This window comes from Lissotriton vulgaris, chromosome 1_2 (assembly GCF_964263255.1).
Source record: "Lissotriton vulgaris chromosome 1_2, aLisVul1.2, whole genome shotgun sequence".
NCBI lineage: Eukaryota > Metazoa > Chordata > Amphibia > Caudata > Salamandridae > Lissotriton > Lissotriton vulgaris.
This window is the reverse complement of record NC_141686.1, coordinates 33,627,637-33,699,725: the sequence shown is the minus strand read 5'-3', so window position 1 is coordinate 33,699,725 and position 72,089 is coordinate 33,627,637.

Here is a 72,089-nt window from a genome sequence, read left to right as displayed (position 1 = left end):
CCGGGCCGAAGACGGCTGTAATGCCAGAAACCGGTCCCCGGGAGCTTGTTTCCTTCCCAGTGTAAGAATTGGCTTTTGTAGTTTGGTTTGCCCTGTTCCCATCATGCACTGGGACAGGAACAGACTAATTTGCATACAGCCAGGTTCTGAAACTGGGATGGTGCAGTGAGCTAAAAAACGGTGTTGGATCTAGCCCTGATCTCTTGACTGGGTGAGAGCTTTCTGCTTAATTCAGAGACTCTGTCCCTCACCACCCCTTGTTGTAAATACAGATATAAGGGGGGCACATCATCATCAGCACACCACAACTACAAGGGGGTATGTGTACATTCCTAACTTGTGACTTTCATGATAGTGCCATAGCAAAACATCCCTCACAGCAGTGTCCGACTCCATGGAGGATGGATTTCTGTCACACGCTGCATGACACGCCACATGTGGGTGGGATGTGAAATTCCACATGCATACCCACCCATTGAGGTTGCTGGTGAAATACACACCCTACCATCATGACACAATAGTGTATAGTGATGTAACAGGCCACCAAACAAAGAGAGCGAAAGGGAACACACACTGTCACATACATCCCAGGGATGATATGTATGTCCAGGTGGTGGTCAGACCACCAAGATGTAGTCTCTCATGGAAGTAATGTATAGGCATTTATATAGCGCACTACTTACCCGTAGGGTCCCAAGGCGCTTCGACCGCTGCAAAACCCTTCCTGGCTTCCCTGAGAGATGGTCCCTTAATGGGTATCTCCAGGGTGAGACCAGGCATCCCCGGCGGTCTGGTGGGGCCGTTAGTGAAGATGAGGCAAGCTAATGCCCAGAGTTGCCGAGTGTGATCGCTGATCAGAGTGGGCACCGAGGCGAGAGAATTATCGAGTCCGCTGACCCTGGTCCAGAAACCTGCCGCGCCGGGAATCGAACCCTGGTCCCGGGCCGTCCTCTGCTCTCGGGTCTGCCGCCTCTAACCAGTGAGCCACACTACTTCATATGCAATATGTTTGAAAACCCTTAGGTACAATGCTCAAAATTGTGAGTCATGGGCCCAACTACCATGCAGAACAATTCCCAACAAAGGGGTAGGCTGTGATTACACACATGCATAGTGGCAAAAAGGGTGAATGTGTCCATAAAGGCATTTGTACATACTCAAAACACAAGTACAGTGAGTAGCATAGATGGCACAGACGAATGGGCTGTAGACATCTGTGAGCAGGCATGGCCATTGAAGGGAACCATCACCAAAAAATTAAATGTGCACACATGTCAGCACAACAATTGTGCAACTGTCTGCAGTGAAGATCTCAGGTGTCACAGAGGAAGGAACACTCCTTGGGACAATGTCTGTAGCCAAACTGAACACACACAACCAATGAATAATTGCAGAGACATTGTGATGGCACACAGATACCATGGTCCACCTCATGACCATCAACAAAAAACATCTTTCAGAACGCCAAAACATTACCATGACACCAATTTCAGGGCCCTCATCACCAACATCAAGTACCTGAAAAGCAATAGTGTAGAATGCAAAATAAAAGGCTTTATTCAGCTTTCAATGAAAACAAGTGCAAAAATGAGTCCCGGCTCAAATAAGTCCAATTGCCAGTCCACAACAATGACGTTAGGGAGGTCGTGTACCCCAAACTGGCCTGCACAGGAATGAACTAATGGTCTGTGTACCCTTGGGGGGCATCATCGGGGTCAGGACCAGGCACCGCAGGGACAGTAGTGGAAAGGGTAGGTGTGGTGGGTGCAGGGTGGGATGTGCAGCACCAAAGGTGGAAAGATACTCAGCGCTGCACACTGCTGCCAGTTCGCCCAGACCAACCCCTGCACCCGAGTACACTATGGGAGTGGAGGTAGAGGGCTGTGAGGTCTGCGGACTGTGACTTTGGCTGCGTGTCTGCGGTCTGACCCCAGGCCCTGTGGGTGTGCCTGCAGCCCTCTGAGTTTGCGTGCCAGGAGGTGTGCTCTTTGACTTTTGTGGGGGTGTGCTGCTTGTGTCCGGTGGTGTGCGTGATTGTGCTTTCCTGCGTGTGCTTTGGACAGGTATGGGAGAGGGGAGTGTGGATGGGTCCAAAGGAGGGGGGGGACGGACCGCTGCAAGAGGGAAACTGCTGCCATCAGTGAGGAGTCCATGGACGTGAGAATCTGATGTTGGTCAGACATTGTAGCTGACATGCCCTCCATGAACGACAACAACTGGGTCAGTATTTGAGTCTGGCCATGGAGGACATTCAGCATTGATGTCTGACCAACCTGAATCTGGCGGAGTAGGTCCACAGACTCCCCACTGAGGGCAGCAGGGGAGACAGGGGCAGGGGCTGGGGAGCCTGGGACGAAGGAGACATGGGGAGCTGCACGGACAGAAGGGACCGGAGCAACTGGGATGGTGGAGATGGTTCTGGAGGCGGTGGAGACAGACACAGTTGCAGCGTATTCCCCCACCTCATAGGAGTCAGAAGAGGACCCATCTGCGTGGTAGAAAGTGTCACCTTTCAAGAGGTCCGCAGGCTGACTCCCCTCACCCTCCGTGCCACTGGCTCCCTCCGGATCCTCAGCGATGGTGGCACTGTGGCTGGGTCCCTCCTCTTGGTCTGTGCAGCTGTCTCCTCCTGTCTCTGGTGATGATGCTGTGGGCAAGGAGAAGAAACAGAAATGCATCATTCACCTGTACACATTTGACACATGAGCACAAAAATCAGTAGGTCTCAATGCAAATCATGGCATGCATCATTGTTAACAGCCAGATAGCCCTGCACATATTTGAGACTTGTACTGCACAGTTAGTCTAGACACAATGCTACTTGGACACAAGGATCCAAAGAACACACCAGGCCACAACTTGAATAAGAATTACACAGAGAAGCTACTGTTTGTTTACAGGAGAGCAGATCAATACAATGAAGTGATGCCACCTCAAGTGCACACAAAAATAAACAGTAGTGGTGCCCCTCATGGAAAACTAACCCACCTCACTCCCCAACGTGATACCACACTCAGAGCCCTGTAAGTACATTGGTGAAAAAAATCAATGTAAATAAATGTTCGCATCTTGGGACTCAGCACACTTTACACAATCGACATGTATTAAATGTGGTAATTCGCCATCTTGTGAAGACAACACGTATGTGCCTGCATGACAGATGTATCAAAATGAAACGCACACAAAAAAGATTTACACATTCTTTGAAATAGCTGGCACCCTTTAAGATAAAACACTGTTAGAAACAAATGGCGTTACAGATTTGCCATACACATGGTCCAATGGAGGTCTTAATGGCTTGACACTCATTAGTTTTTACAATTGACAACAAGTAGTTTCAAGACCTCAAGACCACTGTGGGGACATGTATATGGAGATCTAGGCACACCATTCATCATTAATACTGACCTCTTTGAAAAGCTGCCTGCTTCTTTTAAAACATTGGAAATGTCGTTTTGTGTGCACTACCTTGTGAGACAACTATCATGCAGGCACATAAGTGTCCTTTACACAATTCATCATATTAACACATTCTAAACATGAACAACTTTTAACAAGTCTTGTGAGTGCCAAGGTATAATCATTTATGTGACACTACTTGAAACATGTCAGTCCTCACATGGGCATCCATTTCCTTATGACACAGTTGCTTGCACATAAGACCTACTGGCTGTCATGTGAAGTGGCACACATATCCCAACTCAGGACAATGCTTAAGCTAATGGGCCTGCAACTATGATGAACAAAATCAATGCTGCATTGTGGACACACTGTTATCCCCAGGCAAAATGTCAACACAGAAGTGTGTACACTAAGACAAAGCAGCGTTGCATCTGAACTACATACATGTGGCATAAATGTGTGAGACAGAATCATGTCTGGAACTAAATGACATCAGCTGCCAAGCCCCAAATGAAATCACTGGCCACCATCACAGGGGCAGTGCATGGTGAAACATTGATCAGCCAATTCTCACCCACAGGTCAGACCTGGCAAGGCTAAATCAGGCAGGCCCATGTAGACCTCTCCTGCACAAACAAAAAAGGAGGGAGAAGGAGGTTAAACCAGACCAGGTCGGCCTCCAGTCTGTGTATGAAATACAGGAACCCTATGTCAAGGGTCCAGAGACCTGGTAGGTGTTTGTATGGTCACTGCTTACTAAGTCAGTGTGTACCAAAAATATGTAAGAAAGAAAAATTTCTTTCTAGAGTCCCCTCACTCACCGGGGTTGCCCCACGGTGACATGCTTCATCATTGGGGCCATCCCAGTTCTCTACGAAAAGGGGCGTGCTGTGACAAGGCGACTACGCTGGAGCACTGGTTTTGTGAGATGACTATGTGTGGTGCAAGTGTGGTGATGGTGGAGTGGGTGTGGAATTAAAAATACCGTGCTAGTGGGCCTCAACAATTTATTTTGCTCCTAGTGTGGTATAAAAAATTAAAAAGGGGTAACACTGTATTCCAACTTTTACTGAGCTTTTACTGAGCTAGACCTCTCCTGCACAACACCCCCATACCTCAGTCAATGTGATTGATACAGCTCAAGAAGTAAGACCTCAGAATCAGGGTAAAAAAAACTGTGCAGCAACAATTCCAAAAGTAACCCAAGCTCACCTCGTGGGGCGGGGAATACATATAAGTCACAAACAACCAACAACAGATTGTTGTGAATAGGCACAAAGTCACTGCCCAGTGTGAGTATGCACAAGCCAAATCTTGAATCCATGTCCAGTGGACACATGTAGCACATACAGGAAAAATACAATCTATGCCAGGGACCAATACCACAGAGGCAGACCCATGCTGAACCCACATAGAATGGGCACAGTGTTGGATGACACACATGATTAGGAGGCCAGGGTGTCTCAGGGGACTGTAGTGGGCACACTGATCCGTGGGTCAGGAATGAGCTGATTGTACCATGAGTAACCGTCATGGCACTGTGCATATCTCACACTGATGTACATCATGTCTGAGAACACAACATGGGTCATGCATGCTGCAAGGGTGTGCAGTTGAAACCTCACACTTCTATGTTGAGACTCATCATCAGTGCAAACAGAAATGAAGCCCAAACACAGTGCACAGCTCATGGCACAGGCAAGGTCCCAACCCATGTCACAGATCACCCTCCCACATGATGCGGAAATCAATGTTCATTCTTATTTTCTTGCACACCTAATGAGCATGTGCCAATGTGATTACACACCGAGCAGGGGACACATGTTAAGGAGGGGAAGGGATTATAATGAGCACCAGGTGACTATGGGGAATCGAAAACACACTGCATATATAACCTGTCTGACCAGACACCCCAACTGTGGGAGTGTAGCCAGGCTTCAGAGCACTTCAAAAAGCAGGTGACCCACAACACAACAAACAGCCATGTACCTACCCCCTCCTTGCTGCTGTCTCTCCTGCAACTGCCTATTGGGTCTGGAAACACCACTGACAGGACCCGGAGCATGTGGGGGGTGAGGTGACTGCTTCCGCCATACCGACGTGGAGGCGCCATCTTTAGCTGGACCCGGGCGATACGCCGGGTCCAGCACCGGATGTCTTGCCACCTCTTCTGGACATTGCGCAGCTGCCGGCGATGGCCCCCGCAGACCTGACGGACCTGACAATGTCAATCCAGATTTCTCCCTTCTCGTAGGCAGTTACCCGTCAGGAAGACAAAGTGAAACAACATCACTACACCTGCTCCATGTCCCAGAGACACACATTAGCACACCATTGATAATGTGAACAGGGCATAGGATGGTGACAGGACTTGCATCAGTGTCCATGTGAATTAGGCCTGTGGGCAAGCCCCAATGCACTAGATGGCATTGAAAGGCAACTGATGGTGTAATGGGTGCAACCCACTCACTGATCATGGTACACACTGGGCAACAAATGTAACTGCAGGGTTTGGGAAAGCACATGCCAAGCAGGCACATATCCTACTCCACTTAAGAACCCTCAGCAGACCAGACAAATACACCCTGGCACAGATTACTCGCCTGTCACTGACAACAGCGGATACAACCCTCACTTTGCACATGTGCCACTTGACAATGGGGTGTCACAGGTGTTGTGCTAACTTTGCAAGTCAGGCACACAGCATTGCCTACTTGTCACATCAGATGGCTATAGCTGCTGCATACGCCATGCATCAGTGGTGCAACACATCACATACACACTCACCCAGATGACAAGGAACATTCACACACTTTAATGTCCATGAGGTTAGACACATCATTTGGACAATCTCACCACAGGTTCCCTCAAGTCATAAACATCTGTGAGTACAGTCACCTGTCACTCCTGGGGGAACACTGTTCCACCTCAGGACATTTGTGAATGAAGCCACCAAGGTCTAGCATGGCTGAATGTGTCATTCACTGTGCAGTGAATGTCACAGTAAGCACAATGCAAGTGAGGAGTGAACACACATTAACTACATCATGCTCTGCATGAGAGATACTACCATGTACACCCCCGGGACTCACTCACAGCCACATTGCATGTCTGTCCCACCAATACACAATGCCTGTTGTGACACTCACACAACAGGTGCAAAGTCAAAGGTAGTGCAGTCAGCACTCACCTGCTTCCCTGGTCTCCCATACAGCTTGCTGTACTGTGGTAGGAGGCTATCCAGCAGGGCCTGGTTTTCCTCCTCAGTGATAGCTGGGGCTCTCTCCATAGTACGAGCCATAAGATACCAGAGGATGCGGAGACATCAGCAGTGTGGTCCACTCCAATGTGGGGCAGGCAAGTGCCCTCTCAGGGGTTCTTCCTGCCTTAAATCAGTGCTAATGAGGGGCTTTCGGTTGGAGGAGTATAGAGTGATCGGTCAGATTTGTTTGCATCGTACATTTCCTCCAATCCCTTTAAACATACAGCCATGACACGCATTCCCATCGTTCAAAATATGAGCTTCAGCTCCACAATCATTTTGCAACATTGTATATTTTTGCCCAACTGACTTTTTGCAGGGCACCTGTAGCACACACTCAAATCTCAGTACCCATGACAACCAGGATGCATTCATGACCTAGTGCTCATCCCCTAGGTGTCCCCTAAGTTTTTTTGAGAGCCACACATGTGTACGGTGCGTTTCACACGCTCGCTTATGGCACGATTACAATAGTGAGGTGATGCGCAAACCGGAAAGTAGGGGTACGGTGTGCTCGCGTATGGCACCATTACAATACAATACAATACAATAGTGAGACGATGCCTTCCAGTAGCATGTGCACTCAACACACCTTTCATGCCGTTGCCTTGCCACAAGTCTGTCCCAAATGCCATCTACCCCTTAACAACAAACCAGACCCGGAACTCAAATTTGACTTCCGTATGTTCCTACTGAACTGTCGCTCCCTGTCCAAACACTGCGCCGAAATGGCACTGTTCATAGAGGAACATACTCCAGATATAATGTTTCTTACAGAGACATGGCTGACACCTGAGTCCGACCCTGCGGCTGTAGACGCTCTTCCGCCAGGCTTCCAAATCAGTCGGCTAGACCGACCCAAAGGGAGAGAAGGAGGTCTGGCAATTTTCTATAAAGAACAGTATCATTGTAGAGCTGTCCCTGAAACCATCCCGGACTGTGAGAGTCTTACCTTTAACATCGAACTCTCACCCAACAGCTGCTTCTCAGGCACTCTTGTCTACCGCCCCCCGGGCCCCCCGAAGCAGTTCCATGGAAACCTACCTTCAAGGGTGGCCGAACGAGTCAGTACCACAGCCAACTTTACCCTGCTGGGTGACCTCAACCTGCATTTTGACTCCTCACTAGACCACATAGCCGCCTCCCTAGCAGACGACATAGCTGCCTTCCAACTCACCCAACGTGTCACAACCTCTACCCACGTTAAGGGCCACCTACTGGACCCTGTCTTCAGCAACTGCCCCGATCTCCTAGTCGGTCCACCTATTCCCCTGCCGTGGACAGACCACTTCATGGTTCCCATTAACTGGACCTCGTTTAAACCCCCATCCACTGTACCCACTACCAAGCTCATGCGAGCCTGGTCCTGTCTCGCGGTGGATAATTGATCCACTAAACTTGCCAGCACTCAACCCCGTGTTCACGAGGACCCTGGCCTAGCCAACCAGGCCTACGTCAACTGGATCACACAAACTCTAGACACTACTCTCCCAACAAGTAAGACTACGCTGAAACGCCCCCACAAAACTGCCCCCTGGTACACGGACTCCCTCAGGGACAAGAAACGTCTATGCAGGAGGCTGGAAAGGCGCTGGCGCTCAGATTACTCGGCTGTCAATAAAACCCGCTACTGAGAATCTATCAGCGAATACAAAACCCAAGTTAAATCAGCTCAGGCCACATATTTCTCTGATAGAATAGTGATGGCCAAGTCCAAACCGAAGGAGATCTTTCACATAATGAAACAGCTAATGAGGCCTCCCCCCGCCTTGCAGGTCGAAAAAACCACCACCCATTGCAATAATGTTGCGGAATTCTTCTTCCAAAAAGTAAACACCATCTATTCAGCCTCCCCCCCCCCCTCGAAACATATCACCTCGTCTATCCAACCGAATAAATCCCCAGCATCATACCCCCTCCTACTACCCGAATCCACCTTGGCTCACTTTCCCCTATTGGACCTCACTACCCTTGAATCCTTAGCGAAGAGAGTCAAATCTGGATCCCCTGACGACCCCGCCCCCCAGACATAATAATGGCTGCCTCCCAGATCACCCTGCCTATAATTAAGGAGGTATTAAACACCTCAATCAACTCCGGTACCGTTCCGGTCGTCTGGAAGCAGGCCATGGTCAGAGCGCTCCTAAAAATGCCCAGTCTAGATCCAACTGACCTGGGCAATTATCGACCCATCTCTCTGCTCACCTGGGTGAGCAAGATCCTAGAAAGACATGTAAATCATCATCTAGTTAACTTTCTGGAAAGCTTCAACTTACTAGATCCCACGCAGACGGGTTTCAGACCGAAACACGGGACCGAGACCGCCTTCCTCATGGTCACAGAGGAAGCTAGGAAAATCCTGGATCAAGGAGGGTCAGTGGCAGTGATCCTCCTTGACCTAAGCGCAGCGTTCGATACGGTTAGCCACAACACCGTGCTACACCGTATGTCCTGTGCCGGGATCAAGGACAAAGCCTGGCTATGGTTCAAATCCTTTTTAGAAGACAGATCTTTCAGAGTCTTTGAAGGTGAGTCTGTCTCCTCCAGCAGACCCCTGAAGTGTGGAGTCCCCCAGGGCTCCTCCCTGAGCCCCGCACTCTTCAACCTGTACATGAGGCCACTGGCTGAAGTCGTCCCTCCTTTCGGGATTAAGATCATCTCGTATGCGGACGACACACAGCTGGTGGTCTCACTGACGCAGGAGGACAACCGACCTGTGTCAGGTGGGCTCAGAGAATGCCTAGAAGAGGTGAAGACCTGGATGTCCTCCTCATCCCTCAAGCTGAACGGGGACAAAACGGAGCTGATGCTCTAGGCCCCCCAGATCTTCGCCTCCCCGACGCCCTATGGCCCCCGTGTCTGGGCCCTCCACCAACTCCTAAAGATAATATCAAAAGCCTGGGAGTTTGGTTGGACAGCTCCCTTTCCTTTAACGTGCAGGCCACAAAACTGTCTGCCACCTGTTTTGGCATCATGAGGACGCTAAAGAAAATCTTCCCTCTCCTTCCCATGGAAGCCAAACAGGTGGCTATACAAGGGCTTATACAATCTCGCCTTGATTTTAATAATGTGCTCTATCTCGGCGCCCCAGAGTACACTCTACGCAGGCTGCAAACAGTGCAGAACTGCGCAGCCCGTCTACTGCTGGAGATCCCTCGCAGACAATCAGTGAGGGCCGGACTGGTTAGCCTTCATTGGCTACCGGTCCGCCAAAAAATTCTATTTAAGGCAATGTGTATTGCCCATCAAGCCTTCTGGGACACTGGTCCGAGTATTACTCGTGACCTAGTCACTCACTACATACCCAACAGAAGTCTTCGCTCTAGCCAGACCTTTTTAGCAGTGACTCCCAGAATAAAAAAATCCAGATCCGGCGGCAGGTCCTTTGCCCATAACGCCTCCAGAACTTGGAATACCCTTCCAATGCACCTCAGGGCCAATTCCAATCTCACTGCGTTTCGCAAACAGCTTAAAACCTTCCTTTTTAACTCACTGCTTAGACCCTTCCCCCTCCCCATCTGGCTCTCTGGTAGGTTTTGGTTATTGCTAGCGCTTGGACCCCTCAGGGCAGCAATTCGCGCTTTACAAATCCACATCAAATCAAATCAAATCAAATCTTGGACTACTCTGTTAGCACTAGAAACACAGGAAAGGAATAAACCTTTTCCTTCCAGTTAGCACATATACGAGTTATGTTATGTATATACCAAACACAAGAGGATATATAGATACATCATGCTAACATATATGTCCGATAATCCTCGTCTAGGGGAAATCTAATTTTTATCCCTCAGAACAGCCCTTTTAGAATGATGTAGATAACTAAGGCAGCTCAATCTTCAAATATTCCTTTATCAATCTGCATTAAATCCTTAACCTCCTGCCGTACTAACTGGGCCTTTACCGCTGCTGGGGAGGGACCAGTCACAGAGGAAGTAAGTTTAGTTGCACAATAAGAGCAACATGCAGGTCCACATTGTATGCAAAGGCAACAGGTGAATATGATACCGACTACTCCTGCCAGCACCATCAAAATTTTCCATCCCCAAGTAGATAACAGACCTCAGAACCAACCAGAGAGAGACCAGGTACCAGTCTCTGCATGTATTTCAGAAGCCAAACGATGTAACTTCTGAATGGCTAAATGAACTGAGGGGGGTGAGTCAGGGATATAAACACAACAGGAGCTGCCGATCACACGGCATGCTCCACCTCGATCTGCCAAGATAGCACCTAACACCATACAGTTTTGAAGTGAAACGAGTCTTGTCGCTTGTAGCTCTACAGTCAAAATAGTCAATATCCCTGCTGTGGTGTTAATGACCCTATCAACTACTCTGGACAAACGGCGTACTTCTTTGCTGGTGATTATGGGCCCCCAAATAGGAAATACTCCTTTTACAATGTCGATAAAATGCTGTTCGGGAGTATCTGTCTAATCTATGTCAGTGGTATCTATCTCTCTTCCATTTCATATAAATAGTAAGCTCTGTGTATCTAAATGGTGATCCTTGTGATAGTTAGGAGGGGCTATATAAACTAGGGGGGTACAGAAAAGACAGATAACACCGTCCAGCCCAACCTCGCGGAAGCCAAGTATAGGCATTTTCTCCACAGACAAAATATACATTAGGAGGAGTTAACAACGGAGGGCTGCTAAAGGTACGTAACCAATAGGTGTAATTACATCAACTTTCTCCTACCCATATGTATCCTGATTCTTGAACACAGAATGCAGAGGTGCTATTCAATATAGGTACTGGAATGGCCCTATCATCTGTAACATTTCATTCTTGAAACTGGCAGAAATATTGGGTGAAATTAAACTCAGCAAAATCCAAAATGTCATTCCTCAACCAACTGATGTTTTCATGTGTGGTGTACATATTCATACATGCATTCGGATCTAATGATCCCTCTACGTTATTTCCATCATGGTCAAATCCTTGGTGAACTTCAATATAGGCTAAAATAATTTCATAGTCTTTTTCTGAAAATCTTTGAGTGTCTACTGTATAATGCATATACATCAAAGAAAGTAATTTAAACCATGCTTCACAACTTCCTAAATAAGACAATGGTAAGGATATGAATAAATCATGCTTGTGCATAACAGAGGGCAGAAGGCCACAAACCCAACAGTTTGTAGCATTAGTAGCGCTATGTGTTTGATGAAGCATTTCAACAAATACATTTTTCGTATAAGTCTGACGGTGCCGTTCCTTATGTGGTGCCAAAGTGTAAAACACATGTTCTGGAGGTAGGTTAGTAGTTCCTAAAACAGTATGCATGGGATGGCAAAATTCTAGATATATGATTAGCAATGTCGCTATAACGACCACGAATGCAATGTTAACACGTTGAGTCCAACTAGAAAAGACAGGCATATTTACATGAAAATAACGTGGCGCAAAAGGGCGTTCCTCTTTGGGAACAAAACGAGCAAAGGGATACATGCTAGCTAAAAGTCCAAAAATAAACTAGGGCAATGCAGTCCAACCTGCCAGAGGTTGCTTCTTTCCTGGTTACCTTTTAGAGGCTCACAGGCAGGCTCTTATTGTTCATCACAAATAAAACCAAACAATCTTCTCACGTTGGAGTTATGTCCTCACACAAGTTTGAGTTTGAGTTTAAAAATATTTCTAGAGCCGAGTACACCGAGCGGTTTCATGGCGCTTTTGTAGTACTACAAACCCAAACGACGAAAAGTACTAGAAGCCTGGGACCGATTTAAGAGGGAAATGCTTGGGAAAAAAGAAGAGTTTTAAGAGCTTTGCGGAAAAGGGAGTACTGGGGGCAAGACCTCACACAACTCTTGAAGAAAGCACAACCTGGGCCTTTTGCACAAGAAATTCAGTCTTTCTTTCTGAACTGAGTATGGCCAGGTGCTTCCTGATCAGGGGAAAAAACAGTGGATGTTGAATCCGTTACAGCAGGGGTACTGCGAGCCTCTCTCTCAACTGTGGGGGCAACAGAATCCAGGGCAATCACTTGTACAGATGACAGAGCCCCTTCCGAGCCCGGTACCCCTTCTCCTTGCCCTTCTCCAATTTCCTGGACATCAGAAAAAGGGACAAAGCGAGGGGCACATTCACTTTCCTAGGTCAGAACTCCTTCCTGGATTCGCTGATAATAATGAAGCGGGAGGGGTATGTGCTTCACGAATCCAATGTCGCTTGCCGTTTTCAATTCACCACCGTCCGCGTGGCCAATTGGATCTGAAGTGACCCAGACCAAAGGGGATCCCGGCTGGATTTCCGCTGATAGTTACGGACCAGAACCCACTGTCCTGGCTCCAAGCGATGTCCGGGACCTTCCGGCAGGGGCTGCAAGACTGCTGAAACCTGTTGATGTATGGAACGAAGGTCTTTAGTCAAAGCATAAAGATAGTCTGTCAACATAGAATCCTCAATATCACGAAATGCTCTGGGTCTCGGGATGCGCCAAACATTGGCAGGGCGTTCAAAAATTACCTCATAAGGAGACAAGCTGGAACGAGAATGTGGGGTAACCCGGGAACAGCGTTTACAACGCAACTTTTACCACGCACTACCTTTACCACGCAACTTTTACAACGCCAGTCGTTACAACGACTTGCTCTGGGGGGGCGCTGTAGGATAGGGAATGGTTTCATTTACTATCCAAAACCTTCCCTACTATCCACGTGGACTGGAGTTGGAATAGTAAATTAAGCTATCCAGTATCCAGTGCCCCCCAACGCAAGTCGTTGTAACGACTTGCGTTGTAAAAGTTGGGTGGTAAAGGCATGCGTTGTAAAAGCATGCGTAGTAACGACATACATCCGGGGTAACCCGTATTGACATTAATGCCAATGGTAGGGCATCTGGCCACCTTACCCAGTTTTTTCTTGAATTTTTGCTAGTTTAAGTTTCAGTATTCTATTATACTTCTCGACCAACCCAGCGGACTGGGGGTGTCGAGCCGCATAGAATTTCTGCTTAATCTGTAATCCATTGCAAATGTGACTGATAAGATCTGCATTAAAGTGCCCCCCCGTTATCACTCCAGATCACCCGAGGCAATCCATAGTGTGGGAAGTATTCTTTTACCAAAGCCTTTGCTGTTGCCAGAGCAGTATTTTCTTTGGTCGGGTAGGCTTTCACCCATTTACCGAAAGCGCACACCATGACCAAGACATATTTCAAATTATTCACGCGCTCCAGTTGGATATAATCCATCTGGAGCACCTCAAAAGGCAAAGATGGTAGTGCAAAATTTCCACTCAAAACAGGTTGCCTACCCCCAGGATTATGTTGTAAACAAGCCATGCAATATTGTACCAAATGAGCAGCAGTTCTTGAGATATTAGGATTATTCCACACAGGGTCTAATAATGCACAAATACCCTTTGCCTCGATATGTGCTGAACCATGTGCCATTGTCACTACGGCATTCACTAATGCATTGGGCAACAACCATTGCTGTTTCTCGGTCAACTCAATCCAGCAATCATTTGCATCTAATTTCACCACTTCCTTTTCCCAGCGAGCTAGGGGTAGCTTCTTTCTGTAGTTCCCGGACACTCTCCATAGTGTTGTCGAACATTTCTGTTTCCGTCACCCATCTGGTAGAAGCAGTCACGAACATTGAGGTCATTTTAGATTTTGCAGTTCGCTTAGCTACCTGATCAGCAAAGGCATTACCCTCACCCACTGCATCCACCACTGTCTTACGTGCACTGCATTTAACTACAGCCACAATTTCTGGTAATGTCAATACTGTCAGTAATCGTAAAATCAAAGGGCCATGTTGTATTCGCTGTTCATGGGAAGTAAGAAAACCCCTTTCTGCCCACAGTCGGCCAAAACTATGAGCCACGTCGAAGGCGTATTGGCTGTCCATGTAAATATTTACTCTCAATCCTTAACTTAACTCACAAGCCCGGAGCAATGCCACTAGCTCAGCTGCGTGTGCTGACTGATAGGGTATTCGGAAGCCTCAACTACGGAATGTAGAGTAGTTATCGCATATGTAGCAGTTGTCGTGCCATCTGGTAATTTGAAACAAGAGCCATCAACATGCAATTCCCCTTGGGGGTCAGATAGAGGAATGTCTGTGAGGTCTACCCGTCCCTTCGTCACTTTCTCCGTCTGAAATATGCAATCATGAACATCATTGTTCTTTTTGTAAGAAGGGAGGGGTAGTAACGCAGCAGGGTTCAGAGTGGCACATCGTTTAATTTTAATGTGAGAAGCAAACAAAGTCAATTCATAACCTGTAAGACGCGAACTCGTAATGTGCTGAGTCTTTGTTTTGTTCAATAAAATTATTTACAGCGTGCGGGACCATCACTGTGAGGTCAGTGTTCAGGACGAGCCCCTCCAACTGTCAAATGACCACTGCGACCGCAGCAGTAGCCCTTACACAGCAAGGGCGTGCTCTGGCGACGTTATCCAACACAGCCGAGAAATAAGCTCAAGGTCTCTGCTTACCACCAAATCCTTGTGTCAACACAGAAAGTGAGCAACTGTCCACCTTGTGTACATAAAGGAAAAAAGGTTTCTGGTAATCAGGAGTACCAAGAACATGTGCAGAACAAAGAGCAATTTTTAAAGAATCAAAAGCATTTTGACAATCATCGTTCCAGGGTAAAGGTTCATGCACTTCTTTAGTGGTTAAGTACAGGAGAGGTGTAGTGAGAAGGGAAAAGTTAGGGATCCATTGGCGACTGTAAGAAGTTATGCCGAGAAATGAACAAACATCACGTTGAGTGCGAGGCACAGAAATGTTAGAAATGATAGTCACACGCTCAGGGGTCACCTCCTGTCGATGATATTGGAATTTAGAAAGGGAGACTTTATTGCCATTAGCAGTCAAATGAGACAATAATTTAACGGTGCTTCCTTACAACCTTTCTCAGTATGCGAGGCCACCAACAGATCATCAACATATTGCAAAGGCACATTAACGGGGGCAAGACCAAATCATCCAACAATGTTTTCAAAGCTTGACTATAGATACTAGGACTCTCCGTGTACCCCTGGGGAGCGCAACAAAATCTGAAGTGCGACCAGATAACAAGAAGCCGAAAATATGACGGCTTTCAGGGTGGATTGGAATGCTGAAGAAAGCATTCTTCAAATCGATCTTGGAAAAATATTTTGCAGTGGAAGGAATCATAGTGATAATAGTAGTGATGTCCGAAACCACTGGGTATTGGGACACCACTATTTTCTTAATTTCTCGCAAAGTATCAACAAGGTCAGGGTCACTGCCAACTGGAGCCTTTTTCAATATCGGCAAAAATGGGGCTGTTGCATATATTAGCAGCTGTCTCCTCCACTACACCCCTTGTGATCAAATCTTGTATAATGGAGAACAAAGCTTTCTCACCGGCCGGAGAGATTTTGTACTCAGGTATGCGCAGTAGTCGAGCGTTGTGCTTTAAGGTGATAGAAATGGGTGGAATCTTTAATAATCCTACATCGGTGTCTCCGGTGGCCCACAGTGTCGCGGGGATACCAACAAACTCAGGAGGGAGGGGTACGTTTTTAGTAAAACACTGCAAAGTGTGTTTGCCAGGGGAATTGATAGTCAAATAGACACCATCAGGTGAGCAATGTATTTTAGCATGTCATTTCTTTAACAAATCCAAGCCCAATAAGTTTTCACCACAGTGGGCAGTCTACCCTAACTGGACCAATCGTGAATGGAATGGGTTTGGAGATGGGGCTGACCACCGGAATTTCTGAGAATCCCACCGAAACATTATTTTGCCCGGACAGAGCAGCCCCTTAGACCAGTAAACGAGAAATAGAACTATTCATCGCACCCGTATCAACAACAAATTTTTCAGATGTCCCCATCAAATGCGTCTTTACATAAGGACCTTGTTGATCAACGGGTACTGACAACTGGCCCCCACTCTGTCCTTGGCTGTCCTATGCATAGTGATAGTCTTCGGTTGCATCCATTACACAATTTTCATTATAACACTGCCTCCCTCTTGGATTATTGAAATAGTTATTTTCTGATCCAACGTGCGTTGTCTCCTCGCATATCACTTCGATCCATACCACCTAGACCTCTTCATCTCCCTCTTATAGCTCCATTCTGAGCCAGCAACAAAGGACACTGAAAGCGCCATTGCCCTTCTTCCTTGCAATAGGCGCACTGGTTTATTCCCAAAGTAACAGCAGAACCTCTTCCTCGTCCAGTTCCCGCCCCCCCTCGGGACGAACCCTCTACCGCCTCTTTCTACACCTCGTCCTCGAACAACCTGTTGCATCAACACCCGTGTTTTAAGATCCTTCGCTTTCTTTTCCGTTTTATCCTTACTCTCATTCTCCCTATGTTCGTAATATTGAGCCATATTCAATATTACCGATGGTGTAGAAGTGGTCCAAGTAGTCTCAGTGGCTTGGAGCCACGCAGAGACTTCTGGTAACAAGTTGGTCACAAAATGGTTAATAAATAATTGTAATCCACCTTCCACTGATAAATCCTGTCCACTAAAATCAGTGAATGCACCTTCAAATCTAGTGAAAAAGTCAGAGACACTTTCATCTTTCTTCTGTTTACATGCTGTCAATTTATCCTAATCCACCTTACGAGGCGGATTCAAGGAATGCATGTAAGTAATAATACGGCCAGGTAAGGCCAACAGTTCGGGCTTTGGTTTATCACCAGGCTTACGTTCCTTTTCCCAATCTTTTATCTGATCCCATGTTCCGCCTAATTCTGCATTATGGTCCTGATCATGCACCTGACGCCATACATCAACAGGAACTAGCAACGCGAAAAATAGCTCTATATAAGCTAAGGTCATAACGGCTGAGGAAGCCGCTTCTGTAAGCTCATTGCAGTAAGCTGTAGGGTTTTTATGGGGGCCAGGTAGCTGCGATTTTAGCGAAAGGACCTCACTCCTTTTCCAGGGAGTATAGACCCACTGCTCCTGCACTGGCGCCTCTACACGAGGTCTAATCACTACATCCTGATCATTTTTAAGTTCTGGTAACTCATGGTGAAAAATAGGATGGACTTCCCGCATAGGGTGCTGAGAGTCCCATGAGGTACATTTTTGGTGCATTCGTTCTCAATAACTTAACAAAACCTCAACATTTTTGTACACTTTCTCCGGTCTAAGATCAGACTTATGAGCCCTGTCCCGGATATCATACATCACTTGGGGAGCCATCCCTCCTGAAAAACACTGTTCCCATAAAGTAATAAGACATGTAGCCATATGTTTCAGGGCATGTTGCTGCATAACGGGCTCAAAGTCTCGAAGCGTACTCCAAATCGCAGCTATAGTATAAATAGGCTGTTGCATCCACTGAGATGACTGATTTTCAAACATCTGTTTTTCAGTCAGTCCTACATTTGAACGAGTAAACAACTTTCGTGTGTCCAAAATCCCCGGAGCACGAGCAGGAGTTGAAGCAGCCAAGGATGGGGTCGAGCTCGCTGACTGAGAAGCCCACGCAAGAGAAGGGGGAGACAAGACAGCTGTGGACATAATAGAGGAAGGCAATGTAACAGACCATGAGGTAGCCGTCTCAAACACAGAGGGAGATAAGACAGAGTACGTTCACGGAGAGGCAGGGGAAGAGGAAACATCAGGGGAAGAGGCTAGAGGGACTTGTACTAGAGTGGAGGGAACAACAGGATGTGTATGTTGTGGGGCATAAGGCGGAGGTAGACGAGTATCCAATAAATCCTCCATCTCATCCTCCGCTTCAGTCCTAGTCACATAACTTTTATCAGTCTGTAATCTAAATTGTCTGTCTGCACAATCGATTGACTTTTCAGTCTGAGCTTTATCATAAGCTATGGCTTTCTGCGTAATCGCCTGACCTCCCTTTATTTTACATAATTTCTCCTCCCTTATACGTCTATGCTTCGCTTTCTTCTGCCACATGTTTAAAGAATCAAACATCGCCTGCCGACTTCGTTTAGAAAACAAACAATCCTGCAAAAAAATTTATCTTTTTCTCAACAAAAGACCCGGTTAACAGCCATTGGAACTCCACATTGTCCTTAGTATATTTATGCCATAGCGTATTAAAGACAATGGGTGTAATACCATGTTTAACATATATATCATAACTTGGACTGCCCTCGGGTGGGGCAGGTTGACTTTTATCCAAGCGCATGCCCTTTCGGCGACAACAGCATCCAAAACATAATTTGCTAAAACACGACATAATGATCGTTGACAGTTATACCTCATTCAAAAAACAGTCTTTCAAACATGGCCATGTTCAAGCACTCCCAACACTTTCACCCATTCTCCGACTCAGACACACGCACAGAGCAATATTCAAATACAACAATTTTCAAAATGACATGTCTCTTTATATTGTCCTTTCCAAACAAAAGAACAGAGCCCGTCGACTCCTGTTCATGGAGAATTAATCAATTCAGATTCCAGACCAGCAGATACCAAAAACAAGCAGTTCAAAGACTACCCAGAGACCGTCGGACAGGTATAACCACAGACTGTACTACAGACCATCCTGGGGCCTTCCTGGTTCACCCCTGGGACTATTCTGACTAAGCCTGCTGCCTTAGCACCACTTCAGATATGTCCCATAGGCTACCCAGGTACAACCATGGGCCTTTCCGAGACCAGTCCGGCCGGGTGCGTACCACATGAGCCACACCAAGGCATCCGATCGGTGTCTCTATTATTCACAAAACAAGTCCGTGGAGCATCTACCCGTGCAGCCACAATGCTGGCCCGTTAGTCCCCCAAAATTCTCTGTGGTACACCAACAATCAAATCCAATACAGTTAACTGCTCCAAAGGCACTGCTCAACAGCGCGTTCCAAAAGACACCAAAAACAATCCACTCATCTGGTGCACACAGGTACAATTGTGCGTTCTCCACTGCCAACTCCTGAAGACAAATGTGGTCAGTTCCTGGGTTATGCGCATAGGACTCCGGCAAAGGGCCACTAGCAGCTGGGGCACCCTGACGCGAGAGCGGAGTACGTCGAAATTTTCCGGTCAGTCCACCCGCTCGACCAGAGCTCCCCGTTTGTTTGCCAACTGAAGTACCATTAAAATAACCTATAGGGCTATACCTACGAATAGCACCAATCCCTTTACCTAATAATCAGTCAGTTGGCAGTGAAGAAGGTTCAATCATTTATTAAGCAAAATACTCTATAGAGGAGCCTCTCCAACCCTCACCCATCAGATGCGCGGAGAAGACTGCTGGCTTACATTCAAACAGAAGGCTATATACTTTCAGTTTAACTCATAGAATTACTATAAAAGGAAAAACACCAGTTGGCCCTCGGGCCCCAAGGAAGGACCATATATGGCACACATGATTAGTTCAAAGCTTTACTATTTATTACTGAGAAGGTCAGGAGGGGTGACTCCCTTTTGTCTTGGTGCCCGGGAGTGAAGGCAAGGCGCCTCCAGAAATGTGCTTATCGTACCCAAAGCCAGATGCGACCTTGAGTTCCCAGGACAGAGAGAAAGCATTTTACCTTCAGCTGCTTTCAGTAACTCAAATGAACTTGGGCTGGACAACTACTGGAGAGTGACACGTGATCACAGCTCGTGTCCGAGTCAAGACAAAGAAAATGGCGTCTGTATGGTTTTCGGCCTACTCTGTTAGCACTAGAAACACAGGAAAGGAATAAACCTTTTCCTTTCAGTTAGCACATATACGAGTTCTGTTTTGTATATACCAAACAAAGAGGATATATAGATATATCATGCTAACATAATATATGTCTGATACTCCTCATGTAGGGGAAATCTAAGTTTTTTATATTCCTCAGCGACGTACAGGCATGGACCGAGATGTGCGCATGCATAGCCCATAGAATCATATCAAGACGGATGCGCTTGGTTAAAAAAATACGCGTTGTATAGTCAGTTTACCGAGCCGTGCACACCCATTAGTAATGGACTGTCATGGTGACGGAGGCAAATTCAAAATTCGTCTGTTACTGAGGTGTTTATGAGGTGTACTCCATGTGGACCATGAGATATGTTTCCTATTCAGGTTGGTATCCATGTCACTCTTTGCAGCTGACTGGGTGTGTCATGATTAACTGATTTAGCACAGGGATGGTAACATTTCATCGGGATGGCCACATCTGTCTCTTGCACCTATGCACATATGATGTGCTTCACAATGTACAAATTTGCACTTTCCTTGACTGTTGTCCCATCTCCACTGTACATGCAGGTATGGTCATCATTGGTGTAAAGTCAACTGTGCCTTTATTGTGTGATAAATGATGGTTGACTGAACAAGTGTTGTGCTGACATGTCCAGGAATCATACATATTGTTTAGCATGTGCTTCTTTTTCCATGATGACACTTACCTTGAGGTCACTGTGATGATGGGGGATTTCACCCTTTGCCACAATCATCAACTTAAGAAGCAGTTTGTGTCCACACATTTTACATTGGATGTACACACTGATGGGGGGTTTTAAATCATTGGCCCAGTGCTATTTCAAAGCTTGACTTGTGTAGCCCACACTCTGGTGTTGATCACAATGTGATGGTAGTTACATTGTGTGTCATAATTCAATTTCACTGTTGGGGCTTTTTGTCAGTCACTACACACTGTTGGCTTGATGTTGTGGTGTTGTGGTTGATGTTTGATGGATGTGTGGTGCATCATCCTCCCTATGGTTGGGGTGTCAATATTGTCTGTCACACTGACCCCTTTGGGTGAGTGAGGCCGTAGTGATGGGCAACATGCCCCTATGGGTGAACAAAGCAAAACTTTTGTTTCGCCCTATGGGTGGGGTGGCATCAGTGATAGAGCACATGACACACACAGGTGGGGTGGCATCAGTGATAAGTAACATGGCCCTATGGGTGGGGTGGCATCAGTGATAGAGCACATGACACATATGGGTGGGGTGGCATCCATGATAGAGCACATGAAACATATGGGTGGGGTGGCATAAGTGATAGGTAACATGGCCCTATGGGTGGGGTAGCATCAGTGATAGAGCACATGACACATATGGGTGGGGTGGCATCCGTGATAGAGCACATGAAACATATGGGTGGGGTGGCATAAGTGATAGGTAACATGGCCCTATGGGTGGGATGCCATCAGTGATAGTTAACATGGCCCTATGGAAATACAGGAAATACATGTACTCATCCAACAACAGGAAAACAAATAAATGTAAGACATACCAGTGACTGCAACACGCAGAATGTTGTATATGGCATCAAATGCCCATGTGGCAAAATGTACATTGGCAAAACGGAACGCAAAGTGAAGACAAGAATAACGGAACATAAAAGCCGGATTCGCAATGAGAGTCTAACTTCACCACTGGTTTACCATTGGAGAGAGGCGAAACATAGTATTTCCCAACTAAGGTTTTTAATCATAGAACATGTACCAATAAAATCAGGTATTGACAATCATCAAAAACTGTTGCAACGAGAATTATTCTGGATTAAATACCTAAATACGATGCTACCAACAGGGCTTAATGATAAATACGATTTATCATGTTACCTATAAATAATAGGGAGAATGACAGGATATGAGTGAACATCATTAATTAATAAATGAATCACACATAGGAAATGTTTCAGGTACAGGCAAATGATGGGACCCTAATCCATCAACAGGAAGAACATAGACAGACAAGAGTATATCATGTTTGGTTGAAATTGTATGTAATCTACTGAAAAATGACTAACGTGTATCCAGTCGCATAATAACACAACACATTAACCAACACTCAACACACCATATAATATCCACAACGGGATAGTAATATCATTGACTATATAACTTTATCTTTGGATTTGAAGGTATCTTTTCAATTGATTTGCATTGAGCAGGGGAAATCGTTTGAAAGAGTAAAACAAAAGATAACAAGTGTTCGTGAGGCAGCATGGCATAAAGCCACGTATATAACATAGGTGCGGACTGTAGTGGGTGAAGTTCTTAATATGAAAAGGGGATGGAGGCAAAAAGAATATCTGACTTCAAACAAGACTTATTTTTAGTTTGCGGTCTTTTTGAGCACCTAAACAACGCAAACAAGAAGGTAGTGAAGTAAATATCATGAGATGGTTGGAAGAATTCACCATACTAAGATGGCGTCAATCAGGATACGTCTATTGAGATGTGGTTTATAGTAAGTCCGTCATTTATGTTAATTGTTTGGAAACGGATGCGGAGTTCGCGGAGTTCGTAAAATACAGGCGACAAGAGCGGAGGTTGAACAGAAGCGAGCACAGGGCTGCGGTTTCTTTGCCGGAAGATGAACTAACGTAGATACAGGTACAGGCAATATTACATTAAGAAAAGTGTGAGGAAAGGATTGGGGATACAGTAGTAATGACGTGGAATTTTCTTTGTTTTTTTTAGACGGAATAGAACGCAAGAAGATAAGGTATGGTATGGACAATTTTGAGGTTATGTTTTTTCAACAATGTTGTTGGAGTGGATTACTAAGGTCGTTCATATTTGTTGTTACAGAGATTGTTTTTCGGCGAAAGGATAGAGGTATGTCATTCATTCAGGAGAGGGCAATCTTGACTATTTAATTCAGTGAACAATCAGCTAAAGATTGGTTCTCGTTTTGTTTAAACAGAAGATTTGCGGTCAAGGCGAAAACGTGTATACTCACATCAACACAGAGAGGTTGTTGCACCCAGGTATGAATAAAAAGAAAACACACTCACATGAACCCCCATGTTCAACAAACACAAACACTTACATTATGTATTTTTTATTTTCACAGATTTTCCCCTGATGAAGGCGCCAAATAGGTGCCGAAATGCATTGGGCTCAACAAGAAATTGGTGATTATGCATGTTATGTAAAATGTTGAAATGAAGTAGAGAATATATGTTTTTTTTGAAATGTAAAGAATACAAATGAATATTGTTTTGAATATTGCAAATAACAAGAGAAAATGTCAAAGACAAAAGAGTGATTAAAAGAATATGTAATAACAGAGAAAAGAGTGGTTTAAATTGTGGAGATAAGAATAATAATTAGCAAGGTGCGGAGCACCAGGTGAACAGTGCGCGATTAGGTGGGCGCATTTACCCCTCATAACTGCCTATGGGTGGGGTGGCATCAGTGATGGAGCACATGGCACATATGCGTTGGGGCATCAGAGATAGGTAACATGGCCCTATGAGTGGGGTGGCATCAGTGATAGAGCACATGACACATATGGGTGGGGTGGCATCAGTGATAGGTAACATGGCCCTATGCATGGGGTGGCATCAGTGATAGGTAACATGACCCTATGGGTGGGGTGGCATCCTCCTCCCTGTTTGATAGAGCACATGACACATAAGGGTGGGGTGGCATCAGTAATAGGTAACATGGCCCTATGGGTGGGGTGGCATCAGTGATAGGTAACATGGCCATATGGGTGGGGTGGAATCAGTGATAGAGCATATGACACATATGGGTGGGGTGGCATCAGTGATCAGTAACATGCCCCCATGGGTGGGGTGGCATAAGTGATAGAGCACATGACACATATGGGTGGGGTGGCATCAGTGATTGGTAACATGCCTCTATTGGGGGGCTGGCATCAGTGATAGATCACATGACACATATGGGTGGGGTGGCATCAGTGATAGAGCACATGACACATATGGGTGGGGCATAACATTTGTCTGAGTAATACTTAGAACATTTCCAGTTTACTTTAAACCCTGTTTGTTTTTCCTGGGTATAAACATACCCCATATGGCACAACAAAAAGTTCCCTTTCTGGGATGTAATGAATTTTTCAGTCATTGTGGAGTTCTAAAATCTAGAAAAATGTATATAAAATTATATGAAAATCTATTTTATACCTTAGGCATGAGTAATAATATATGCAGTTTTAGTATATACTTAACAAATATAATTTTGTTGAATTTTAATGTAGATTTGTCCTTCTTTGGTGAATGCTGTTCTGTTTTTTAGTGGTGTGTGAAAATAAAGTAAAGTTTATTTTAGCCTATGTTTCAAATTTATATGTGGGTTGGTATTTTGTAGGACACAGTATTTTTGATTAATGTTTTACTTTTATTTTATAAACATTTTCTACAAGTTATAAAAAAGTTGGAAAACTATGTAAAAAGTTTATCTTAAACAATGTTATACAGTATGCATGAATAATAGCAAATGTACATTCATTAATACTTTCCAACTGTTATTTAGTTGCAGTTGAATGTAGATGTTTTCTTATTTTGTTGCTGCTGTTCTTTTTAAGTGGTGTGTGGAAAGAATGTAAAGTATATTTAATGCTATGTTTTTTATGTGGTGGTAGCGTTTTTTTAGGACTAAGTTTACATTCTCTATGTTTCAGATATATTTTATAAACTTTTTTTACGAGATTTAAAAGTCTGAATGGAGTTGGTATGATGGTTAAGACATTTTAGTTTTGTTCTGTTTTAGTTATATTAAAAAAAATGTAAAGTATACTTACTTTTGCAGTTATCTGTTTTTGCAAGTTGAAAAAGTTCTTATTTTTTATGGTTAGATCTATTGTGGAAATATAAAGAGATAAAACATATAATTTAGTATTTTTAGTAAGCAATTAAAATGTAGGTGACATTTAAATTAATAGTTTATTTAAACATGTTTATTTACTTACTTTCTGTTATTTGTAGTTGGCTTTATTTTAGAAGAGTCTTTGAGGGTGTAGAAAATCTGGCAGAGTTTCTCCTTCCTGATTTTTTCATTGAAGGTGTAATCGTTTTCAGTTTAGTTCTTTATATAGTGAGTATTTAATTAGTTGTTGTATGTTATTGGTATGATTTATTTATTTGTGTTTCTATTGGTTTGTTTGAATTTTTTTAGTTTATTAAATATTTTAGTTGCATGTAAATTGGCACCTTCGAGAATTTGTATTTTTTATTCTTTGATGAGGGCATTATGAAGGTATAATGTTTTCTTTTTAATTATGCAAGATCTTAGTGGCAAACACAGCGGAACGCCTACAACCCTGGGGTCGGCTGCATAAATACTTAAATCACGCAGTACAGCAACGCCACCCACATCCCGGAGGCCGGGCAGCGTTGTAATCAGGGAAAGTTATACCTGTCAATGTATGAAGCTTGTCCGCTGTGCCCCTATATTGTTAAGTAAAGTACAAAAATAAATTTTCCTAACAAACAAACAAAAAAAGGAGTCAGCTCAGTCAGTCTATATCAGGACTCTTAGCAACTGCGCACAAACACTACAATTTGGCCCTGGATCATCACCTACCTACCCCATCTCCCCCGCTCTTATCGTACTCTTCGCCAATTCCCCCCTTCTAACCTCACCTCATCTATTACTCTAGGCTCAGCCTTGCCCCCTATCTACAGGGTCCACCCCCGGCCCACAACCTAGCAATACCTTCTAAGTTGCTGGGTCAATAGTTCTCGCCTACGCCGCTGACTCAGCAGGTGTACCCCCCTCCCTACCCTTCAGGTATGTGGTGTACTGACCCCAGAAGATTTTTGGTCTGCTGCGCAGGGGGAGTAGCTCACTGGAGTTCTCAGATTGGGTGCAGCAGTAAAGCACATCACGTGCCCATTGCGACACTGTGGGTAGGGGACCCCTTAGCCAGCACATTGCCACTCTGCGCTTTGCCATTAGCAGACCCATATCCACCAACCTGCGAGCCGCCTTCGGCAGTCTTTCAGAGTAGCCCAGCAGCAACAATGCCGGGTCCAGGGGGATCGCCAACTCTACAATTGTGCTTATTTCATGGAATATTTTTCCCCAGTATTAGAAAACCCCTGGGCAGCCTCATTCTAAGTGTGTAAAGTCCGCCTTCGGTAAGCGACATCTGTCACAGGTTGCGTCCTCTCTCAGTCCGCACCTGTGCATTCTCTCTGGCGTATAGTACACACTATTAATGAATTTAAAATGGATTAGTCTGTGCTTGCCGTGCAGTAAGATGCGCTTCGTGTTAGTGCAACAGTACAACCACATATCGTCCTGAATTGTTATGTCCAAGTCGCGTTGCCAGGCCAGTCTGGATTTAGTGTAGTGGTTGGCCCTATGTGACATTGCCAATTTATATATATTGGTTACGAGTTTAAGGGGAGATTTAGTTTTAATGAGATACGTTAGTTCTCGCACCTCGGGGGGCTCATCCATGTCATCTCCAAGTAGTTGGCGCAGTGATCCATGCACTCTGTGAAACTGGAAGCGCTGCAGGAGGAGGGTGCTTCTATAGCAGTCGTGGCTTCGTCCCATGTTATAACTACTCCGTCCAAAAACAGGTCCCCCACCTTGTGAATGCCCAGCGTTCGGAGCGCATGTACGACTCCCTTATCACAGCAGGGAGTCAGCCAGACCGCCCACTCCACTGGCATTTACGGAGAATACAACAGTGCCCCTGCCTGTTGTTGTAATAGGCAGTGCCAGGCATGCCGCGTAGAGTTCAGGGAATCCAGAATCCCCCGTTCTGCGATCCGCCGTCTCGAAGATGACAGCCGGGAGGGGAAGAGGGTCAGCAAACAACCTCTCAAGCCTGAGATATGGAATGTCATCTGTGCCGTGGATCCAGCTGTTAGCCTGAGCACTCTGCGCCACCCTATAGTAGAGTTCTAGGTCTGGTGCACCCAAGCCCCCCAGGGGGTATGGCAGTGTGAGAACACGCCACTGAACACGAGCCTGCTTACCCGCCTAAGCCAGCCTAACCATAGATTTGTTAAGTCTGGTGAAGAAGGAACTCGGTAACACTATTGGTATAGTCGCGAACAGGAAGAGGAATCTGGGCAGCACTACCATCTTCATGATGGAGATACTCCCGAGTAGCGTTAGCGGCAGTTCGATCCAATTTTCGACATCATCCTCTAACTTAGCTACAGCCGCCTCATAATTTTCTCGGAAAACATATTCCGAGTCTGTGTGCAATTTGATGCCAAGATACCGAACAGACTCGTCGGACCAAGATAGCAGGAATTCCATCTCGAACAGCGTCGTGAAGGGGGTAAGCGGGAAGGCAATGGATTTAGACCAGTTCCCTGGGCGCGCACACCAGGGACTGCACGATTAAAGCATATAGCTTCGGCAACAGGGGGTAGTCCTGGCGAGTGCCCATAGTGATGGAAATACCATCTGTGACTAGATCCCCCAAACAAATGCATGCAGTAGGAGCAGTATATAACACCCCAATCATTTGCAAAAAAACAGGGCCAAGTCCCATCCGGGTCAGCACCTGTCTCATAAAAAACCACTACCCCAAATCGAATGCCTTCTCCATATCCAGGAAAACAGCAATGGCCTTTGTGTCCTGTTGGACATGTTGCATTGCGCCGAAGACCGTGTGAATATTATAAGTGAGGCTCCTGTCAGGTACAAACCCCGCCTGTTCCGTGGCGACTAGAACCGGGGTCAACAGGGCCAAGGGGTTAGCTAAAATCTTCGCGAACACCTTGGTGTCCACGTTGAGCAGGGAGAGCGACCGGTAAGATCTGTATTCCGCCGATGGTTTACCTGGTTTTGGGATGGCTACTAAAATGGCATCCCTCATTGATTGAGGCATCTGTCCTGTTACGCACATGTCATCGAATATGTGTGGGAGCAGTAGATCAATGAAGGGCTTGTAGAAGTTCACAGTGATTCCGTCCGTCCCTAGAGCACTATTTGCCTCTAGGATCTCATCCTTTTCTATGGGTAGGGACAAGAACTCTCTCTGCATGTCTGATAGGAAGGGTAACTTAATGTGCTCCAAGTAATCTAGAATCTCCCGATCCATATAAGACAGGCGTGAGGAGTAGAGGTCTGAGTAAAATTGTTTAAATCTATCAGTGATATCTGCTTCTTCCGTTAGCAGTTCGCCCTCCTCAGACCAAATCTCAGTAATTGCAGTTTTGCTCCGCCTGGCCCTCAGCACATTTGCCAGCATAGATCCCGGCCTATCCCCGTACACACGAGCCACGGCATATTTCCCCAGATGTTGCACTTCGCTGTCAGCAGCGTCATGGAACTGCTCTAGTAGTGCCCTCATTTTTTCCATGGAGTCCTCGTCCATCCCATACTGATGGCTGGCCTCCAGCTCCACCAAAGTGTGCTCCAGTGTCAACAGTCTCTGCCTAATATCACAAAGCACCCCCGAGTGCTTAGACATGGCCACTCCTCTGATATATACTTTATAAACCTCCCACACCATCTGGAAACTGTCCACCGACCCGAAATTCACCACGAAGAAGGTTTCAATCGCTTCCGCTACCGCTTCCTTAAACAGGGGATCTAGCAGCGATTAAGGGGGAAAACGCCATGTAAATGGGCGGGATTGTTTTCTTGGGGGTGGACAAAACTGGCAAAATGGGGGAGTGGTCCGATAGAGTACACGGGAAAACCTAGCAGGAACTAATACGGGCATAAAAGGTGACCATACAAGCCAATAATTGATATGCGTATGTAGGTTGTGGTACGCAGAATAGTGTGTGTAGCCAACTTCCATCGGATGAAGTTCCCTCCATACGTCCATAAGACCCATGCTGATCATAGCCTTTTCTAAAGCTCTGACTGCCGTTGCCGGTCTCCATAGCGGACCTCCTGATCTATCTAAGTTCGGGTTCCGAACCAGGTTTAGGTCTCCTCCCCGAAGGATTGGTGCCATCCCACACCCACTCACCGTGCTAGCCAATGTGGTGAAGAACTCCGGGCAGTCGTAATTAGGGCCATAGACATTGACTAGAGTCAAGTCCAGTCCCCTACCCTGACATCTGGAGATCACAAATCTACCGTCAGTATCAGCCATCAGTAATCGCAACTTGTATTCGGATCTGGGGTTAACCCATGTCATTACTCCCCTTGCATGGGTTGTGAATCCCGCAGCATTAACATATGCCACCAGCCCCCTGGAGCGCATCATAGAGCTCTGCAATGGGAGGTGCGTTTCTTGTAGGGAAGCAATATCTATTTTGTTCCTGGTGAGGTAGTTCATCACCCTGCGGAGTTTGCGATGGTCGTTGAGTCCCCTCACATTCCAAGACAGTGCCCTGAGGGAATATACATTGAGCCGACCAGTTACCTCACCCGCCGCTACTGTCTTGTCTATTGTGCGTAACGTGGTGTCCTGAGTCTTGTGACTTATATATGAACAATATAACACACGACAACATGGCTGACCTCTCTGACTTACTTAGCAAAAACAATGACCCCCTCCCATCCCATCCCTCCCCGACCCACAGCTGACCACCCCCAACTCAGTCGCGCAGTATTCCTAAAAGGGACTTCCCACACCTCCCCCCTCCCGCCCCCAACTCAATTAAGAGTAGTGGTCTTTAACACTTGTAGGCGGAGGTCGCTCTATATACAGGTACGAGCTAAATGCCAGCTTCCTCCTGTCTCGGCCCCCACATACCGACTCCTAGTGTCATCTCTCCCGCTATTCTTGCCGTTCGTAGCGCCCTATGACCACAGGGCACACATCTATCTAATGTAGCAGACCAGCTGATATCTATCTTCACCCTGGGTACCTCCTTAGGCTTATGCTAGGGCAATAGTGTAATCCCGGGTCACCCTGTACTCCGCGCTAGCCTAATTATGACCGGGGTCCAAGAAGAGCCTATACATCTTAAAATGCCAACAAATATCCTTCACAACATCGCAATATCAACATTCCCACCAGACACCCTCCCACCCCCAAACCACACAAATCGTAGGTTACTTATCCATGGCTCACGGCCGGTCGAGTACCAGTCCTGTTCCTCAAGCATATACCCCGCAGCCTCGTCAAATAATGCTCACTCTGGGCTTTTTCGATGCTCCCTGGCCCAGTCTTTAAGCGCCTTCTGCAGGGCCTTCAGGTCTACGAAGATGTGGGAGTGGCCTTGCCTGTTCACCCGCAGCTTGTCCAAGTACAACATTGCGTAGTCAAAACCGAGCTCCCGTAGCTGTTTCTTCATGGGGACAAAAAGCAGTCGTGCTTCTTGGACTCGGGCGGTAAAATTCAGATAAAGGAAGATATTCGACCCTTCGTATGTCAGCGTCAGTTTATCCCTTGACTTGCGTAGAGCAGCATCCCTGTCCCGATAGTTAAGCAGTTTTGCTATGATTGGGCATGGTGGTGCTCCCGGCGGGGGCCGGGGTCCCAGGGAGCGGTGTGCCCTCTCCACCATGAACATATTCGAGAATACCTCGGCGCCTAGTAAGTCAATCAGAAGCTTCTCTATAAAATGTTCCATATTGCCAGTTTGTGTCGTCTCCGGCAAGCCTGTGATTCCTAGATTGCAGCGTCTCGAGCGGGATTGTAAATCCTCTGTTTAATCCTGTAGCACCTGCATGATCCTCCCCATTTGTTTATGGGCCGAGTCCAGTGTAGTTTGTGCTTCTTCAACTTCGTGAGCCGCCGTTCTGACATATCGAGTCTTTCTGTGTGTTTGTCCATCCGCTCCCCCATTCGGTCCATTGATAGGAGAGTGCGCCGGTTTTTGTGCCTAGAGACGAAATGCCGCTTTGCAATCCCTTTTCCATGGATAACAATAGACTGCGGATGTCCAGTTCTTCTTCGGTAGGGGGAGCGCGTCTGGTCACCCCTTCTGACGTGGAGTCATGCGTCTTAAAGCGCTTTTGGACAAAGGACAGCTTGGCTTGGTTACTATCCGTTCTGCCCATTGCTGCTCCTAGCTTGAGGCAGTTGCGCGAATACTGTCACGTAGTAATTCTATAGTAAGTAGCAGTGAGAGGCCAGACCGTGAGATCTTTCACACTCAAGAACTCCCGGGGGCTATCCAGGCCCAGATGAGCGCTGATCTACAGGCAACACAATGGGGTCCAGCAGCTTCACTGGGCACTGTTGCTGTTAGTGTCCCTTATGGTCCCCAAGACCACCGCTACACCCGGGGCAGTACAGCTCTATCTTGCCTACCTCGGGCGCCTCTTAGGGCGACAGGGGTCTGGGTAGGCGCAGCCGCAATCCTACGCCATGCTCCGTCCCTGCCTAACCTCCGGTGTTTTGTCGGATGGCATGTGCCCACCAGGCATGTTGCTTCCTGTGGTCAAATTATGACTCGAACCCAGAGCACGGTTCACTGCCGGCACCGTAGCTGGCACCCGCACGCACCTGCGGGCGTCATCTATGGCCTGACGTTCCCTGTCTTGCACCTCCACTCTCAGCAGGACCTGATCACTCACTGAGGACCCCCTCTCTGATATCTTCTCCACAAGGCCACAAACTCCATGCCACATACAATCCTCCCCTTCTGCTATTTTATATTGACTGACCTGAAGCGTACAGTTATGGCTGCCCCTGGGTCTCTCCACTGTAATATCAGGGACTGGCTTTGCTGGACTGTATTCGCAGTGGCGCTAGGCTCCCTCAAAACTGGGTGCTGAGACCATGCCCGTCTGCTTCTCCGCTGTGCCCCCAAGCCGCCTCTCTCCAGGCCCCTCTGTCTGTGCCCACCTTCTCAGTGCTCTGCTGGGCTGTTGGGAGCACACACTGTAGGTGCCCCCTTATGTGCTGCCACTCCCGGTCTTCCCTGCAGCCTACAAATGGTGGCCTTGTTCAGGCTTATGACTGTGTGCCTCTTGTCATCAGCTCCTTGCTCCACCGTATGTCTACCCCCAGTCACATCCTAACTCATACGGCCCCTGCCTGAGCCCCCAGCAGTTTGCTACTTCAGTCTCTCCCCACAGCGTCCGCACCACTCGCGGCAGGGGGGTGGCACTGCTTCAGTCTCTCCCAGCAGTGGCTGCAGCCTCACCACTCGCGGCAGGTGGGGGCGCCGCTTTAGTCTCTCCCCGCAGCGACCGCGGCCGCACCACTCGTGGCGGGAGGGGGAGGCGGGGGTCGCAGCCGTCTTGCACCGATAATCGCAGGATTAATGGTCGGTATGGCGGAGCCCAAGGCTCAGGCAGCCATCTTCATCAAGAGCCAAGCTCCACCCCCAGGTATAATGGTTTAAAAAAGCTATTTTATTTATTTTAATTATTGTAGATGTTGTTTTAAATGTTTTTGTTTCCGTAGTAGCTTTTATTTATTTTATGTTGTATAAATTGTGTTAGTTATGTTTGTTTTATATTTGAAATCTGATATGAGTGTATATGTTATTTATTTGAATTATAGTGTGGAAAATGCTACTATTGAGTTGTCGATATTTTGTTATTGTCGATAATATTGATGTCTATATTTTTGTTATCGATATTTTTGATATGTACTATGTTTTATTTATAACCTTCGATATTTTGAATTATGATATTTGTGTTTGCGATTTTTGTGTAGTCGATATCTTTGCATTACGATATTGTGTTATCGATATTTTTGTAGTTTTATAAATAAGTATAGAGCGTCGATATTTACAACTCGATATTTGTGTATGTCGATTTTTTCATTTTCGATAATATGTTAGTGATTTGAATTCAACATCATGTCTTCTTTCACTCAAACACCATCAACGTATTACTGTTGATTTTAGTAGCTGATGCACGTCTATAGACCGTAATATATTCTAAAAAATGTAGATATCAGTGCAAATCAAATAGTGTGTGTACCCATGTGCTATCTGCAAACATCATCTGCCTAAATAGTTAACATTCTGAGGTGAGAAAACTTTGCAGTGCTTACTTCAATTCTACAAACTGAATGGAAGACTAAATTGCGTGGGCCTACTTGCATTTTTTTGGCTGGTAAAGTCATATTTCATTGGAGCTGCCATGTAGTGATGTAGGGCCGTGACCATCTTGAGCAATACAGCACCCTCTATTAAATGGTGTTCGCTCACCAGCGGTCTGTCAGCCATGTTGCGCTCTCTCCTCGTGTATGTGATACATTCATCAAGCCCTCTCAGGAGATTTGTCAGGCCCTTCTCCTTTGTCTTTAGTAAAGTCTCCTCTATTCAGGCTTGTTTCCCTTCCCAACCCTTATTGGGTGTCATTATAACTATCCATGATGAAGGGCTTGCTCTGTGAATTGCACACCTTGTCCACTGAAGAGATCTTTTCTATTCTGATGACAACCTAATTAGACTTCCCCTTGTGTCCTGTGTGTCCCTAGTATTGAAGATCTAGCCTCTGAGGAGCAAGATCCGGCCCTCAAGGTCCTCTGTAATCATCCATCATCTCCAGCTCTGCTTCAGACATCTGGAAGCCACCTAAGGTGATCTCTCTCATTAAAGCTTCAGCCGACCATACTTACTTCAGTAATTGTTGTCCTCTTTCCTGTCTTTCTTTCACTGCAAATTTCCTTGAAAGAGCCGTCAGCAAGCAACTCTCTTGCTACTTAAGAGGACAACTGCCAGCTTGACTACTCACAGTTATTTCTCAGTTATCTGCATAGCATGGAAACTGCATTAGTGTCTGTGGCTGATAATCGGCTTATCTTCTGGATCAAATATATTCTGCCAGCTTTGTACTGGTCTCTCAGCCGCATTGTACACTGATTCCCATTCAATCTTGATCACTCTTGTCAAGCAGGGTATCTGTAAACAAGCACTTAAATGGATAATTTTTTTCTGTCAAATAAAATCAAATTCATTATTCTACCTCCTTTTAGCTCAGTTGTTTTGTACATATCCCTTCCTGCCAAGCTCATTCAATCTTTTGACCTGACATGATATCCTATGCGGATGGTACCAGATCATCATTTCCCACTCCAACAATCCTGATCTGGTTCTATACTGCTCTTGCAGTCATGCTGGGATGAAGGACGACTGCCTTAAACTCAACAGAGAAAAGACTGAAGTTATGTTTGTCCCCAGCCACCTGCCTGGTCTTCCTCCTGTCCCCAGTTGTTTCTGATAAGAACCAGGGAGTCATCTTTGATCCTGATCTTTCATTTACTTTGCAGATTAATCATCTATGATTTGTTTTACCACTTCTCCCCTCAATTATGCCATTTCTATCTATTTGAAACTTCCTGACTATCTTGCCTACCTTCTTCAAGTCATTCACAATTCCACAGCTTGGTTCTTCTTGAATATATCTACTGCAGCCTCCATCTCATCCCACCTTTGAAATTTTCATTGGCTGCCCATCAACCAGTGCATTAAATTAAAAACTTTACATCCCCTCAAACAATCTCAGATCCTTCTTGACTAAACTTGTTTTGGCCCCTTGTATCAAGAAAAACGATTTAGGTTGCCCCTCTTTTCCATTTCTTTCTGCTAAGCTCCAGAATGCTTGTTCCCTTTATCTGAAATCCATCCATTACTGAATATCATTTAGGAAGAAACTCCAAGCCCTTCTCTTTCAGTAGTTGGTTAATTTTAACCCACAGTTCTGCTGTGCTTCGTTCTTCCTTGTCTTCCTTTTTATCATTAGGACACATCACACTTTAGGCAATTTGCTCTGATTTATAAATACATAACATAACATAACATATGCTTAAGAACTTCCTTGCCCAGGGAAACCTAACAACCGGTGTAGTAAACGAAAGTGGCCATGCAGAGACTAATTGGCCCTGAGGTAAATTCCCTTCACTTCTCCCCTCTTCTTTAGTTCACTTAGATGTTTTCTAAATAATCTTCTGGTTTCGTGCTTGTTAATCAAGGCAATTGCTCAACTCTCTGAACAGTTGAAGATCTTAAAGAGAAGCACATGTGTACATATCCTGCCCGTGTATCAATAGACATCATTAATGCGCATGTTAATCCTCCTGGAGAGAGTCCGGAGCTTTGTACTGAAAGTTTTGACTGATCATAGGGCAAAGGGTTAACATGCCTGCTGCTAAGAACTGTGTACCATTCACATCAAAAAGTGCATATAATATAAATAGGTCAATGGGTTACCGGTTTTGTCAGAGTTCCTTTTCTTACTTGCAGTTTATAAGTTAAAATCTTAATATAGAGCAGTGAGCTATTAACTGCCATCAAAAGCTGCATGCAAACTGCAAGGAAAATATTAGAGCTATATATTTTTTGTCCAGACTTTCATTGTCCTAATATTGTGAAAGGGTTCATTTGGGTGAGAAAACCCCTAAAAATGGTGTTTAAATATATTTTCACATTTACCACATATGATGAAAAACATGAATTGTTCAACGCTTTTGTACGTACAGGTGTCCCAGGTTACATGGTTTGGTTTCTGGCTGTGTAGCTAACCCATGGGACAGATACACATGAGCGTCCCTGCCTTCCTGTCGTAAAACATATAACATAGAACATATACTCTGCGTTTGTGTTAGGGGTAGCCCTCGACCCAGACGGGGTGGTATGGGTCACATGCCTTGTCGGCCCCCTTATCTAGTTGTCTTCTCTGACGCGTGAAGATAAAAAAGAAAGGTGGGGAGAGTAAAGATTGAAAGGGGGTAGAGTTCTGCTCACGCGGTTCCTGCGGTGGGCCCCTAGTTGTTTCTGTCTAGCTCTTTTCATGGGGGCTTGTAGGGCATTAGGAATTTGTCTAATGTTGCCCACATCCCCCTGTTGTTATTTCTCCATGGTGTGTTTCGTAGGGCCGTGATGTCAGCACCCCTCAGGTATGTCACCCAGTTGGTCCATTCCTTGCAGGTGGCTTTGGAGGTGTCTTTCCACTTGGTGAGAACTATCTTGACTGAATTAGCTAATCTTAAAAGTGGTTCCCCCTCTGACCCTATGCCCATCCATATTCTTAAGAGGATCGCACAGACCATCTCCTCACGGGCCACGGACCTCCTGAACGCCTCCTTCGGCGGTGGGGAAGTTCCCCCTAGCTGGAAGAAGGCGATGGTTAAGGCTCTCCCTAAAAAGCCGGGACTTGACCCTGACGACCTGGCAAATTTCCGCCCAATTTCTTTATTGCCTGGCCTGGGCAAAATTGCAGAAAAGGTTGTCAACCGCCAGCTGTCCACATTCCTAGAAGGTCACAACCTGCTCAAGCACTCGCAAACAGGCTTTCGCCCCGGGCAGGGTACGGATTCTGCCCTGATTGCAGTAGTGGAGGAAGCCAGACGCATTCTTGACGCAGGAGGTTCCGCAGCTGTGGTCCTCCTAGACCTCAGCGCGGCTTTTGATACCGTCAATCACGGTATCCTTATTCAGCGCCTTACTAGGGTGGGAATATCTGGCCAGGCTCTAAGCTGGATTACTTCCTTTCTGAACGATCGCTCTTACCAGGTCTGCGATTGCACCAACCTGTCTGAGCCGATCCCCATCCAGTGTAGAGTCCCGCAGGGCTCCTCGTTGAGCCCTACGCTTTTTAATATCTATATGGCCCCACTGGAGGATGTGGTTTCACCCTTCGGGGTGAAAATAGTGACCTACGCGGATGACACCCAGCTTGTCGTCTCGCTATCCCATCATGAAAATGCGGCAGAAAGATTCGGGTGCTGTCTGACAGGTATCATGGCTTGGATGACAGAATCTCGGCTAAAACTCAATGGTTCCAAAACGGAACTTATGATGGTAGGCAACCTTTCCACCTCCCTTCCCAAAACCATGTGGCCCCCCTGTCTGGGTGAGGCGCCCCAACCCAAGAATGAGATTAAGAGCTTGGGAGTATGGTTAGAGCCCGACCTGACGTTCAGAGTACATACGAAGAAAGTGGCAGGGATCTGCTATGGTTTGTTACGCTCGGTCCGAAAGGTGTTGCCTCTTCTCCCTTTTAGTTCAAGGAAACTCCTGATTCAGGGGCTTATACTGTCAAGGCTGGACTACAGTAACGCCTTGCTGCTCGGTGCCCCTGAATCAGCCATCAACACCCTCCAGCGAGTACAAAATGCGGCGGCCAGGGTTTTGACAGGCACTGAAAAAAGAACTTCGGCCAAGCCTGCTCTTAGAGCTCTCCATTGGCTCCCCATCCGGGAGAGAGTTAAATTTAAGGCCCTTTCCATCGCCTTTAAGTCTCTCCAGGGAATGGGCCCCCCAATCCTCAGGGACCTTATACGCCCCTACAAGTCCTCTCGTCCCCTCCGCTCTGACGGGAGCAATTTACTGACTATTCCCAGAGTAAAGAGAGCTCGTTCAGGAGGCAGGAGGTTCTCTGTGAACGTAGCCAAGATCTGGAATGATCTTCCTGCTGCTCTCCTTCTGGAACCCTGTTTCCAGAGGTTTCGGAAATCTTTAAAGACATTCCTTTTTCCACGAGGAATATGAGTCCGCTGTCTGAGGATCTAGGAAGCTAGCTGTGTGTATCAGCGCTGGGACGCTCTCGGGCAGCCATGCGCTTAAGAAATCCAATTTCATTTCATTCATTCATTCACTGCTGCTGTTAGGTTGAAATCTAGAAGGTTTCTGTCGTGTTGCATGTCAATGTCCACCGTTATGAATGCAGTGGTCAGTGAGGAATACTCTTCCTTAATTGTGCACCCTAAGGCTTTATTTATAAAGGCAATTACTTTTTTCCAGAATTTTTTCACAGTGAAATATGAGGTGTGCCAGGTCCCCCTGTTCAATGTCACAGGTCCAACATCGGTCGTTTTCCCTCAGTCCTAGGGCCGCTAATCGGGCTGGCGTCCAGTATGTTTTGAGCAGGAGTCAGAATTTTGTCTGAGCTAAGAGTGGGGAGATCATGTTTGTCGATGGGGACGACCATAGGGTGTGTAGAACCGGCTTTTGGGAGACCCCTCCCCCACTAGTAGAGTCAAAGCCAGTGGTGCAGGGGACACCTAGAATCTGCGGGTTCTTCTTGCTTAAATCACACATTACTAAAGAGACCAGGACAGCCAGCCGTGGAGGGAGGAAGTTTTTTATTAGCTCGAGCTAAGGACAGGGTCCCAGAAAGGTACAAAGACAATTCTACGGAGACTGATGCCACGCCCATTTGCACAATACATAGTTCCACATTTTGATAAGTTCCTCATCTGACAAGTTCTTCGACAGTCTTGTGGTGCAATCGTGGCCAGGGGACATCTGTCTCGTGCTTTCTTGATCAGATGATTTGGTCACGGGGCACAGCCATGTGCTTCCTTGACCAGATGGTGTGGTCACAGGGCACAGGAGTTGGTCGTGACAGGCTGAGTTACCAACAATGGGCAGGATGTGGCTAAGTCTCTGACACAACTGGAGGTGCTAGGGGGCGCACTGCAGAATGGCTGCCTAGCTTTGCAGCTCCGCCGGGCGGAACATTATATCGCCAAATAAATGGGCTAAAACAGATCGCAGCGCGGTACAAAACATGCCACCGTGTATGGGAAGATAAGGAGCACACTCGATGAGAGGACAGGGAGCGTCTGAGCTGCGGATGCCCCTGATGCAGCCCGATGTTCCCAACGGCCGCACGCTCCAACATGGCGGGCGGAGCTCAGGTCAGCCGGGAACGGATGCAGTGAGCCGCGATCAACTGAGGCACGGAACGCACTGACACTGTGGCGGCCCTGAAGGTGAGGGATGCGGGGCTGTGGATGACTGTCTTTGGGACGGCTGTGCAGCATCGGAGAAGGGGACATACCGGTGTCTGACTCTCACGGCCACGCGGGACGGTTGACAGCTCATCCCCGCTACACAGCGCTTCATAACATCACATCCCCGGTAAGCCTCTTAAATCATCTGCTCACGATCCCCATAGACTGTGGGGTCCTCCACCCTACATTAAGGCAGAGCACTTCTTTGACATGCGGCGGCCGTAATTGGCGCAAGATGGTGGCACCTGTACACGGAAGGTAACGCTACACTGGGGATTTTACTATCGTCCATTCTGCTGTGTTCTCATGGACAAGATGGACTAACGATACCCCGTGGTTGATGCGATGACTCAGATACAGAGTCTGTTCACTCAGTGATGACCCATGGAATTTTGCACGGCTTAAACACACATGCCGCCATATGGATCTATACAGCGAAAGAGGCGTGAAACCCGCGTAACACCATTGATCCCACACCGCTGCTGTTGTGCCTCAGATTGCGTCATTGACATGGTATGGGATTGGGCTCATCTGGTGGTGTACAACTGACACTGGCGCTGTATGTCTGCTATGGATGCGACCTATGTGTGGCGGACTCTTTCCCTGGGAGCACGTGGGCGCATACTCACTGAACGTTACAGCGCATAGCGTGGATCCACCGAGACTGCGATGAGACAACCGCCGGTTTGCACTGATATTTGAACCGAAGACAGTGCACACATATGACCTGCTCACTGCAGCTGAACTATGTGGGTTATATAACGTGGGAGGTTGCCTTTCAAACGCGGTGGGCTCCTGGCATACAGACAGCAACGCCTTGCAGCGCAGCGCCTACGCCATTTCCCTAACAGCCACTATCGCTACCACAGGACCACAACGACTGGGGGTGACACCCTGACGAGCCTGCGGAGTGCACTGAGCCGTACAACATGGGAAAACCGGATAATAAACAACCGAAAATCACCTTTGAGGCGCGGAACGCGCCACGTAGTCAAAATGGAACAACGGAGGAGGAACAAGACACAGACCCCCCAAGAAGGTAGCGTCATGGAAACTATCCTGAAGGCCATCCAAACGAACTTGCAGGACATTAATGGCAAACTGGACCACTTAACAGGCAGAGTCGACAGCATGGCGGCGAAACTTGACAAACAAGGCGAAAGATTGGACACTGCAGAGAACAGAATCTCGGCGGTAGAGGACGAATCGCGCACCACGACATCTAAATGCGCAGGCATGGAGAAGGTCCTGCAAGTTATTAAGGCCAAGTCTGAGGAGTTGGAAGCCCGATCGAGACGTAACAACATACGAATAGCGGGCCTGCCGGAATCCACCAACACAGACCGTATGGAACCATATGTGGAGCAACTTTGCAAAGACTTGTTTGGCGCCAACAACCTGTCATCCATCTTCATTATCGAACGCGCACACAGATCCCTAGCGCTGCAGCCCAAGCCAGGAGCGACGCCAAGGCCTATCATAGCACGTGTTCTCAACTACCGGGATAGAGACGCTATATTAAGGATGGCACGGGAAAAAGGTGAAATTCAGCACCAAGGCAACAAACTGGAATTTTATCCAGACTTCACGTTTGCAGTACAACAAGCACGCAAGGAATTCAACGAGGTCAAAGCCAAACTTCGAGACCTGCAGATCCCTTACACCATGCTGTACCCCGCTAGGCTGAAAGTCACCTGGGAGGGCAAGCCAGTCTTCCTGTCGACACCCAAAGCTGCGATGGACTTCATCAGGACGACGGTACACAAAGGTAAACGGTCAAACCGCAAGGATAGACACACGGACTCAGAATAACGGTAAGCTCATGGGGTATTCTGGTTCCATATACTAACCATCTGCTGGCGCAATCGACCCTGTTTTCCCTCGACGAAGATTGATATCTTGCGTCCAGACTTTGCGTACAGGACCTGGTGACATTGTTTACTGCAGTGAACAGGAATCGTTATGGCGCAGTGATATCTAATCGACTACCTGCTAACTGGGTTGGCTTATGTGGTTGAGATGATAACTGATTACTCCTACATGACAGGAGGCATTGTACTGCAGGGCTATATGAGCTAATTCACTGACTTATAACTGCCGCTTTTGCTACCGCCTTTGGCGCTCTGGATGTCTCATTTGATTGTGTGTAGAACTTTCACAGACACCATAAGTGGCTGATATGTTTCATCATGTTCATTTACTTGCTATCCAGATGTGATCTGTTTACATATGTTAGTTCTGCCCACGTCCTTTAGTTAGGACGGGGTGATGCGTCCCCGGCGGACCTCTACTAGGGTGGTCCCCGACAAGTTATGTTGCTATTCGTTGTTTGCAGGGTATAAGGGCTTCGGCAGATTTGGGTTTCTGGAGTGGGAGGGACATGGGCCAGTTGGGGCTTGTTGAGTTTCAAACAACCGGGACGATTGAGATGCACTGCTGGAAGCCGCTTATGGATGTGTATTATTAGGTCGAACTCAAATGCTCAATTGTTATGTTACACTGTGCTAGGAGTGGGCGGATCAATACATGTTGGCTTGTATGGGGAAATATGCAAACAGACGTTGTGAATAGTAATGCTTTGAATCTCCTAACATGGAATGTTCGAGGCCTCACAAATCCCAAGAAGGTGCGCCAGATTTTTGCATGTTTAGACAGACATCACATTGACATAGTGCTACTACAAGAGACCCATTTAGATCCCACCTTGCGTAGACCTATTAGAACACGATGGGCGGAGACATGCACTTCGGCGGCGTATTCCTCGTACTCTAGAGGGGTAATGATATTGGTCAAGAAAGGCACTGACTTCAGAATTGAACGCACAATTATAGATAGAAATGGCCGATATGTGATTGTATCAGGGAAGTTAAGGGGGCAACTGATAACGATAGTGAATGTATACGGCCCAAACACTGACTCCCCTGAGTTCTTTCAGGAACTCTGGGATCGCTTGCTAGACTTTGGTGACACTACAGTGGTCTGGGGGGGGGCGATTTCAATGTCACATTGCAAACTGCGGAGGACCGTTCGGCAACCTCCACTTAGCCTCACAAGAAAGCCCGGGAGAACTTGTGGGACATTATGGAAGACAGGAAGCTCAGGGACATCTGGAGAGTGTGCAATCCAACTAGACCAGGTGAAACACACGTCATCATGGCGCGCAGGAGTTGGTCCAGGATTGATTTCTGGTTAGGAACAGATAATGCGCTACTGTGGGCCACGAAGATAGTCACACTCCCCCGCACACTGTCAGACCACAAACCTGTCGTGCTTACGCTGCAGATTCCTCACTATGCACCTCCACCTTTCAGTTGGCGTTTCAATGCCCGTGCGTTACTAGACCCAACATATGTCACTGCAGTGTCGGATGCCATTGCAGACTACTTCCGCTTAAATGACGGTTCAGTTGAGGACCCATGTGTCCTATGGGAAGCATTCAAGGCGACACTCCGAGGAGTGTGTATCAGCACCTCCGCTGGGATACTAAAAGATATTAGGGCGCAGATCACTAGACTTGAACACAAACTGGCGACATTAGAGCAGGCCTATGAAACCATAGGTGTATCTCCCATGGCACCAGTATTCAATGCTGTATGTCCAGCTGAAGTTTTAATCACAAATAAGTTTCAAACGAAAGTTTTATCTTGTTCAGAATTAACTGTATTTCACATTGTTTCAAATTGTATCACAATGTTTATTAGTTCATCACATGTAGCAACATATTCCAATGCATTTCGGTGAATATAATCACCTTCGTCAGGGAACGTCTACAAACAAATGGAAAATTTACATTGTAACGATTTGCAATGAACACATGTTAAAGTCCCATTTTTTTTTCTTTTGTTTAAACAAATTAATAACGTCTTTATAAAGCTTGTTTAAGCGGAATTTCAAGCGAACTTAACTTGCTCGTGTGTAGCGCTGCTACGTGGTCCATTGTTTACCGTGACAGTTATACTCGGGACTCAGCGGTTCGCTTAAGCTTAAGGTTTAGCTCCCAGCTAGACAGAAGATTAAGACTCTTTTAAATGAGGTCGCTTGCCGCTTACGCTCGGTTTAACTAAGTCTCGCCATGGCTCACCTTTAGTTGCTTACAAAATCATTCCGCTTCTACGTGCGGGTTCCTGCTGTGGTTTGCTTGCTCACAGGCTAAGGGAACTTCAACTGACGCCGCGTATATAGCGCATGCGCAGAGTGTAACTTTGACGTTTTTTCTGCGTTTGTTTTACTGCGTTTTTTTAATGAGGATTAACAATCCAAAACTTTAACTAACAAGCGTCGGTACGTCGCATATCTACTGCAGGTAGAGGTTAAACAAGGCTCCACAAGATGTGGTTGCATTCTATTAATTTACACATACTTAATGTATCTACAAAAGTAATGCATTCTGGGAACTTATTCATAAATAACACAAAAACTCTGTACGATCATTTAAACCATGTGGCTTGAGGCTGTTCAAATAATAAATCCAGTGATTTTCACGTTTCAGTAAGTTTTTTTTGTTCAAAGCTCCTTCTTTCCTCGGTACAATCTCCAATACACATGCTCTCAGTTGATTTAAATTGTGGCGTTTTTCAATGAAATGGGTAGCTATCGTGGATTTCGTGGAATGGGTTCTGATGTTACTCTTATGCTCTGTCAATCTCACTTTCAGTTTTCTCTCCGTGTGTCCCACGTATACACTCCCACATGGGCATTTTAAAAGGTACACCACATTGGTGGTGTCACAGGTTGCATTGACTCTGAGGGGTATTTTATGTCCTTTCATGGGGTGACTAATATTCGACCCCTTGATGATGTTATGACAATTGGCACAATTTAAACACGGTACTGTTCCTCTGTATATTTGATGAGGTGTGGTTTGCTTAGGTTTTTTCAATAGTTCACCTAGGTTTTTACCTCTTGAGTGAGCAAATAAGGGTTCCTGATCAAATATTCCATTGAAATCCGTTTCCATTTTAACTATTTGCCAATTCTTATAGATGATTCTTTTGAACTGGGTGCTTACATTAGAGTATTTGCTGACGCATGTTATTCTTTGTGGTTTGGTGGTGGTTTTGTAGGTTAATAGTTCTTGTCTGGTTTTCATTTGTGCTCTTGCCTGAGACTTCTGAATCATATCCGCTGGATTTCGTTTGAAACTTATTTGTGATTAAAACTTCAGCTGGACATACAGCATTGAATACTGGTGCCATGGGAGATACACCTATGGTTTCATAGGTGTGCAACTAGTTAGTATTTATACTTACACTCCAGGAGGGGAGTGATTTCCATGTCAGCACGGTAAAAGTTTTCAAAAAAAGGCGGTGCACATCCCTTTTCCACAAGACATTAGAGCAGGAACATGCACGCACAGGTAGAGCGGATCTGCTAGGCAAGATTAAACAGACACTTACTGAGCACCAACAGTTTGCAGACGATGAACTGAAATACATCAGCAAACGCCCGCAGGCTAGACAATTTGGAGAAGGGGGGCGACCTGGCAGAGTTCTTGCGAGGAAAATATGTGGGAAAAGAGGGGCGCAGACACTTACTCAGATTCGTGACAAAAATGGTCAATTTCATACACAAGCTGCTGACATACTTCGTAATTTTGTTCATACCTGCTCAGACCTGTACACCTCACGACAACCTGTGAAAACTCAGGAAACATTGCGCTATCTACAGGATATAACCATTGCATGGTTATCAGATGGTCAAAGAGAATACTTGGCGCAACCCATAACTGTTGAAGAGGTGACCGCCATAATCCTTGCGCTCCCCAACGGTAAGGCACCTAGGCCTGACGGGTATACCTGCGAATTCTATAAGAAATTTGTGGACCTGCTCGCCCCCCACATGGTCGCAATGTACGGTGCCGCCTTTGACCAGGCGACATTGCCCCGTCACTACGGGAGGCAGTAATTATCACCCTTCTAAAAACGGGTAAAACACCTGATGACTGTGACTCCTATCGTCCACTCTCTCTTTTAAATGTAGACTCAAAGACCCTGGCAAAATTGCTGGCGGACCGCCTGCAACCCCTGATGACGAACCTGGTCCTACCGGACCAAGCTGGGTTCATCCCGATGAGAGACACATCCCATAACACTAGAACATTATTTGCGCTGTCCTACTATCTTACTTCACAGACTAAAGCGGTGGCGGTGTTGCTTGACGCTGCAAAAGCATTCGACTCTATTGAATGGTCTTATATTCTAGCGATTCTGCAGCGGATGAGATTCTCGTCGAGGTTCATCACATGGGTACAACTGTTGTACACGAACCCACAGGCGAGAGTGAGAGTGAATGGGTACATTTCTGAGCCTTTCCCGATTGCCAGAGGCACAAGGCAAGGGGGCCCACTATCACCACTGATATTTGCTTTAGTCCTGGAACCCCTTGCCTGCATTATCAGACAGACCCATAACCACTCGGCACTACACTTCCCTGGGAGGCCTCTGCTTATTTCGTTATATGCTGACGATATGCTTCTATATGTGCGAGATCCTGAACAAAATCTTAGCCCATTGTTGCGGGAATATGTAAGATTTGGTCGACACTCTGGGTTACAAATTAACCGGGAGAAATCCATAATCATTCCCCTCACTGACTCCACCGTCCCCTTCGACCCACAGTTTCCTTTGGATTGGCAAACTGACCCTACGAGATATCTGGGAATCTGGTATAGTCGTGATCCAGAGGAAGTGATGAGGACCAATTATGGCAGGGTGCTTACAGATCTAGGCAGTAAAGTAGATAGGTGGATACAACTACCGCTATCCCTGGCGGATAGAATAGCCATAGTTAAGATGAATATCCTGCCCAAATTACTCTATTTATTTAATAACATACCAATCACTCCACCCAGGGCTGTCTTTAAGAATATAACCTCCCTGGTGCTGAAACTGATATGGGCGGGCAAACAGGCACGTATCGACTTGCGAACACTCATACTACCCTACGAGAGGGGCGGCTTTTGTGTGCCAGATTTTAGACAATACTACTTGTGCGCACAGGCCCAATATACAGCTCATTGGTATCACCCCACTCCTTACCTTACACACTTAGCTGTTGAGGAGGGAGATGCACAACCAATACCGCTAACTGCGATAATCACCCACGAAAGACCACCACTTCACGCAAGGGACATTAACACGATAAATACTACTGCCCGAGCATGGAAGGCACTAGGAAGGATGGCTCACAAATTACCGTTATATGCCCCAGCGCTTCCATTACAACACCACCCTGCTCTTTCGGTGACTACCGAACGAGTGGGAATGTCCATACTGAAACAAGTGAGCATAGACACATTCGGTAATCTGTATCACGATGGCACCTTCTGCACAGTAGAAAACCTAAATTACATCAGCAATCCCACACCACTTTTCAAATTCACTTACAATAGAATACAGAGGGCACTCAGGGAACTTTACACAACCTACCCAACGGAACCACCGGCCTTGCAAACTCTGCAGCTGATTATCGAGTCATCCAATGTTTCCCATCTGGTGTCTAGAATGTACACAGTAGCCCAAAGTGAAATACCATACACTTCAGATAAAGCGATGCAAAGATAGAATACTTCCTTGTCGGAGCCACTAACGGATAAGGAATGGTCCATGACCTGCACGCTCCTTAAACTGCTCACCCCGAATGTTAACCTCCGTATCACACATCTCAAGTATCTACATCAAACATATCACACGCCACTAAAACTGTATAAATGTGGGTTACGTGAGGATGCCAGGTGTAAACGCTGTGGATATGATGAGGCGGATTTTGTACATCTAGCTTGGCATTGCCCAAGGTTACATGCATATTGGGAGACAGTCACTAATATGCTGGGTAAGATGGTGGAAGTCGATATAGAGTGTACCATAAAAATATGTCTGCTGGGTCTATTACCAAATGTGAAAGCAGGGAAACGGAAGTTCTGTGCCATTGCTCTGTTATTAGCTAAGAAACAGGTCTCCAGATGTTGGGGGGGAACCACCGTGCCGACCATCAAAGCCTGGCTCAATGATATGACTTACTGCAGGGATAAGTTGCTCACATATGAGGAAGAATTGCCCTGTAGATCGCGTCCTAAAGACTTTTGGTGCTACCTCACAGACTATTTACCTAACATTGAGGTGGATGAGGAAGCTGTATAACGTGGTGTTGTTGAGGCATGGCAGATGGTCACCACACAGAAACCGCCGACTCTATGCACAATGTGATGAATTAGACCTACCTACAAAGTGATCAATGTCATTTAGCACACGGGTGGCGACAGAGTGCAGTATTGTCCTGGATTTTTCTTCTGTTTAGGATTACTGTTATGTAGAGTTTCATCAAAATCCAAAAAATGAAGTTCTCACGCACGTCGTGCACAATTGAGTGTATTTCGCAAGACATGAAGCCATGTTACTGTAGCAAGATTTGCCGCCGGACCCCAGGGTTGCCGGCTAAGAGGCTGTGTAGTGATTAATCTTGTCTTTCTCCTGATCGCGGCCAGCCCCAGGGTTGTAGGCCATTGGCTGTGTTTATCTGTGCAACCTTCTGATAATAAAGATTGATGTTGAACTTCAAAAAAAAAAAGTCTCTGACACAACTGGGGGGGGTGAGGTACACAAGCAGCTTCTCGGAATCGGCTTGACCACAAGGAGGAAGGAGGGTTGTGCAAGTTTTAACAGGAACATGGAAAGCTTCATCAGGTTGCCGAGAGCATGGCAACACAAAATGGAGTCTCGTCGGTCATTTTAATTATAGTTCAACAGTCCCTCCTTTTGCCATGCAGAGGCAACAATCAGTCGTCATCCAGGTCAATGTCCATCATCTCCTGGACCTCTTTCCTGATCATCATCATGGAATTGTGATGGCGTGAATTCACTTGTTTGTGTGCCAAAGAGGTGGCACAGAGCCCACATAGCGTGGGCATGCATTGAACACAGAGGCAGCAAGAGAACAATGCGGCTGCAATGATGGCAATGAAAATCATTATCTTCCTTCCCCACTCAGATACCATGCTCCAAAACCAGCCTGTTAGGGACCATGAACACTCATCCTGATGGATGTCGGAAGCCATCTTATGGAGCTTCTGGATTGCTTGATAAACTGTTGGTGCTTTATCAGGGATGTAAATGCAGCAACTTGTTTTGATCAATGTGCAGACTCCTCCACGATCCGCCAGTATTATGTCAAGCGCCATTCTGTTCTGTAAAGTCATGAGGCGGTCCGCTTGAAGTTCAGCCGTGATGTTAATGAGGACACCAGCAGTTGCGTTGATGGTGGCCTCTACCACCCTGGTGAGATGTCAGAGATTGCGACTATTGACCATAGGGCCCCAAAAGGGGAGGAACCCTTTAGCAAAGTCACCAAATTCTTGGCCAGCTGTGTCTTCAGTATCAACCACACCTCTCTTCTGGATGTGGGGTTTTGCATCGGCTGTGTAGGTGGGGGGAGCAACCAAGCAATGTAACAGGTGTAGGCCTTGTTCCCACCCACAAAATAGGTATTCAGTGAAGACACCAGAGCTGGGAGAGTCGAACCATTGAGCTGAAGTGTTTAGGCACAGTCACTTTCTCCCACCCATACTGTTCCACTGCTCTTCATGCAGTATTTTCCGGGATGTGGGTAGATAGGGAGGTCCCTGAGAGGTGGCAGTATTTTCTTTCCCCCACCATTGTAGATGTTCTATGGATAAAAAGACCCATGATTGTCCTCATATTCGCTCTTTTCTGCTGAATCTTTATCCATGCTTGGCCACTCCACAGCCATGATGTGGCGGAATGCTTGTCTGCTACTGATCTTCCCCAGGGATCATGTGGATGTGTCACCTGAATAGAATGCGTCAAAGAACACAGTGTACCAGCCGTAGGCCGAACCAGCTCGAGAGAAAGGAGCAGGAATCAGGGACATTCCGGTGCTTGCAGTATGGGGCAGCAGCCCACATACCCAACAGTTTGTTGTGTTCACCACAAGCTGGTGCAGGTGTAAGATTTAAATGAAAGGGTTGTTAAAGAAAATTGTCCTTCTGTTCTTCTAATGGGTGGGTAATGACACATGTTGATGAGGTGATTCTGTAGAGGCAGGAGGCTCAGGTGCTGCAAGGGCAGCGTGTATTACCCATCCGAGGCAGGTCAGTCCTAGTAAATTGTCATTAGTACAATTAGACAGATAAAGTACCGGCCACGTATTGTCTTTATGTACTCTTGTTTCTTTATTTTTTTGCTCTTCAAGCTTTCAGTGTTCATTTTGTTCATCTTCTGCTTCACTTGGTCTTCCCTAGTTGCTGCCTGTGATTGGTGGTTGCTTCACCGGTCAGTGATTCCGGCGGTCCTATTGGCACGTTCCGGTCCGCTGTACCGGCTCCGGTCAAAAAAATTGCGCGGCGTATCACAGCCCTGCAGCGATTTGTCGGACCATGTCAAGCAGAGGGCAGAGACCTTTGTCTCTTCAGTCCTTTTTTTCTGGGTCGGAGGTTGTACCGGGTGGACCTGGGCATTGTATGATCAGGAAACAAAAGGCTCTGGCTGTTGAGTGTCCCGCAACCTCAGATGTGGAGGAAGAACAGATTGCAGGATGTCGTCGTCCTCTCGTTCAGATGAAGCCCAAGCAACGTTGGTGTCACTGAAGGGTACAAAGCACGGGACTGTCTCATATTCATCGTCTCCCAGGCCTTCCTTGACCCACCGGTCGTATGCTAGTGGTAGAGGCACCTTCTTGCAATGAACTCCGTGGACCCACTTTTTTCTTCCTTCCACCTTCACTGCAGACCTGGTAGCCAACAACACTTGCTGGGGCGGCTTCCACCTCGGCTCCAAGTTCTTTGTTAATTGGAACTTTTGGATGCAGACCCAGTCACCTGGCTGGATGGTGTGACCAGGGCCCTCGGGTTTGGGTGGCAGGATATCTTGTACCTGACGATGAATGAGACGTAGGTTAGTGGCCAATTCATGTAAATAATCAATCAACAATAGGTATTCAATGTCAGAGTACTTCTTTGGGCGGAGTACTCCCCAAATATTTGCTGGCCGACCAAACACTATTTTGTACGGAGATAGTCCGGTACGAGAATGTGCAGTGCCTCTAGGGTGTCCGGCCAAGACAGTCCTGTGTCAGCCTGTATCTTTGCCATTTTTAATTTCAGTGTTCCATTGTGGCGCTCAACCAAACCTGCTGACTGTGGGTGATTGGCGGCATGGAATTTCTGTCTTATACCCATCCCTACACACACTTTCTTCATTATTTCCCCTGTAAAGTGGCTTCCGTTGTCGCTCCAGATAATTCTGGGCATCCCAAATCTGGGAAAAAAATTCCTTCAACAGTATTTTGGCAGTGCTTATAACAGTGTTATCCTTAAGGGGGTAGGCTTCGATCCACTTACTAAAGGCACACACAACTACCAGGATATATCGGAAATTGTTGCATCTCTCCATCTGTATGTAATATATTTGGAGCACTTCGAAGAGGTAAGATGGGGGTGCAAAATTCCCAGCAGGTGTTGGTGTGCCTTTTTCCGGGGTTATCCATCAAACAAATCATGAAATTCCAGACTAACCTTGCAGCATATTTTGGGATGTGTTTGTTTTGCCATACCGGAGATAGCCATTTGCAAATACCTTTGGCACTAATGTGAGCTACGCCATGAGCCATAGTGACCACTGGCAAAACATAGGCATCGGGTAACAATCATCGCTGTTGTTCGGACAGATCCGTCCAACAGCCATTCTCATTTAATAGGCCTCTTTGCTCTTCCCAGAGAGCCTTTTCCTCTCTAGTCGCCTCTGCCTGTATTTCCTTTACATTCTCAATAGTATCCTCGTGCATCCCCTTCTCCGGTACCCAGTTTGAGGGGCCAGCTACATACATACGGGCAGAGACATCTTTAGCTGTTACCTTTGCAGTCTGGTCAGCAAATGCAATACCCCTTCCTATGTCATCAGTTACTTTCTCGTGGGCGCTACATTTGACCACAGCTATCTTTGAAGGAAGAGTCAATGCTTCTAACAGCCTGCTGACCAGATAAACATGCTGTATCTTAGTACTGTGAGAAGTAAAAAATCCCCTCTCAGCCCATAGTCGCCCAAAATTATGGGCCATTCCAAAGGCGTATTGGCTGTCAGTGTAGATGTTGATGGCCATCCCACAGGCTCTTATTAGTGCTACTAACTCAGCAGCCTGGGCTGATTGGTAAGGTATTCTTTCACTCTCCACTACTGTCTGTAACGTGGTGATGGCATAGGCAGCAGTTGCGCTGCCATCAGGAAGTTTGAAGCAGGAACAATCCACATACAGGGTACGATCAGGGTCAGTTAGGTGTGTGTCAGTCAAATCCACACAGCCTTTAGTCTCTTCCTCCGTCCGGAGGACACAATCATGCGGATCAGAATTAGTGTCATCATCAACAAAGGGTAGCAATGTGGCTGGATAGAGCGCAGTGCAGCGGCGGATAACGATATGACTGGCAAAGAGAGTCAATTCATATCGGACAAACGTGCACTAGTAAGGTGTTGAGTTGTTGTCCTATTTAATAAAGTGTCAACTGCAGTGAGGAACCATAACTGTAAGTGCAGTATCAAGGACCAGGCCAGCAGATTGGCGAATGGATATGGCAGGTGCTGCTCTGAAGCAACTGGGTAGTGCGCGGGATCTAGAACTGCAGAAAAATATGCACAAGGGCGTTCTCTGTCACCAAAACACTGTGTTAGCACTGACAATGCGCAATCATTATGCTTGTGTACAAAAAGAGTAAAGGGTTTCTGATAACTAGGGGTGCCTAGCACCGGGGCCGAACACAAGGCTGTTTTCAGTTCTTCAAATGCATTCTGGCACTCATTTGTCCAAGGTAGTGGGTGGGGAACATCTTTAAGTGTGAGGCTCAATAAAGGTTTAAAGAGTAAAGAAACATTGGGTATCCACTGGAGGCAGTTGGAGGTGATACCAATAAAAGCACGTACCTCTTTCTGCGCGTTTTTGGTGGGGGCATCTTACTGATAGTTTGTATTCATTCAGAGGTGAGGCGGCGTCCCTCCTTCAACAGGAGATGACCTAAGTAGGTCACCTCATGTTGACAATATTGGAGTTTGGAGAGGGAAACTTTGTGATTGAACTGTGCCAGATGCAGGAGCAATTTCATTGTAGTATCTTTACATAACGCCTCTGTGTCTGCCGCTATAAGTAAATCATCAACGTACTGGAGTAGGGCGGTACCTTGGGCTAGGGTCAGGGAATCAAGTTGGCCCTTGAGGGCCTGACTGTAAATTGAGGGGCTCTCTGTATATCCTTGTGGAGCTTTGCAGAACCGGAAACTTCGTCCTGCCAATGAGAATCCAAAAAGGTCCCTACTCTGTTCAACGACTGGTATACTAAAAAAGACATTTTTTAAGTCGATGACAGAGAAAAAACATGCAGACTGGGGAACCATAGTAAGTAGGATGATGATATCTGGGACCACAGGAAACTGGGGTACTACTATTTTGTTTATCTCGCGCAAAACAATGACAAAACGATAAACAGGGGTCTTGGAAGGATCGGTGCATTTTAGGACAGGCAAAACTGGGCTATTGCACACATTTCCTCTTGTCTCTTCAACCACACCCTTGTCAACAAGTTCAGAAATGATTTGGAGTAATGCCCTTTCCCCTTCTTTGGGTATTTTTTATTGGGGAAGTCGGGGAGGGCGAGCATTTTCCTTCAGGGTAACAGAGAAGGGGGGTATGGATAAAAGGCCGACATCAGTATCACCTTGGGCCCAAAGAGCAGGAGAGACATTCTGAAGTTCCTGGGGAATGGGATCTGAGGAGGCTAAATATACTGGGTGTGTGGTAGGGGGATCCATAGTGATGTAAACCCCATTAGGTGAACAGTAAATGGTTGCATGTAATCTTTTTAATAGATCTAAACCCAACAAATATTCGCCACATGTGGAAGTCAAAACCGAAGGGGAATCAACTGTGTAGGGTCCTATTATTAGTTCCAGTGGTTGTGAAACGAGGCTAAATACTGGGGTGCCAGAAAACCCCACAGAAATTTTATTAGTGCCAGACAAAGGGGCCCCAGGGACTTTAGACCTAGCAATAGAACTTTTGGTTGCACCAGTGTCGACCAAGAATATTTCCGTAGAGCCCAATGTTGTAACATGGACATACGGTCCCTTTTGGTCAACAGGATTAGGCATGGGTCCCTTCTATTGTCCTTGGCAATCCTAGTGGGACAGGAACCCCATCCCTTCTTCAGGCTCATAATCCTCAGTAAAATAATTGCGGTCCTCATAATTACCGTTATCAAATCTATTCTCTTGCATAAGGGGGCGCCTGTCCTGTAACCGCGTTCTAGGTCCTCCTCGCCCTCTTCCTCTCTGGGGACGTTGTCCTGTGAAGCGGTCAGTGGGGGCAGAGTTGTTCTGGGCCAACAAGGGACACTCATCGCGCCAATGACCCTACTGGCGACAATAAGCGCACTGGTTAGGTCCCAGCGGTGGGCGAGGAGTCACAGGGGCAGGTCTCCGAGCTATTCGTTGAAACTTAGGGGCACCTCTGTTCTGGGTCTGGGTCGGGTATGCTTGTTGGAGTAATACCTTTGTCTTTAAGTCTTTTGTCTTTTTATCCGTTCTATCTCGCTCTTCATTCTCCCTATTCTCAAAGTACTGGGTCATTGTCAAAATACCAGACGTGGTGGAGATGGACCATGCACTTTCTGACATTTTTAGTTTAGTCCCAAGCTCTGGTAACGGGTTGGACACAAATGTATCCACAAACAGTAGCTGTCCCCCTTCTAAAGTCATGTCCTGCCCACTATAGTCAGTTAATGTGCTTTCAAATAGTGTTAAAAAGTCAGAGACACTTTCATCTTTCTTCTGCTTGCAAGCAGCTAATCTGTCCCAATTGATACAGTGAGGTGTCAACATCTTTTTCAAGGCAGTAAGTATCTGGGCTGGAAGGGCTAAGATCAAGGGATTGGGTTTCTCACCACCAGTTCAAGCTCTGTCAGCTTCCTCAAATTCCTTCCACATATGGCTAAATTCTGTCTGATCATTATGGCGTATTTTGGACCATACTTCAATCGGTACTACCTGTCCCATTAACATATCTATATCTGCTAAAGTCATTACGCAAGATTGGAGAGTCAATTCCTTATAATAACCTGCTGGATTTTTACGTGGGTCAGGCAATTGGCTTTTAAGTTGGAGGACATCAGTCCTTTTCCAAGGGACATGGACCCACATTTGTCTAAAACCTGCCGGTGTGTCAGGGTTGCCATCTATGCCAACAACGCGGTCTCTCCAAACAGGCTGTACCTCCCTCATTGGAAAACCCTTATTTAACGTAACACCAGATAAGGAGTCTCTGTAGGCTGCCAACGTGATTAGATCGCATAATAGTGCTGGACCCTGAATGTCCCCTTTTTCCACCTACTGCGAAGGTCAGACAGACCTGGGGGTGGACCTGATTCTACAAAATCCTCCCACATTTGTAAAAGTATGTCACACATTTCACAAAAAATGTCAATCTGCTGAATGCGTGTCCACTGATCCATTGTCATCCATATATCCTGAGCGTTGTACATAGTGTAATTTTCCATCCACACACAAGCTTGTTGACTCATAGTGAGTTGTTCCTGTGTACTACCTATCAGTCTGTGCAAGGTGCGTCGTCTGGGAGTGGGTGGTCTATGCGGAGTTACATAAGGGATATAATCACGGACCACTGACCAGGCATTCGCTAATAGCCCTGCATTGGAGGAGGTGTTGGATGACTGTCAACAAGAAATGGGTTGGTTGCAATGAGAGTTGAAGGTATATTAGGTTGGACAGGTACGGGACCAGTGGAAGGTGCAACAAGGGGAAGGGAAAGGTGGACTTCAATTGGTACAGTGGCCTGAATAGTTGGGGCGTTGGGAACAAGTGGCAGAGGAATCGGACAAACCAGGGCATGGGCAGGGGCAACAACTGGAGCAGTAGCGGGAGTCAATTGTGTGGGATCAAGGGCCAGATACATGGTGGGGGTGTAGGGTGGAGGGGTGTTCAACATGGAGGTCATGAGAGGTTCATCCACCTTGTCCCGGGCCTTTTCGTGGACTTTTTTTGTAATGTAACATCCATCTACCTGCATTCGATTTAATCTATCCTGTATTACTATACCCTCTTCTATTCTCTGATTATCATGATTCTGGGCTTTCTGAATCACACTCATACGCATTATTTTAGATTTGTTCTTTTTGAGTTGATTTCTTTCTGTTTGGACTCCTTGCGCCAAATCCGAAAGGAATCAAACATCGCAGGTCTAGCTTTTCTTTGAAACAACTTTTCCTCTAAATTATCTAATACATAAGGTTCAAAACTCTTGTACATTGGCCATTGTAATTCAGCACTACCCTCTGTATATTTGTGCCAAAGTGAGGAAAACATAATCGGGCCAACACCATGTTTAGCATAGACTTCATGATTAGGGGTCCCCAAAGGAGAAATCGGACAAGATTCCTCCAATGTGGAGTCCTGTGTACAATAACAACAACACCATTTCCGAAACGTACTAAATCCAGGCATCTCTAGACGTGTATCCTGGTTCCAAACATCAAAGGGTAAAATCTAATATTTACAGCATATAACTGTACTTACCCTCTGGCTTCGGCTTTTGCAAAAGTCGAACAATATCCAAAAACCAAAATACAATTCACCAAAGAAGTGGGCCACTCCCCCTCTTACCTGACAATTAATCTTACATCATACGGCAAGTGTCACAAAGGTCTCGATCTCCAAAAACTAGGAACCAGAATTGGGGCGTCAGTCGGGGCTGCAGTCGGGTAGCCCACTGGAGGAAGGAATCATGCAATCGGAGACCTCGGGCCCACAAAGATAATTTTCAGCCGATGTAATGGTGCGCCTCTCTTGGAATTCGATCACGGACCTCTCACAACCACCAGGCTCGATGACGACCACCGAAGACGCCTCATATTGGGCGCCAAATTGTAGAACAAGCTTTTTGGAGACCCCTCACCCACTAGGAGAGTCAAAGCCAGCGGTGCAGGGGACACCTAGAACATCCTCCTCGACCTCTCTGCAGCATTCGATACAGTCTGCCACAGCACCCTTCTACAACGCCTCAATAACATCGGAATCCAAGGAAAAGCACTTGAATGGATCACCTCGTTCCTCACCGGAAGAACCCAGAGAGTCCGCCTTCCTCCATTCAAGTCCGAAGCCTCTGAACTCATCTGCGGAGTACCTCAAGGATCCTCACTCAGCCCCACCCTTTTCAACGTATACATGAGCCCCCTCGCGGCCATCGCACGCCAACACAACCTCAACATCATCTCTTACGCGGACGACACTCAACTGATCCTTTCTCTCACCAATGACCCCAGCACCGCCAAAACTAACCTACACGAAGGAATGAAAGAAGTTGCCGATTGGATGAAACAAAGCCGTCTGAAACTGAACTCAGACAAAACAGAAGTCCTCATCTTGGGTACATCCCCCTCTGCTTGGGACGACTCCTGGTGGCCGGAAGCCCTCGGAAAAGCACCCATCCCGACAGACCACGCACGGAACCTTGGCGTCATCCTGGATTCCTCACTCTCAATGAACAGACAAGTCAGCGCCGTATCCTCTTCCTGCTTCAACATTCTTCGCATGCTCAGAAAAACATTTTGCTGGATCCCCTCCGAAACAAGGAAAACAGTCACCCACGCTCTGGTCACGAGCCGACTGGACTACGGAAACACCCTCTACGCAGGTACCACCGCTAAACTCCAGAAGAAACTCCAACGAATCCAAAACGCCTCAGCCAGGCTCATATTAGACATCCCACGCAACGAACACATTTCTGGTCACCTTAAAGACCTCCACTGGCTACCCGTCAATAAAAGGATCACTTTCCGACTGCTTACCCACGCACACAAATCACTCTACGACATCGGACCAGATTGCCTCAACTCTCGACTATCCTTCTACACCCCCTCCCGCCAACTACGTTCTTCCAGCCAAGCCCTCGCCACTGTACCTCGCATCAACAAGACCACCATGGGAGGCAGATCCTTTTCTTACCTGGCTGCTAAAACATGGAACTCACTCCCCGCTTACCTTCGCCTCACCCAGAACCACCTAGCATTCAGAAAGCAGCTTAAAACTTCGATATTTGACAAATAATTTTCCTCCCCTTCCTAAGCGCCTTGAAACCCTCTGGGTATGTAGTGCGCTATACAAATTTCATGACTTGACTTGACTTGACTATGGGTTCTTCTTGCTTAAATCATACATTACCAAAGAGACTAGGACAACCAGCCATGAAGGGAGTAAGTTATTTATTAACTCGAGCTAAGGACAGGGTCCCAGAATGGTACAAAGACAATTCTACGGAGACTGCTGCTTCAATCCGCAGCGCACACAAACTTATAGTACTAGCTACGCCCATTTGCACAATACATAGTTCCACATTTTGATAAGTTCCTCATCTGACAAGTTCTTCGTCAGTCTTGTGGTGTAATCGTGGCCAGGGGACACCTGTCTCTGATTGCAAAATGTACACAGCCTCGTGCTTCCTTGCTCAATTGTGTGGTCACAGGGTGCAGCCTCGTGCTTTCTTGATCAGATGATGTTGTCATGGGGCACAGCCTCGTGCTTCCTTGACCAGATGTTGTGGTCACAGGGCACAGGAGTTGGTCGTGACAGGCTGAGATACCAACAATAGACAGGATGTGGCTAAGTCTCTGACACAACTGGGGGTGGTAAGGCACACAGGCAGCTTCTCAGAATCGGCTCTACCACAAGGAGGAAGGAGGGTTGTGCAAGTTTCAACAGGGATGTGGAAAGAAATTCTTCACCAGGTTGCAGAAAGCATGGCAACACAAAATGGAGTCTCGTGAGTCATTTTAATTATAGTTCAACAGGATTTGTCTCTCTTGCTCGCTAAGTGCGGTACCTATTTGTAATTCCCAGTAGCTAGTTGCTTCGTTTTTGAGCTTAGAGGAGCTGGGGCGGAGTAGTTTGTATAAGTGGGAAACCTGGTGACCCACTTTGTTCAAATTCTCCATATACTGGATAATTGAGGGTTTCTGTCCTGTTATTTTTGATTTAGTTAGGGCTGTTTTGATTTTTAAGAGGTTGTAAAGTTCTATGACTGGTAGGTTATGTCGTATTTTTAGCATGTTGAAGGTGTAGGCATATCCCCTTTCTTCCAGCGGGGCTGGATATGAGAACCCTAGTCTTTTCCAGAAGTCTATGTCCAGGGGTTTTCCCCTATATTTTATCTTGGAGTTTGACCACAGAGATTCCCAGTTAGAGTTCTTAATGCTGTGTTTCAGTTTTTGGTCCACCTTAAGCAATGCGTGTCTAGTGTTTTTAAGTATGGGGCTTTTTTTTGTGTGTGTTTGTTCGCGGTTAGGATTGTTAACGGGTCAACATTGTTCAGTATGGCTTTCTCAATGTTGAGCCAGGTCGGCGTATATTTCTGGTTGGGTAGGATCCATTACATTATCTGTCTTGCTATGATTGCCGTTTGGAATGTCCTGAAATCTGCCAGGTGTAGCCCACCTAGTTTCTTCACTAGTTTTAGTTTTTTGAGGCTTATTCTTGTTTTTTTTGTCTTGCCATAGGTACTTGTTTATCATTTGGTCTGTTTTGCAGATCAATTCGTCTGTGAGTGTGAGGGGGAGCAAACCCGCCATGGAGTTGACCACTGGTGTGATCATCATCTTTTTTGTGTCTATCCTTCCCCACCATGTGATGAATTTTGGGCGACCAGGACTCCAGTAGCCTCTTTATCGTTTCTAGAGTTAATTTCTCGTTTTGGTCTAGTGTGGTCTTGAAGTTTTTTCCGAATTGAATCCCTAGGTATTTGATGAACCTGGGTTGCCAGACTAGACCAGAGTTGTCTAATACTTCTTTGGTTGTATGGACATTGAGTGGCATGCACTTAGATTTGTCCCTGTTTAGTTTGTAGCCCGAGTGGACAGAGTATTTACCTATGATGTTCATAAGGCCAGCAATAGGGCTTTTCCGTGATTATGAGAATGTTACCCGCATAGGCTTCAAGTTTGGCTGTGGTCCGGGTGCGCTAGGTGGCGCCGGACTGTCATGGCCGCGCTCTCGTGAGGCTCCCGCCAATCCGGGTGGAGTCACCCTGGGAAACATCCGCACATGACCCTCTATCTCTGCCACATTTGAGCTATAACCATACATCTGTCCCGACCAGCCTGACGACCATATTCAGTGGGGTGTGCGGCTGCTGCGGAGAAGGGCTTTTCAAGGTGAGAGAGAGGGGAGATATTCTGACCGTTTCCCTAAGAAGTAGACCCTAGCTTCGAATACACTGTTGGAAGCCATTATAGGGAGGACGGAACCCAGAGAGGTGAAGCTGACTTTCGATGCACGTAAGGCGTACAGCTCCAACTCCAAAGAGCGCAAAGACGATGACCCGCTGGAGACAAGAGATGAAGGGTAAAAAGCGCTATTGGTGGGAATGCAGCAGAGCCTCACTTCCATTGACTCTAAAATGGACACTATGAGTAACAGGCTGGAGGCAGTGGTGGCGAAACTAGATAAACATGAAGAGCGTCTGAAGGAGGTGGAACAAAGGGTGTCGGATTTGGAGGATGGCGCGTGTGCCAGACAGCAACACGTGCAGCAAATGGATAAATTACTAAAGGTCATTGCTGATAAGAATGAGGAGTTGGAGGCGCGCTCCTGGCGGAACAACGTTCGGATGCTGGGCCTGGCGGAATCTACAAATACTGGGAGGCTGGAAGATTTTATGGAGTGCTTGCTGGTTGACCTATTTGGCAAAGACTCCTTCTCTGCGCATATGACCATTGAATGGGCGCATAGATCGCTGGCAGCATGTCCCCCTCCCGGGGCCTCACCACGCCCGGTAATCATGCGGTTCCTGAATTACCGCAATAGAGACACAGTGCTACGTATGGCGAGGGAAAAAGACGAAGTGAAGTATGAGGACACCACCCTATCTTTTTATCCTGACTTTACCCAAAACGTGCAAGAGCCCCGTCGAAAATTCTTGTTGGTGAAGAAAAAATTGCAAACACAAGGCATCCAGTATGCCATGCTATACCCTGCAAGGTTGAGGATTCATCATCGCGGGAAACAGCCCATCTTTAGCACACCACAACAAGCGGAGGAGTATCTCCAACGAGACCGGCAGTCGACTTCACAAGAGGGGGCAGAGAGACGATGCTCGGGATCTCATTCACCACTGTCGGAGCCAGGTTGCCGCTGGGGTGCAGCATGGGAAGCGGCACCTGGGTACTTTGCAGCTATGGCCTTTTTGGACGCTATGCAGATTGGTGATGTATAACTACGGTTTATAAATTGTGTATATTCCTGGACTCCCGGACACTCACCTCCGTCCCGTCAGACCGACCCCTGTTGTACAGGTGGTTGGTGGATGGGTGAGATAAGGAGGTTGAGTGGGTGTGACGGAGGTCCCTAGCGACTACCCAATTGAGGGCATTCCCCCTTATCTTTTCTTTTTTTCTCTTCGTATGGTTTGTACGTTTCAAGTGCAGACACCATTAGTTGGGGCGGAGTGGGGCTGGGGGGGGAATATGTTCCTGGCGTGTTGGGGTTGCCGGAGTGGGAGGGATGAGGAGAAGGGGAAGGGAGGGTCCAGTGGGAAGGAGAATGATGGATGCTAAGAGGGTAAGTGAACTTGACCACAGTAATAAACAGACCGTGTTGAGTGATAGTCATGACTGAACAACATGCTGAAGGCACTGATCGACAAGTTGTCTCCTGGAATGTTAGGGGATTGAATGACCCTAGGAAGCACAGACAGGTGTTAGGCTATTTGGAACGACATCACGCTCATGTAGTTATGCTACAGGAGACCCACCTTTCACAAGGCAGTTCGCCCCGGTTTGCATCAAGATGGGCATCGCATACTTGTTTTGAATCCTATTCCGGGTATGCTAGAGGGTTCGCCATACTTATCAAATGCGGAGTTAGGTTTGTTGCAGGTGGGACGGTAGTAGAACCTGACGGGAGGTACTGTATGCTCTGGGGCAGACTGCATTTGTATGATGTAGTGTTTGCAAATTACTATGGGCCTAACATAGATGATGTTCACCATCTGCTCACACTCCGAGGCAAATTGCGCACACTTGGACCTAGATATGTTTTCTGGGGTGGAGACTTTAACACTGTAGTTGACCCTAGGTTGGACTGCTCCCACGCTACCGCGGCACACTACACCAACACTCAGCGCACATTGCAGGACATCATAACTACTGATAATTTGCTGGATACATGGCACCATTTACACCCCACACGGATGGAAGGGACACATTATTCGGCTGTGCATAACACCTGGGCCTAGTTAGATTATGTGTTCATAACGATGGGCATGACACACTGGGTAGACAAAGCGACACACCTGGCTAGAACCTTTTCTGACCACTCCCCTGTGTTGGTTGTGCTGAGACCCCCATTAGACCTTTACCTCAATTTAATTGGAGACTGAACCCCTTACACTTGCAGGACGCTGTCTTCCGGGCGGAGATTGAACAAGAAATTGTTGGGTTCTTCCCCAGGAATACGGTATCAGTGGACAGTCTAAAGACATTGTGGGAGGCGTTTAAAGTGACTGTGCGGGGTGGTGTATCTCCAAAGGGGGGGCATTCTGAAGGATCTCCGCCGCAATCTACACAAACTGGAGACCGAACTAAGGGAGCTGGAGCAGGTAACACTGGGCAATGCTGGGACAGGAGAGAATAGGGCTAGGGTGCGAGATAAAATGTCGGAATAGCATCTTTTGACTCCCTGCTGCTGCGCTTGCTATTTTTACCTGCTGATTAGTAATTCCATTCGTGGAGCTCGTAATTGATTTTAAACTGTACCACATGCTTGGCGCGTGTAGCGCGGTCTGTGCGTTTTATTTACAGCGCATTTTAAATAGAAAAATTCATTTTTGGCTAGGCTGCTATTAGGGGGCTTCTTAGAACATACCTGCACCTAAAATTGGTTGTGATTTGCACCGCTGTTTGGTGGCCCGTTAGTTGGACTGGGGGCTAGGCGCCATCTTGGGAGGGGAAGTGCCGGCAAGAGACGCCATCTTTGTTCGCGCTCTAGCTGCTGCTGCACACATAGCACGATTGGGTGCTATTTAAACGCCCCTATGACGACGCGCAGCGGGCGCGCCGGAGGCTCGCCAGAGGCGAGCCCATCTTTGCCCATCCGTGACCATCCGGGACCCGGGGCCAGAACCCCTGGTCAAAACTTGCCCTACTCCAGAGGCGAACTGTTGGAGCTTAATATGGGCAAGTCTCACCTTGAGCAGGATACTATACATCGGCTGGCTCGGGAGGGCTTATTGATTGCACCAAGAGCACAAGAGCGCGGCAGCGCAACTCTAACACCTATACTTTGAACTATGGCCTGCTGAATACGCGTTCTTTGCAGAGCCATAAGTTGGAGGTTTTTAAACTTCTGGAAGAAGGGGGGTTAGATGCCCTTGCGCTCACCGAAACATGGCTGGAGGATTGCTCGGCGCCGGATCTAGTGGCGGCCCTTCCAGATAATTATCTGGCACTCCATTTCAACAGGGAGGGAGCTAAGAGAGGAGGGGGAGTAGCCCTTCTTTATCAGGCGCGTCTCCGCGCCGAAAGGTTTCTTTCCGAAACCCTAGGGGGAGCAGAGATTATGGGGGTCAAGCTCAGGCGGGGAGCGGTATGTGTGGTGTTTTTGGTGGTATACTGACCGCCTTGGGCGTCGCCAGATTTCCCGGCTCTCTTCACGAGACTGGTTCAGGACTTGCGCACGAGATATGATAAAATGGTTGTTGTCGGGGACTTTAACTATCATTGGGAAAAATACCCTAAAGAAGGACAAGCACTACAGATCGAGGAGGCTATCTCCTCCTTAGGTCTTACCCAACAGGTGAAGGGCCCAACACATGAGAAAGGTCATGTGCTTGACTTAGTCTGGACTACCATGCCAGCCCAGGGTGCTACGGAAATCCTGCCTTGTGCATGGTCTGACCACTTTTTAATGAAGGGCAGACTTTTATTGAAGGGCCACTTGCCCAAGCCTGGGGATGGCTGGAAAATGGCCCGGAAGTGGAGAAACCTTGATGGGGAGAAAATGGTCTACCTCTTGGAACACTCCCCTTCAGCAAAGGAGCAGGATGTCAACATTGATGTCCTTTGTGGTCATCTTCAGCATAAACTGGGGAGCGCCATTGATGTGGTGGCACCCCTTCGCAGGGTGAAGAAGGTGGCGAGAGGAGCTGGGGCTCCTTGGTACAATGACTCCCTAATGGATATGAAACGTGGGGTGAGGAAGAAAGAACGGGCATGGCGCAAAAAGTATGACGCCATTGCCAAGAAAGAATACATTTCATCCTTAGCGAACTACAAACTAGCCATCCAAACCAGGAAGGCTGTTTTCTTCGAGGAAAGAATAGTTGCAGCGAGAAATCCGCAGAAGGAAATCTTTCGGGTCCTGGCGGAGCTCAGGGTAAACAAAGAGCAAAGCATTGAGTTCTCCCAGGAGGACTGCCAGAGGTTCCAGGACTTCTTCGTAAACAAGATCTCCGATATTATGGGCGAAATTGCTGCAACTACACCCCTCGAATGTCCCTGCCCACCGGACTTTACTGCCCCGCTAGATATCCCACCATTAGTTGAGTTCTCCCCAATCTCTAAACAGGAACTATTCAAAATCATGGACCGAGTCAAATCGGGATCCTTGGTGGATCCATGCCCTCCTGATGTATTCAAGTTGGCATTACCAGGAATTGAGGAAGAGGTTTTGCATTTATTGAATACCTCCCTTCGTACAGGACAGGTCCCTCTAGCTTTTAAAGAGGCTCGCCTGATTCCCTTATTGAAGAAACCCGGATCGGACACGAAATGTTTGAAAAACTTCCGGCCCATTTCCCAGTTGCCTTTCTTGGCTAAGGTGATCGAGCAGCATGTGTTAGCATTACTCTCAGGTCATCTAGAGAGCAACAACCTGCTGGAGACCAATCAGGCAGGGTTCCGTGCTAATCATAGCACGGAATTAGTTATGCTATCAATCCTAGATGAACTGAGAACTCGGGCTGATGTAAAAACACCGAGCGCCCTGGTACTACTGGATCTCTCCGCGGCTTTTGATACCGTGTGTCATGAACAGCTTTTGTCGCGGCTGAGATCCTTTGGTATCAGGGGTACAGCACATGCATGGCTTACGTCATTCTTGCAGGGCAGGACGCAAAGAGTACAGTTGGGAGATTTACTTTCCACCTCTGCTCCGATCACCTGCGGGGTTCCACAGGGATCTGCCTTGTCACCCCTACTTTTTAATATCTACCTGCAGCCATTAATCGCTCTCCTGAACAGGATGGACTGCCTAGTGTACAACTACGCCGATGATACCCAGATAATCATCCGGCTGGATGATGGCCTGGGAGCGTCCACCAGGTTGCAGGACATACTTAAAGCTACGGTCAACTGGATGTCCGAGAACTCCTTAAAAGTCAATCCGGATAAAACGGAAGTGTTGCCCATCTCCATCTCGGGCAACCCCTGGAGCGAGAAATTTTGGCCTGTGGAGCTGGGTGTGCCACCGAAACCGGCATCCGCAGTCAAAAGTCTAGGCCTATATGTGGATGACAAGCTATCCATGAAAAAGCAAGTTACCACGGTAGTGGGTACTTGCATAGGCCTGCTACGACAACTAAGGAAGATCTCTGCCTTACTTTCATTCTCTACCTTGAGACACGTGGTCTCAGCCACAATTTTGGCTAGGCTGGACTACGGGAACTCCCTATATATAGGTTTACCCCAGAGGCTGCTGGATAAACTACAGGGGGTTATGAATGATGCAGCCAGGTTGATTTATAAAAAACCCAGGACGGCCCATTCTTCCCCCCTGATGCAGGAGCTACATTGGCTCCCGATTCGTCAGAGGGTTGTCTTTAAAGGACTGTGCATCGTACACAAGGCGCTGTATGGTAAAGCACCAAGATATTTGAAATCCCGCCTATTCCCTTATATACCGGGCAGGACCTTGCGCTCGTCGGACGCTACCCTTTTGTCCCAATCCCGCTTCAAACTGACCACGGTGGGGGGACGTGCTTTTTCCAACACACTCCCAGCCTTGTGGAACAAATTGGCTCCAGAACTTAGGAAGGAAAGTAATTTATTATCCTTCAGGAGAAAATTAAAAACTGTACTTTTTAAGCAAGCATGGAGCAGACCCTAGGCGCACGAGTGGGATCAAGTGAATGCCATACCTCACTATGTAAATCTGGACAAACAGCGCTTAGAGACCCCGGTGGTTATAACGCGCTATATACGTTAAATAAATAAATAAAATAAATAAATATGTAGAGGTGGCTGAGAGGCAGTGTAAGTTCTGAGGGAAGCATTTCACCGCCCGAGTGTATGGTGAGGGAGACAGGCCGTGGAAGTCTCTTGTTGGAGCAGGGTGCCTCGTAGTTCTCTCCCGGACCAGATGTCTATTCTGACAGAGTATTATAAACAGCTCTATTCGTCGCAGCAACAGGGCTCACTGCAACTCAGGGAATATCTCAACGATGTTGCTCTGGGCTGGCTGGGGGACGCGCAAAGCAAATTCCTGGCTCATGAGCTGGAGGTAGATGAGATTAAGGAGGCAATCGTGACCTGGCGTTCTGGAAAGGCCCCGGGATCGGATGGGATGCCCATCAATTTTTCCAAAACCTACGTTTCGTTATGTCTCCCATCTTGAAGGCAGTATTTTATGAGGCCCTGGAGGAGGGCTATCTCCCTGCGACCACGAGGGAGGCCCAGATTGTGTCTCTGCTTAAACCTGGCAAACCCCCTGACATGTGCGATTCGTACCGGCCCCAGTCGCTTCTAAATAGCGATACCAAAATTCTGGCAGAAGTATTGGCTACGAGGTTGAACCTCCTCCTGGAGCGTTTGGTGCTGCCTGACCAGGCAGGGTATGTACCGAATCTAGCCACATCTCATAGCCTCCGGACTGTACTGCCGGTAGTACAGGACATAGACCCACGCAGCGCTGCAGTGGCAGTCTTCTTAGATGCCACCAAAGCGTTCGATTCCGTAGAATGGGACTACGTCATGGGGACACTGTCCTGAATGGGGCTACCTGCATCTTTTTTGGGGTGGATAAAACTGCTGTAAACAGCGCCCTGTGCCAGAATTCTTCTTAATGGCTCCCGCTCGGAGGCCTTCCAAATCTCTAGGGGGACTAGGCAGGGGTGCCCCCTCTCCCCGGTTTTATTTCCCATAGCGATAGAACCACTAGCCGCTAAATTACGACAACATCACAACCACAGGAGCCTTATATACCCCTCTAGGCAATTGTTGGTGTCCCTTTACGCGGACGATATTACGCTGTACATACATAAGCCACAGACAACCTTAACCCTGTCTTGCGCGGAATCACCAAATTTGGGGCCTTTGACGGGGTGCAAATAAATTGGGGCAAGTCAGCAGTAATTCCCTTAACTGATAATGCACTCCCGCTCCCATTGGATTACCCACTGCTGTGGGAAACGGACGACTTCAAGTATTTAGGTATTCATGTGACCAGGGATAAGGAAGCTTTGATGAGGACGAACTATGGGCGCGCTTTGACTAAGGTGACGGACAACATCACTAGTTGGCTTAGACTTCCCCTCTCTATGGCTGGAAGGATATGCCTAATTAAAATGGTCATATTACCAAAATTGTTATATCTATTTATAAATATCCCTTATCATCCAGGTGCCTTCTTTTTTAAAACACTGAGAACGCAAATGGTGCGATTAATATGGGGGGGGGGTAAGCAAGAGCGGCTAAAGCTGGACACCCTTATGTTACCATATCGCTTTGGGGAGTTTGATGTACCCGACTTGGGGCAGTACTATTATAGTGCGCAGGCGCACTTCGCAGTGTATTGGTTTCACCCTCCCCGTATATGCCCCATCTCGCGCTAGAGGACGGATACATGGCCCCAGTCCTGATGTCGGGGTATGTGTTTACTCCGTATAAAGAGAAAGGAGTGGACCCTTCCACTGTGGACTGGACTGTCAGGGCGTGGAACTGGCTGGCACGGTTCGAGGGGGTGTCCCAGATGTATTCCCCTCCCCTAGATTATCTCTATGCAGCTGTCCACTGCTGCCTGTTACGACTGAGAAGATATGTCAAAATATGCTAAGCAGACTGGGATATGCAACTTGGGGAGACTTATACCTAGGGGGGGAATTTCAAACGACGGAACAATTTTTTGGGGACAACCCACACTCATTTATGGAACTCTTCCTTTACACCAGGCAACTACAGAGTGTACAAGGCAAAACCCCTGACTTTCCAAATGAGCCAGACACATTTGTTTCTCTCCATTTAATGCTGCAGACAGACGCTCCTTCTCATGTGATATCCCAGTTGTACGCACCAGTTCGTACAGCCCCACCACAATCCCTAGTTAGGGCTAGACGTGAATGGGACGCAGACCTTGATGAACCACTCTCTGATGACCAGTGGGAGATGGCTTGCCTCCAGACGGCGGAGATTTCTGGTAGCAGTAGGTTGCGCCTGCTTCATTTTAAATTCTTGCATAGGCTTTATAACACCCCGGCAAGGCTGCATAGGCTTAATCTCAGAGACGATGACAGGTGTGCCCGTTGTGGGTAGAGTCCTGCTGAATTTTTACATTTTACAAAAAGGGGGTGGTGATGAACAGAGTGTCTGAGTTAAACAGACCACTCTTACCCAGTCCAAAGATCAGGGCTTGATCCATCACCGTTATTTATCTCACTGCCCCATCCCAGCTCAGAACCTGGCTATATGCAAATCAGTCTGTCCCTGGCCCAGTGCATCATGGGAACAGGGCAGACTAAACTACCAAGCCAATTCTTCACCAGAAAGGAGACAAGCTACCGGGGACTGGTTTCTGGCATTTCAGCCTTCTTCGGCCCGGCTTGCTTGAATCCTGATGGAGCAGTGAGAAAGGGACTCATGTCTGAGTATACCCTGCCACACCTATAGTGGCCAAAAACGATTTACAAAAAGGGGGTGGTGATGAACAGAGTGTCTGAGTTAAACAGACCACTCTTACCCAGTCCAAAGATCAGGGCTTGATCCATCACCGTTATTTATCTCACTGCCCCATCCCAGCTCAGAACCTGGCTATATGCAAATCAGTCTGTCCCTGGCCCAGTGCATCATGGGAACAGGGCAGACTAAACTACCAAGCCAATTCTTCACCAGAAAGGAGACAAGCTACCGGGGACCGGTTTCTGGCATTTCAGCCTTCTTCGGCCCGGCTTGCTTGAATCCTGATGGAGCAGTGAGAAAGGGACTCATGTCTGAGTATACCCTGCCACACCTATAGTGGCCAAAAACGATTTACAAAAAGGGGGTGGTGATGAACAGAGTGTCTGAGTTAAACAGACCACTCTTACCCAGTCCAAAGATCAGGGCTTGATCCATCACCGTTATTTATCTCACTGCCCCATCCCAGCTCAGAACCTGGCTATATGCAAATCAGTCTGTCCCTGGCCCAGTGCATCATGGGAACAGGGCAGACTAAACTACCAAGCCAATTCTTCACCAGAAAGGAGACAAGCTACCGGGGACCGGTTTCTGGCATTTCAGCCTTCTTCGGCCCGGCTTGCTTGAATCCTGATGGAGCAGTGAGAAAGGGACTCATGTCTGAGTATACCCTGCCACACCTATAGTGGCCAAAAACGATTTACAAAAAGGGGGTGGTGATGAACAGAGTGTCTGAGTTAAACAGACCACTCTTACCCAGTCCAAAGATCAGGGCTTGATCCATCACCGTTATTTATCTCACTGCCCCATCCCAGCTCAGAACCTGGCTATATGCAAATCAGTCTGTCCCTGGCCCAGTGCATCATGGGAACAGGGCAGACTAAACTACCAAGCCAATTCTTCACCAGAAAGGAGACAAGCTACCGGGGACCGGTTTCTGGCATTTCAGCCTTCTTCGGCCCGGCTTGCTTGAATCCTGATGGAGCAGTGAGAAAGGGACTCATGTCTGAGTATACCCTGCCACACCTATAGTGGCCAAAAACGATTTACAAAAAGGGGGTGGTGATGATCATGCACTGGGACAGGAACAGACTAATTTGCATACAGCCAGGTTCTGAAACTGGGATGGTGCAGTGAGCTAAAAAACGGCGTTGGATCTAGCCCTGATCTCTTGACTGGGTGAGAGTATTCTGTTTAATTCAGAGACTCTGTCCCTCACCACCCCTTGTTGTAAGAATTTTTACATTTGGAGCGGTCCTGTCCTCAGGTGGCCAAATACTGGGGGGAAGTCTTTGAAGGGCTGGCGGTAATGCTGGGTACTCCTGTTGAGCCGACCCCTGTTAGAGCTCTGCTGGACTTGTTCACTGATATAGTCACACCACACTGCAAATTTCTAATGATGGGCATCCTCCTAGCCCGACGTCAGGGAGCTTCCAGGTGGGGCAGGGGCAAAGCACCCAAATTTAAGGCAAGGATCCAGGATATGTCCACCTGGAAGGAACATGTAAATGTAAATGTAAATGTAAATGTATAGGCATTTATATAGCGCACTACTTACCCGTAGGGTCCCAAGGCGCTTCGACTGCTGCGAAACCCTTCCTGGCTTCCCTGAGAGATGGTCCCTTAATGGGTATCTCCAGGGTGAGACCAGGCATCCCCGGCGGTCTGGTGGGGCCGTTAGTGAAGATGAGGCAAGCTAATGCCCAGAGTTGCCGAGTGTGATCGCTGATCAGAGTGGGCACCGAGGCGAGAGAATTATCGAGTCCGCTGACCCTGGTCCAGAAACCTGCCGCGCCGGGAATCGAACCCTGGTCCCGGGCCGTCCTCTGCTCTCGGGTCTGCCGCAGAACAATTACCACAGAAGTCCTGGCCTAGAGAAATATTGGGGCCCTTGATATCATACCTATTGAACCAGCAGGCGACTGAAGACACTGTTGCCATGGGAGATGCGGATGCGACTGTAGTGTGATTCAGACGAGTGACTGTAGTTGGGACACAGAGGGGCGAGTTATGGCGAGGTTAAGGGGTGCATGGAGGAGAGGGAGGTAGGGTGTGCCTTATTGCTCTGACTAGACTGCTACTCCTGCTCCAGGGACATTTCCTTACTTGAAGAGCACAATCACGGACTGAGAAGCTTGGAATCATCCATGGACACTTTGGTTGATCTCGTTCCTCTCTCGGTTGTTACATCTGGGGGACTAAAGGGGAGTGGGGAGGGTTGCAGGGGGGTAGGTAGGGAAGAGGGGGGAGTTTTTATTCCTTTCAACGCTATTATATGTACAGATCTGAATTTTGTATCATACATTAACGTGTATTGAGATTCACATCGTACAATGTTGTAAGCTTAAACTTGCAAAATAAAGTTTTTAAAAAAACAATTTGCTGTGGTCTCGTTGATGGTGAGACCCACCATGTCTCTATTGGCGATAATGTCTCTGATTAAAGGTTCGAGTGCAAGTAGGAACAGCGCACGAGGTAGCGGGCATCCTTGTTTTGTCCGTCAGGTATGACGCTAGGATTTTTCCTGCCTTGTTTGCGTTCCCATAGGTTAATCTGTTTGTATTTGTTTATCCACAGGCCAACCCATTCACTTAGGATTTTGTTGTATTCCTATTTTTTTCCGTCAGCTCTTTTAAGGTGTTGGTGTTCCTTGTGTCGTTGATATGTGATGTCTCTAGGTTCTTGATGTCACTTTATAATTGGTTTAGGTGTGCCTTAGCTTCCCTATTTCGTTTGGCTTTAACATCTATTAGCATCCCTCTAACTGTCGCTTTAAGCGCGTCCCATAGAGTCTTAGGGTCCATGCCTGGCATGTCATTGTCCCTAATGTAGTCTTTGATGGCTTGCTCTATTTTTGTTTTGTCTTCTTGTCTTGTCGTGGTTTCATTGTTGAGCCTCCATCTGCGGGTGGGGCTCTCGTTGTGACCCCCCCATCAGTTGTAGGCTGATGCATGAGTGATCAGATATTATTCTAGCCTCTATGTCTGTATATTCTATTAAGTGGGTGTGTGAGGCCGAGATTAGAATGTAGTCTATTCTGCTGTAGGAGTTGTGTGGGTTGGTACAGAAGCTGTAGACTCTGGTGTCGGCGTGTTGTAGTCGCCATGGGTCCTTCAGGTTAAACCTAGTACATATGTTCTTTAGGGTGTTGTGTGAGGCTGGGGGAGGGCGTGGGCCTGCAACTGTCTGTCTAGGGTGTAGTCTAGTGCTAGGTTGAAGTCCCCTGCCAACACTGTCAAGTCATTTTGGGAGTTTTCTTCCAGTCTCCTCGAGACATCTTCCCAGTTGCAGAATCATCTGTATTTGGTGCGTATGTGTTCACTACCAGTAGTGTTTTGGTACCTCTTCGTAATTATGTTACTAGGAGTCTCCCTGCATCGTCATGCTGCTCGTCTTCAATGGTTATCTTTGAGTTCTTGTTTATCAGCGTGATTACACCTTGCTTTTTTCCTATTGCTGGTGAGCAGGCTACCTGACCTATCCATCTTGCCCTGAGTCTGGCTGAATCTTCCTGGGATAGTTTGGTTTCTTGTAGGAGTATAACGTCCCCTTTGGTTTTGGCCAGGTAGTCTAGGACCTTTCTTCGCTTGACTGGGTGGTTGAGGCCCTTCACATTGAGGGAGATAATCTTCAGGTCTGATAGTAGTGCAGCGTTATTGTTATGTGTCATTGTTTACCTTGCGTGGGCCTCGCTCTCTGTTTCCCGTGGGAATGATTTTTATGTGTGACTGTAGTGAGCAGGTTATACAGAAGCTTGGGATAGTAGGATGTGTCAGAGAAGATCGTCAAGACGGATAGTACAAACAGAACGAATCACAAGAGAGCAACAAACGCCCTCGTGGACAGACAGTAATGTACCAATGCACAAGACAGACATAACAAACAAGACAAACATCCACCTCTTCCCCTCCACCCATCCCACCCTCCCTGAGCTAAACCATCGTGTTTTAGTTGTACGACAGCAAGGTCCCTGCCCCGCCCTCCCCCCTGGGATACATCTGAGTGTTGTGGCTGTTCTAATTCTTTTTATGCTTTTGCTAGCTCCCTTATTTCCCTCTACAGTCGTCTCTTCCCCTTACCCCCTTGGTGGTTTTCCCTGCTGTGTATCAGAAAGGATATGTTCATGATTTTTAGTCTCTCTTGGCTTCCAGCCGTTTGGCTTCCAGCTGCACCTTTGTACAGTGTCTAAGTCTTTGCTTTGGTTCCCGTCTCGACGCGCTGTGGGAAGTCATTGACCTTTCTTCTCTTGGCCTGCCCGGAGGCGTTGTGAGGTCCGCTCGTTGAGGTTTG